Source organism: Neophocaena asiaeorientalis, unplaced genomic scaffold (assembly GCF_003031525.2).
Source record: "Neophocaena asiaeorientalis asiaeorientalis breed wild unplaced genomic scaffold, Neophocaena_asiaeorientalis_V1.1 scaffold504, whole genome shotgun sequence".
Lineage (NCBI taxonomy): Eukaryota > Metazoa > Chordata > Mammalia > Artiodactyla > Phocoenidae > Neophocaena > Neophocaena asiaeorientalis.
This window is the reverse complement of record NW_020174438.1, coordinates 6,537,819-6,609,907: the sequence shown is the minus strand read 5'-3', so window position 1 is coordinate 6,609,907 and position 72,089 is coordinate 6,537,819. Positions and strand designations below refer to the sequence as shown.

At 41.8% G+C, this 72,089-nt stretch overlaps 3 protein-coding genes across 3 annotated transcripts in view; 1 reads left to right on the top strand and 2 right to left on the bottom strand.

Annotated features, from left to right (window-relative positions):
• The window catches only part of CYB5R2 (cytochrome b5 reductase 2), a 9,295-nt gene extending 7,545 nt beyond the window's left edge, over nucleotides 1-1,750 (bottom strand). Inside the window, 2 exon segments of the mRNA XM_024756978.1 lie at nucleotides 1-15; nucleotides 1,736-1,750. The exon segment at nucleotides 1-15 is cut by the window's left edge and continues 114 nt beyond it. Coding sequence (XP_024612746.1) covers nucleotides 1-15; nucleotides 1,736-1,750 — 30 coding nt within the window.
• Nucleotides 1,751-32,097: 30,347 nt separating this feature from the next.
• OVCH2 (ovochymase 2) lies at nucleotides 32,098-48,079 on the bottom strand. Its single transcript, XM_024756977.1, has 14 exons — nucleotides 47,992-48,079; nucleotides 45,670-45,779; nucleotides 43,725-43,816; nucleotides 41,860-42,032; nucleotides 41,413-41,508; nucleotides 41,035-41,186; nucleotides 40,205-40,394; nucleotides 39,076-39,099; nucleotides 37,305-37,395; nucleotides 37,054-37,178; nucleotides 36,143-36,283; nucleotides 35,635-35,765; nucleotides 32,813-32,906; nucleotides 32,098-32,288 (listed from the first exon to the last, which is right to left on the bottom strand). Exons 1-14 carry the CDS (start codon nucleotides 48,077-48,079, stop codon nucleotides 32,098-32,100), a joined length of 1,698 nt encoding a protein of 565 aa, XP_024612745.1.
• A 1,684-nt stretch (nucleotides 48,080-49,763) lies between these two features.
• LOC112407623 (olfactory receptor 481-like) lies at nucleotides 49,764-57,391 on the top strand. The gene is given in 4 exon segments (XM_024756976.1): nucleotides 49,764-49,791; nucleotides 56,468-56,608; nucleotides 56,611-56,730; nucleotides 56,733-57,391. Coding segments are annotated over 4 exon segments (948 nt in total).
• The last annotated feature ends 14,698 nt before the right edge of the window (nucleotides 57,392-72,089 follow it).

Here is a 72,089-nt window from a genome sequence, read left to right as displayed (position 1 = left end):
GAGCAGGGACGTGTCCTACCAGACACGTGTGAGCAGGGCACCTCAGGTCCTGCCTGCCCTGGGCAGGACAGCTCTCAGGCCCAGCGGCACCCACTCCACACCAGGGGCATGTATGAAGCTGGACTGTGCCTAAAAGACACTAGGCAGAGGTAAAGGTACTGAACTAGAAGGCAGGCTCAGCCTCCGGTGGACCTGGAGGCTGGGAGGGGCCAGCTACAGATTAGACAGGAGGGATGCTTTAAACTCCCAGTCCGATGGCTCAGGAGTGCTAATGTCATCAGGCCTTTCCTGCCCATCTGCCTCTATCCTGGCTACAGCCAAGGGTGCAAGCCCCGGCGGTCCCCTCCTTGAGGTGGAAGGGGTGAGGATGCTGCTTCCAGTACACAATTTGGAATGAGGGCCCCAACCCCCAGGGACAGAGCTAGGGAGGGGGGATTAGCTGCTGAGCTAAGAGGGATGGGGCTTGCTTCCTCCACTCCCCTCTTCCAGGTCTGGCTAGGGCAGGGGTAGGGGTGGGGTGAGTACCTCTGTTGCCAGAGCTGCTCCAGGTCTTTGCTCAAAACCCACCAACGCCCACCGTTAGGAGGAGTGAACATAAATTTTTAACTTGAAGGGTTCAGAGAAAAGAAAAGGAAGCTATACACACACACAAAAGAAAAAAAAAAACAGATGGAACCAGCTGGGACCAATAGGGCAATGAATCTGACCTCCAACACACCCTGAGTCTCATCTTACTACATTAGCATATTAAATGATGCACCTATTGGTGGCCAGGACCTGACACTAAGGACCAAAAAAGGGGGTGGCACCCCAGTCCCTCAGAAAAAGCCCCACCCCTTCCCCTGTAGACTACTGCACATGCCTCCACATGGCTCGCCTCAGTCCTCCTCCCGCTGTCTTTACTCTTTAAACCCCTCTCTCCAGCTGGGTGAGAATTTGATCTGTGAACTTAGTTCCCACCTCTCCATTCTTTGGCCACTGAATGAAGACTGTGCTGGGTCAATCGCAGCTTGGGTTTTGTTATTCGCCTACTTGAACCCAAACAGAAAAAAAACCCTCCCTCGCCAAGGCAGAGAGCCTCCACTGGGCTAGGGCTGGAGCAGGGCCCATACGACTTAATTCGGTAACAAATTTTGGCGTCCAGTGGGGGTCCCATTCCGTCTGGTAACTCAGGGCTTACTCGCCCACAAGGCAAGTTAAATAACTGGCCAGTTTGCTCCAATTCTGGATCCCTGAGCCAGTGAAGGTTACTAAATTAAGCCTGAGATCAAAAAGCAGCCAAGAGTCAAGCGGGGTGCTCCCCAGGTTAAGTCCCCACCCCCACCCCAGCACGTCTCCAAGGACACTTGCTACAGATTGGTGTAGTATCCAGGCGATGCCCAACACAGGGGGCGCTGACCCCACTTCGGTCGATAAGGCCAATGGCGGTTGTAGGGGTTGGCTAATTAAGGGAAAGGATCCTGGCCACGTGGTTGGAGCCAGACCTCTGCCGAGAAGACTGGACTGGACGGTTGGTTGTCTATATTGAGCCAATGCTCTGATAACGGGGGAGGCGAGACTGGACAATTGTTTGCCTGAATGGACTGGACGGGAAGCCCTCCAGGCCACCACACGGTAAGAACATCTTTGTTTTGTGTGTGCAACGTAAGCCCTAGTCTCTGTTCTTGATCAGGGTGAAACTTCAATCTCTGTTCTGTGTGGTCTTGTTTGCCCTGATGTTCTAGGAAATACTTACCACAACTGTGGGCATGGGTCGAGCACTTAAAGGCCACTAGGGTGCTCTCCACTGGAGGACTCCTGTGAAAGGATAAGCCGGTGACGGACCGGGGTAGGTGAGCACTAGGTATCCTGCCGGCTGGAAGCAAATGTCCATGTGAGCTGGCACACTGTAAAACACACTCACAGCCCTGACCCCTGCAGCACTGCCGACTCTAGGATATAGTCCAAAAGCACATCTTCTGCATTGGTTCGTCTTGCCCTAACTTGCCATCCTGGGGCAGGGTATATGGCTCTGTTGGGTAGGTCTCTCCCCATTACCTCTATCACAGATCCCTAGGGGATCCTTCCTCTTGAGACACAAACCCTTTAAAATTCTTATTTTCGCCAGATTTCCAGAAAATTACCATCTAGCCAGAGAAGGAAGAAGAGGACACCCAAATCATCCAAAGTCCTTGGGTCCTTGCAGCTGAGAGTCTAGAGAACTGCACACATTCCAAATGGGCATTCGGCCTCCCTGCTTGATTGCCTGTAACCAAGCAGGGTCAAGCCCTTTTTGAACAAGGCTCCTTGACTGCCAGAGAGGCTCTCCGAGCAATTTATCTGATTAGAGGACGCTTATTTATAACCCATTCCTCCTTTACCCTATCTCCGAGGACTGCTCGCTGAAAGCACTCACCTACATTGGGTATCTCCTACAGTCCCACAGTAGGCCTGGAAACGTCTACTTGCTAACTTAGAGGGGACTAAGTATAACTAGGGCCCTCTTAGACAGCATCTCCCCTTCCAGCCCCTGTGAAGATTGGTTCAGATTTCAGTTAGAGTGCCTAGACAACTTGGTGTGGGCCAGATCCTGTGGGATCTGTGTTGCTACCAACCCTAGGAAGAGGCCACTGGGAAGCTGGAAACACACCAGAAATAAGGACTCCCCATATGGGTAATCAAGCCTCTGTCCTGGTGAAATTGCTGCTAGGGTGCATTCTCCGTAACGGGAAATTCTTCGAGTACTGCCCACTACCAAAGAGACGGCTTATTTCCTTTTGCAACACCATGTAGCCCCAATATAAACTGGCAGATGGAGAAAGCTGGCCAACTAATGGCTCGCTAGATTATAATACTATTTTTCAATTGGATCTCTATTGCCAGCATTTAAAAAAATGAGATGAGATCCCCAGGTACAATGTTTCATGGCACTTAGCCAAAACAAGGGCCTCCATAAAAAATGCAAGGCTAGTTCAAATCTCATTCTCTCTCGGTTTTCCTCTCCCGGGAACTAGTCCAATGCACGCCCACAGAGTTCAGTACCAGAACTCTGAATCAGTAAGCTATTCCCCCTTTGGGAGGTCCCCAATGGAGGGGGGGGGGGCTGACCACCATGTATGTACCCCTCTTTTTCTCAGATCTATACAACTAGAAGGATCAATCCCAGGGTTTATGGGAAGACCCCCGAGGGAGTCCTTAGTCTGGGGAATATTCCACTCTCATTTCCCCACTTGGGTGGATGTCCAAACCCTCCTAAAATATCTTATTCTCTGGGGAAGAAAAGGCACTGATTATAACTAATGCAAGGGAGAAAGTGGATAAGACCAATCAAAATTATGCAGGGCACACCGTATAATAGCTTGGAGCCCCAGCCATCCCCGACACGGACCCTGGGTGGGGTCATCAGGAGGAAAACAGTTGGCAGAACCTCCCACATTTCAGGGATTTGATTCTTAAGGGCTTAGCCAGCGGGGAAGAGACCCATAAGTTGAAGTAGGGTACAGGGAGTCATCCAGGGACTGGAGGAAAATCCCTCAGCCTTCCTTGAGTGCCTAAGGGAGTGTCTCCAAGTGTTCACAATTATAATCTGAAGCCATTGGAAGGGCAGGCCACTCTTAAGTCCCAGAGGGCCCCAGACGTTGTGAGAAAATTACAGAAGTTGGGGAGAGGGCCCACCATGCCCACTTCCCAGCTGGTGGAATCAGCACTTCGGGTGTTCAACAACCGGGATCTGGAGGCGAATGCAAAGGAAGATAAACGAGCAGAATGAACTGCCGGTATTCTGGCTTTAGCGATTCAGGGTCAATTGACCTCCCAGGAATGACGGCCCCCCAAGGGACCCTGTGACATCGATGAGTCGCCCTGCATTTCGAAGACCACGCCCACAGTGGAGAGAAGGGCTTAAAACCAATCAGAGTGCAAACTGCATGGAGGAGGGTCATTGGAAGGGAGAGTCCCCCAAATGTCTCAGAAGGAAACTAGGTGGACCATTGTGTCCTGGCCCAACCTCACTGGTTGCGCACATAAAAGAAGAAGAGAACTGAAGGGGCCTAGGTGCTCCTCAGAGCACCCTGGAAATTACCCCTGAGGAGCCTCAGCTGACCCTGACCATAAGGGGTAAAAAGGTTGACTTTTTAGTTGACACAGGGGCCACCTTCTTGGTCTTGAACACTCGACAAGGCAAAATGACCAAAGATAAATGTAAGATTATGGGAGTGGAAGGGAAGCCACAGGAGTGCAATTTTATAGAGCCCTTTCAGTGCGCTTTGGAAGGAAAAATGTTATCTCACTCTTTCTTATATATCCCAGAATGCCCAATTCCTCTAATAGAAAGAAACTTACTATATAAATTGGGAGCTACAATTTACCTCAGAGACAAAAACCTTATCATTGAAATACCCAAGACCACCTTCTATTCTGTAGCCCTAGCGCTACTGCCCTCTGACAATAATAATGGCCCAATGAACGCTGAGGGGATTAACCCCTCAGTATGGGCCCACGACAGAGCCCATACTGTTGGCAGAGCCAGGAGGGCACCACCAGTCATAGTCAAGCTGTGACCCAACTACAGTCACCCAAGTAAAAAGCAATACCCCTTAAACCAAAGAAGCCCTAGTGGGCATTAAGCCTATAATAGAAAGCTACTCAAACAAGGGCTTCTTAGATCCTGTCAGTCCCCTTGCAACACTCCTATTCTTCCGGTAAAAAAATCCAAAAAATGGGAAATACCGGCTAGTTCAGGACCTCCAAGCAGTAAATGAAGCTACGGAGGAAATTCACTCCTGGTGCCCAACCTGTACACATTACTCTCTACCCCAAACCCTGAGAGGATCTGGTATTCAGTGTTAGACTTAAAAGATGCCTTCTTTTGTGTGTCCTTAGCCCCAGTATCTCAATAGATTTTTGTATTTGAATGGCAGGATCCCTACAGCTCTAGAAAACAATCCTTGTGCTGGAAGGTTCTGCCCCAGGGACTTAGAAACTGCCCCACCCTTTTCGTTAAGGTTTTAGCTAAAGATCTTAGTGATCTTGAGTTAGAAGAGTGAACTATACTTCAATATGTGGATGACACTCTAATCGCCAGCCCCACCAAAGAGCTTTCTGACCTTAACACAGTTAGCACCTTATATCATCTGGCTGAGAGAGGATATAAAGTTTCAAAGCAAAAAGGCCGGATCTCCCTCCAGGGGGTAGAATACTTAGGATTTATAATAGAAAAGGGGCACGTGTTGCAGCAAAAATAGAAATGAGATTTTTCTGATAAACAAGGAAAATAAGCAACAATGAACAGGCTGGGGAAACAGCATAAACAGGCCTAAAAGAGTTAAGCAATCTTGGTTATTCTTTAGCTGTTACTACAAACACACACTTGTAGCTAGACTTGTCCTTCACAAAGCTAAACAAAGCTAATTACTGTCTGATTCCATATGAATTGTACCCTGCACCTGGCATTTACTCTCTGCATTCTCTTGTAGCAAATTATCCCTTGTAGCTGTTTACATTTCAGAAAGAAGATTGCAGGCCGATAACACAGAGATGAATGGACCCAATTATCAGGCTGCCTGACAGCAGCAGTGACTGTTATAAAATATTGCAAGAAAAAGAAGAATGCAAGACCTTCACCACTTTGTTCCTTATCACTTATCCTGGACTGCCAGTTCCACCTATAAGACCCTCTGCAATTCCCCGAGACAGGGGGGCACAGTTCTTGAGGTGCTAGCCTACTGTGCCTTCCCTTCTTCCTGGCAAGAAAAATAAAGCCATCTCTCTCTTCCTCCAAAATCTCTGCCTCCGTATTTCTGTTTGGCATCGGTGCACAGGAAAGCTGAAATTTCGGCAACACACAGGGCACTATCTAAGGAGAAGAAGGAATTGGCTTGAAAGATGGCACCCTCTAGTATGAGAAAACAGCTCTGGGGGTTCCTAGGGATGTCCGGGTTCTGCTGTATATGGATCGCCAACTTTGGCTTAGGTGCTAAGCCCTTGTATGAACAATTAAAGGGAAGGACCCTGACCCTTTTGAGTGGACCCCCAATTGTGACCGGGCATTCCTGGAACTGAAAAACCACCTCATAAGATCCCCCACATTAGCCTTACCCAACCTGAGCTGTCCCCTCCATCTATATATACTGAGAGAGGAGAAAGTGCCCTGGGGGTGTTTACACAGAAACTGGGACCTCTGACTCAGGCTGTAACCTATTTCTCTAAACAATTGGACCAAACCCCTAAAGGATGGCACCTATGCTTACAGGCTGTAGCAGCCACTGCTCAGCTTCTCAAAGAAGCTAACAACTTAACTTTTGGACAGCCCCTATCTAGACCAGCGGTCCCCAACCTTTTTGGCACCAGGGACGGGTTTCATGGAAGACAACTTTTCCACAGTCCGGCGGGTGGGGGTGGGGTGGTTTCGGGATGAGTCAAGCGCATTACATCTATTGTACACTTTATTTCTATTATTTTTACACTGTAATATATAATGAAATAATTACACAACTCACCATAACGCAGAATCAGTGGGAGCCCTGAGCCTGTTTCCCTGCAACTAGATGGTCCCATGTGGGGTGACGGGAGACAGTGCCATCCGCGTGTTGCTTATGTCCAGTCTACTTGGTAATCTCGTTCTGGTTGCTGTCACTGCAGAAAACCCTGCTTCACAAAGACAGGATGTCGGAAATGCAAGCAGGCTTTTCAGTGCCTTTGTGGCAACCTCAGAATATTCCGCCTTGACTTAAATCCAGAATGTATGGAGATCTGAAGTGGTCTCAAACAGACTTTTAAGGCCACCCTCATTTGCGATCTCAGGCAGTTGATCCTCTTCTAGCACGGACGAAGTCGATTCACCTGGCTTATTCACAAATGGGTCATGGATCCATTCCTTCCCAGTTCGGGGGTCTTCTGTGATTGGGAAGTAATGCTCAAACTCTTTTGAAAGCTGAGATAGGTGATCGTGCACCAGCTGGGAGAAAAAAGGTCCTGGCTTAGTCTCTTTCAAAATCTCTGTTAATGTCTGAAACATGTCAAAAATCCCAGTGTTCACTCGTCACCCCCATAATTCCAGTTTGGCTTTGAATGCAGCCACTTTATCTGCCGACTTGAACACGGTTGTCCTTCTCCCCTGAAGTGACAGATTGAGTTTGCTGAGCAGGTTGAATATGTCACACTGTGGGGCCTTTAGGGACTTTCCACCCCCTCACTTGTTCCCGTAAACCAATTCTTCTCCCTATCGTGCGCCACTCCTTCTCCCTATCGAAACCAATTCTTCTCCCTACCGTGCGCCACTCCTTCTCCCTATCGAAACCAATTCTTGGAGTTTTTCAGTTGACGGGGACTTGCCAGACAGCGGGTAATTTTCCAGTTGCCCGTAACAGGTATACGCCCTAACCGCCACAATGAACAAACAACTATAACGGCCAGAAGGTGGGACAAAAGTTCCTAAGCCAATGAATTCAAAAGTCACCACATCTACCCAATCATTGTGAGAATATACCCGCCCTATGAGTAAATAAACCTATAAAAAGTATGTGATTCCGCTTTTAGGGGTTCCCCATCGGCCTCCTGCGTGAGGTTCAGGGAACCCCGGTGCATCGGCTCCTAATAAACCTCTTGCGTGTTGCAGCGGCTCTCGACTCTTGGCGGTTCTTGGGCGAGTTGGAATCCCTCGTAGACCGTTTGGGTCTAACAACACAAGGAAGCAAGTTTTGTGACCCATCCGTGTCACTGAAGTGTGCTGCCAGTGGTGACTGTTTTTCTAAAAGAAATCTCTGGAGTGGCACTCGTAACTCAAAAACTGGCCGGTGATCTGCCTTTAGAAAGCCATGTCACTCCTGTGTATAAGACAAGACGTGTGTGCTCCGCCTCCATCTCCTCACAGAGCTGTGCAATCGGACGTGAGTTAAGGGCATGTACTTTAATGTGGGTGATTAATCACATCCTGCAAAACGTTGTTAAGTTCAGGAGACATTTTCCGGCTAGTCAGCATTTCTCTATGGATGACACAGTGTGTAGACTTACATTCAGAAGTGACTACTTTGACCCAAGTAGTGAAACCAGAAAGCCGTCTAGTCATGGCAGCTGCTCTGTCCGTGCATATACCGACACAAAATGACCAATTCAGTTTTCCTGATATGTAATCATTCAAAGACTTGAATAGTTCTGCAGCTGTGGTAATGGTTGGCAACAAAAGCGCACACCACATATCCTCGTGCACATCCTCCTGAAAAAATATATCGCACAAAAACAAGCATTGTTGCCTTGCTGTCAACATCGGTAGATGTGTCAACCTGGATTACGTACATGGTGACTCACTAATCCTAACAATTGTGCCTCAGTATCCTCTGCTATTTCATCAATTCATCTAGTTACGGTGCTAGTGAAAGGGGAACACGTGCCACCATTTGAACTGCAGCCTCTCCTGAAAGTCCACAGCAAATGTCCTTAGCAGCAGGCAGGATCGACTCTTCACCAATAGTAAAGGGCTTCTCAGGTGTATCCATGTGGTTAGCCACTAAGAATGATGCTCTCAGTGCAGACACATCTGATGAAGCGGTGGCCTTCAATAATTGCTTCTGTTCTTTGTGTTCACATTTTTTTCTTTTGAAAAACTCCAAAGGCTCGTCTTTTCATGCAGGGTGCTTGGTCTCCAGGTGGTGAAGCAGTTTTGGAGGTTTCATGGCTTCGTCGGATGGCCAGTCACCACATATTACATAAAGCGGTCTTGGAGAATGTGAATCACCTGTTGCAGTGAACCCATAATTTAAGTAGAACTCTTGGTATTTTCTTTTAAGTGCAGCTGTCTTTTTGTTGGCAGTCTTAGAGTCTTCTGCTATCTCATTATTGGGTCTTTCCCCTTTTCAAAGAAGCTTTCCAGTGACATTTGTTTTTTACTCATTTGGCTACTGTTAGCTTGTGGGCTTACCAAAACTGTGACTGAGACAACTGCCCAGTGCGGGAAAGAGGCGCAGACAGAAGTGAAATAAAATAATGGGCAGTCCACGTGCAGACTAAATTAGGTGTCGGATTCTGACTTAAAGCCTCCCACCAGATGCAGCTTCATTGTCACTTGCCACTCACTGATAGGGTTTTGATGTGAGTCTGCAAGCAATTGATTTATTACGGTCTCTGTGAAGTCAAACCTCTCTGTTAATGATAATCTGTATTTGCAGCCGCTCCCCAGTGCTAGCATCACCGCCTCAGCTCCACCTCATATCATCAGGCATTAGATTCTCATAAGGAGCGCGCAACCTAGATCCCTCGCATGCACAGTTCACAGTAGGGTTTGCGCTCCTATGAGAATCTAATGCCACTGCTGATCTGACAGGAGGCGGGACTCAGGCAGTAATGCGAGCGATGCGGAGCGGCTGTAAATACTGATGAAGCTTTGCTCGCGCACCTGTTGCTTACCTCCTGCCGTGTGGCCCGATTCTGGTCCACGGCCTGGGGGTTGGGGACCCCTGATCTAGACCTCCCATTGCCTCCAAGCCCTCATTAAGGAAAGTGGGGGCAGGTATCCCCTAGTTCTGAGGCAGGGGATAGATGGGCCCCAGGCTGAGCAGCTGAAATTTGTCTCCTGAGGACAGACACTTCAAGATAAACACAATGGCAGGAGCAGAGAGGAGCTAAGCCCTGCTTGGGTAAAAAGATAAGGAGGTTACATATTTCTCATTCTTGAGGTCAAGAAGACCTCCTAAACTTCACATGAGCAGAAATGATGCTCAGGGGTCAGGGAAGGGAAGGGATGCTAACCCGTAATATGCCCTGCCAACCTCCCAGAAACCCTCACACTGGAATCCATCTTGGCTAAAAGATGTGAGCACGCATCGGGGAAAGCCTGACTCAGATCAGACATGGGAAGGGAGCAAGATGACTGGCCAGAGGAAAACAAAGACCCATAAAACTGAGGCTATATAAGCAATTTAAGACACCCCCAAAGCGTGACTCTCTCTCTCAACTCACCTGTGTGTCCTTTTCACATGTACTCTGCTTCTAATAAAAGCTTTACCCACTTCACTACCTTCCGTCTCTCTGCTAATTTTTTTTTAATTTACTTATTTTTTAATGTTTATTTTCTTATTAGTCATCCATTTTATACACATCAGTGTATACATGTCAGTCCCAATCTCCCAATTCATCACACCACAACCCCCACCCTCCAACTGCTTTCCTAGAACACTCCCTAACACCATACACCAAAATAAAGTCAAAATGGATTAGAGACCTAAATGTAAGACTGGGCACTATAAAACTCTTAGAGGAAAACAGGAAGAACACTCTTTTTTTTGTTTTTTTTTTTGCAGTATGGGGGCCTCTCACTGTTGTGGTCTCTCCCGTTGCGGGGCACAGGCTCTGGACACGCAGGCTCAGCGGCCAGGGCTCACGGGCCCAGCCGCTCCTCGGCACATGGGATCTTCCCAGACCAGGGCACGAACCCGTGTCCCCCCCTGCATCGGCAGGTGGACTCTCAATCACTCTGCCACCAGGGAAGCCCCAGATTAAGCTTTTATAGACAGAATGGATAAACAAGGTCCTACTGTACAGCACAGGGAACTATATTCAATATCCTATGATAAACCATAATGGAAAAGAATATTTAAAAAGAAGAATGTATATATATGTATAACTGAATCACTTTGCTGTACAGCAGAAATTAACACATTGTAAATCAACTATACTCCAATTAAAAAATATAGAGAGAGGGACTTCCCTGGTGGCTCAGTGGATAAGACTCCACACACCCAATGCAGGAGGCCCAGGTTCGATCCCTGGTCAGGGAACTAGATCCCACGTGCATGCCGCAACTAAGACTTTGCATGCCACAACTAAGGAGCCCACGTGCTGCAACTAAGATCTGGTGCAACCCAATAAATAAATAAATAAATAAATAAATGGGTAAACTTTAAAATATATATAGAGAGAGAGAGATAAAAAGTAAAAACATTTCAAAAAAAAAAAAGAATGGCTCGAGGAGTCCTATTCCTGTCATCCCTCCCACACCCAGAGGAATCCTCCCTGAGCAGCTCTGTCTGCAGAGCTACGCCAACCCTGCTAGTCGAGTTCCCCCCCAGTGTTTACAGCAGTTGCTTCAACTCTTCCCAAACGGCATCTGTTGTGGCAGGGCTGGGGTACAGCCTCCAGAAGGTAGTATGTAATTGTGAGTTCACAGCTTGGGTGGTGGAGACAACAAGGAGTAACTAGGACAGCTGATGCTTCCGGGGGAGAGTGCCACCTGCACAGATGGGGTGTGGCTGCCTGCCTGGGGCTGGGAGCCTCAGACCTATATTAGGAGAAAGGCTGGCCTCCAGGAAGGGAGAATGGGAAAACGTCCCAAAGAAAGAAATGAAAGAGAACATGCCTGCCTCCTAGTTGAACACAGCCGGTGTTTGTGGGGGCAATTTCTGTTGTTGCTTGTTTTTTAAAGCAATAACGAGTGAAGATGGAACAAATGGGCTAAACCCTCCATTCTGAGAATCATTATAAAACATTCTTTTTCATGGAACTGTAGGGTTTGCAAAGCATTTCCCATAGTGGGAGATATCCCTCTGAAATTGCTGTGATCCTTTCACAACCACTTTAGTTTGGAGAAAGAACCTCCGAGGGATTCCATGCCTTGTCCAAGGTCACAAAGCTAGGACACAAGCCCATGTTTCTGAATGTAGGTCTTTCCCCTACACCACGGCAACCTGTGATACAGTCAACGCATAAAAACATTTTTTTCGGGCTTCCCTGGTGGCGCAATGGTTGAGAATCTGCCTGCCAATGCAGGGGACACAGGTTCGAGTCCTGGTCTGGGAAGATCCCACATGCCGCGGAGCAACTAGGCCCGTGAGCCACAACTACTGAGCCTGCGCGTCTGGATCCTGTGCTCCGCAACAAGAGAGGCCGCAACAGTGAGAGGCCCGCGCACCGCGATGAAGTGTGGCCCTTGTTACAACTGCCCTTGTTGAGATTTCAATAACCCACATTGCTAAATGTAATGGTCAGTTCTCTGTCAATTCCTTCTCATTTCCCCCCAACCCCGTAAACGCTGAAGAGCTGCAGAACTCAAATCTCAGTTTCCTTGGTGATCTTGTCCTATGTCATGAGTTTAAATAACAATAATATGCTGATGGTTTACATATGCAGGCTGGATCTTCCCCCTGAACTCCATGTTCGTATATCCATCTGTCTACTTGACATCTCCTCTTGAATGACCATAGGCGATTCAAACTTCACGTGATCAAATACAAACTCCCAATCTTCTCCCAGAATTCTTGTACCTTATAGTCATCTAAAGAAGTCATCTCGGGAGGAGAACACCCGAGATCAATACAGTCATATATAAACAGTTCAAATCCTTCCTATGCCGCATTGGTTAATGGACATTGTTCAGAATTTTTCATTTCAGGAAATGGCGACAGCATACTTCCAGTTGCTCAGGCCAAAACCACTGGGGTCATTTTTTACTTCTCCTTTTCAGACCTCACATTCAGTCTCTCTGGAAATCCTGTTGGCGTTAACTTTAATGTATATCCAGACTCTACTTCTCACCAGGTCCACTGCTACCACTCAGATGTCATTTTCTTGCCCTGATTATTGCAGTAGCCTCCCGACTGATCTTGCTTTGTCCCGTGCCCTCTCCCAACAGTCTAGTTTCAACATAGAAGCAAGAGTGAACTTGTTAAAATGGGCTTAACTGCTACTCCACTTGATGTCCTCTCATTCTACTTGGAGTAAGAGCCAATGTCTTTACACTAGCCCATAAGGTCCCACAGAAGCTGCCTTTCCCACCTAACTTCTCTGATCTCCCTGTGGTTATGCCTCTCCTAGCATACTGACCTTCCGGTGGGTTTTTATACATCTCAGACATGCTACCACCTCAGGTCTTTAGCACTTGCCGTTCTCTGTGCCTAGAATGCTCTAATCCCCAGATATCTGCCTAGCCTTCACCCTTACCGCCTTCAGGTCTTTCCTCAGATGTCTCTTCATCAGTTCTTCCCTGACAATAGATTTTTTCTAATTGTAAATATCCTTCTATTTAGCATTCACTATCCCTCATCCCTGATTTATTTTACTCGATATCATTTATTCTCAACTGCTATATTTTTTACTTCTTTGCTTATTATCTGCCTCCCCATTCCCATTAGACTTTTTTTTTTTTTTTTTTTCGGTATGTGGGCCTGTCACTGTTGTGGCCTCTCCCGTTGCGGAGCACAGGCTCCGGCCGCGCAGGCTCAGCGGCCGTGGCTCACGGGCCCAGCCGCTCCGCGGCATGTGGGATCTTCCCGGACCGGGGCACGAACCTGCGTCCCCTGCATCGGCAGGCGGACTCTCAACCACTGCGCCACCAGGGAAGCCCCCCCATTCGATTTTTGTCCATTTTGCTCACTGAAGTATCCCTCGTGCCTAGATACCCGGTGCAGATAGAGCCCCTTACAAATGCCTGTTGATTAAATGAAGAGATAAGCCTAAGAAGAACCTAAAGAACACTCATACCCCATCAACCCAAAGAAAATCCTACTAACCCCACGGAATACGTCCTTTTAGAGTTCTTATTCTGGATATTTACATCCTGAGTTGGACAGAAATTAGTGGCATAAAAGCAAGCCAGCCTCTCCCACCCCTTAAATTAGGAAAAATAGACCAAAACTTTTTCAAGATGCAAAAAGAGATATAAAATGCTCCAGAGGGACTTCCCTGGTGGTGTAGTGGTTAAGACTCCACACTCCCAATGCAGGGGGCCCGGGTTCTATCCCTGGTCAGGGAACAGATCCCACATGCGTGCCGCAACTCAGAATTCGAATGCCACAACTAAGGAGCCTGCCTGCCGCAACTAAGACCTGGCACAACCAAATAAATAAATAAAATGCTCCAGAGTGTATTAAAGTTATCGATAAATAGCGACGGCTGGAAATACTCATTTTTGACCATACTTATCATTTCAACTACATTATCACGTTCACAATCTTGTTCCAAGGCAATCTGATTTCACTCAAAGCAATCTGAAACCACAATCTTGTTGGAATGGGTTTCAGGATGCAAACACCTCAGATTAATACAGTCATCTATCAATAGTCTAAATTTTCCCTATTCCACTTTTGTTAATGTATATTGTTCCAAATGACTATTATTCTGAGAAAACTAGAATGCCTACTATGTGTGTTGACTGTATATAGGGGCAAACTCATGTGGCCCTAGAACTCTTGAGGATGGCCTAGAATGGAAGCATTATGAGTGAGGCTAGCTTTCTGTAATAGGTGGAGCTTTATTAACCATCCTTGAATGCCTACTATGTGCAGGCACTGGGCTAGCCTCATTACAAGCCAGGACATTCTTTATAAATAGATGACTGAGGATACTAGGGAACACCTGAACCTGATCACATTGTTTAGGGTGTACCGCACTGTGCATAGCGCCATTGTCGTGTCTGTGGTTAAGAAACCTATGGTCTGAGCCATTATTATAGTCTATCCTGAAGACGGGCAGTGTTAACATGAGACGGGTATTCATGGAGCCTGAAAGAAGGGAAATCAGAGAGCAGGTGTTTGCTACCCTGCCCAGCGTCATGAGCGTTCCGCTTACTGGAGCGGTGATGGGAGAATGCTTTCGTAGGTCTCCCCCACACCTGGATGAGATGCCCGAGGATCATGCCTGACCTTTGTTGTCCATCAGAAAAGTTTGGCAGAAGTTGGGAGGGGTGGATGTACATATCCCATATCACATATTATATGCACTAGAAGTGAACTGCCCCGGTCCCACGCGAACACACCCACCTCTGTGTTTATATATCCTCCCATTGAGTCTGGGACTCATTTCCTGTGAGCCTCGTCACAGCGAGCATCTTGACACAGTTGAGTTTCTGGGCCGACAGGGCTGAGGACCTGGACTCTTAGGGCACCTCCAGGACTCTGCTTGAGGAGCCAGACCCCCTCCCTGAAACAGAAACAGTTTTTTCATTGGCTCTTAAATCAAGCTTCAACAGGCATTAAGAGCTTATTTCTTGCTTCTTATTTTTTGATCCTGTGCCCAGAATCTTAAGTGTAACATAGAAATTAACCCCAACAATTATGCTGTATGGACTAACTATAAGACATAGTTAATGTCCTTATGTATGAGTGGGTTTCAGCTTGAGTCTGAGCTTCAGACTTTGCCAGGGATGTTTGAACTGGTGGGATGGAATTAGCAGAAGTCTATTTGCTTAGGGCTGAAGAGACTCCTGAGGAAGAATTTATATTGGGGGAAGAATGATCCAGGTATAAAGAGTCTGAGGAGATGAAGAAACCTTAATCATCTTAAGGGCGCTATTCTGAGAACATCGTGGTGTCTTCCATTCTTTTTTCTTCCAATTAGAAAAAATGTAGTAAAATACACATAACATAAAACTTACCATCTTAACCATTTCAAGCGCACAGTTCAGTGCTGTTAAATACATTCTTATTACTGTGCAACCATCACCACCATCATCTCCATAACTTTTTTTCATCTTGCAGAACTGAAACTCTAACTCCCCATTCCTTCCTCTCCCCAGCCCCAGCAAGCACCTTTCTACTTTCTGTCTTTATGATTTTGACTATTCTAAATATCTATTGTAAGTAGAGTCAAACAGTTTTGTCTTTTTTGACTGGCTTATTTCACTTAGTATAATGTCCTATAGTTTCATCTATGTTGTAGCATATGCTAGAGTTTCCTTCCTTTTAAAGGATGAATAATATTCTATTGTATGCCTATACGACACTTTACCTAACCATTCATCCATCAATGGACACTTGGGTTGCTTTCATGTTTTAGCTATTATGAATAATGCTGCTATGCATGTGGGTGTACAAATATCCCTTCATTGTCTCCCATTATTGACTCTGCTAGACTCATCCCAAAGAAAGCAAGTGTGAAGTCCTTAAACCAGAACTGAAAGAAGAATTTCACTGAAGTCCCTATTAAACAGTAGGATCCAATCAGTGCTCATGGAGGGTAGCACAAAGCAGAGAGACGTTCTCCCTCATTTCACCAAGGAAATGACACCACTGGGGCTCCACTAACTCAGTGGAGAAGAGTGGGGACACAGAGGAGTGTGGTGGCAGTGGCCCTGAGGGCTGGTAACTGAGCAGGGAAATGCAGTTCCTGGTAGATCTAGGTTGGGAGGTGGAAGAACCACACTGCCTGATGGGAGCAGACTTGTGATGATCCAGAAAAGGAAAGGACAGGAGGATATTTCTGCTGGGGTCCAGGAGGGTTGGGCACTTGTAACAGCTGATTATGCCAGAGCCTGCTCTCTGCAAACTGATAAGGACCCCTGATGAGAATTAAAGGTTTGTGGGTCATCAATCTTGATATGCAAGCTGTACATTAATCTTGTGATATATTTTGTCTGCTAATTTAACTTTAATGTATGTTAATAATAAGTCTGGTGAGAACTGAGGAGCAATAAAGAATGTATGATTCTTCCCCAAATAGGATGAAATAAATCTTTTGAAGCCACAGAATTGCCTGCCCTACCCCATACTGCAACCAGTAGTGATTCAATTCCAGAAGCAAGGAAAAAGGAAACCAAAGCCCTGAAAATATAAGGAGAGGATCCTTTTCCTTATCTGGAGTACAACGTTTCTGAAAACCCAAAGGAAGCTTTTTTAGAAAGGACTATTCAATTCTTAAAAGATGGTTCTGGAAATTATCTACAGGGGGTCTCTGAGGATCCTGAAGGTTCTAACCTCCCATGGTCACAGCAGCTCCACCAGGGGCCCTTTTGTCAAGCCACCAGGTGACAACCAGAATCTTTCCCACAGGCTGCCAGCTGCCCAGTCCCCCAGGAGTGCTGCCAGAGAGGAGAGAGATGGTGGGTGGAGAACTTACCCAGAAGAAATCCTTGCCTCCCCCAGAAGAGAAGCCAGCACCAGTGCTCTCCAGAGCATCCATGGAGCGAGGGACACACAACACACCTGGCAGGCTTCAGAGGCAAGGATGGAGATGTTAAGCTGCAGAAACTTGCTGGACATCTCTCCACCTTGAAGGCAAGGAATCGCTTTTGTTAAAGTCAATGAATGTCTAGGAAAAAAAGCAGAATATATTTTCAGGGGATATTTGTGCATTTTATCCATAAAGACAAAAGGAAAGAGGATTCTACTATGTGGATTAGAAGGTATGTGATGTTTCTCGGCGAGCTGTCAAAGAAAATTATATTACCCGAAACGTTTATAAGAAGTGATGGCTATGAGAAAAAAACAGTCCCCTGGAAGACTAAGGCTGAGAAATAAATGGTTATTAGGGTCATGCTAGTGTATTAGTATCTACGTCCTTGACTCCTGAACCCAGATGTATCAGCAGCCCAGAGACTAGCCACTGTACTTAGGGACCATCCTTCTGAAAAGGAAATCTATCTCTGTTGTTGCCTCTTTGTCACCTCCTGTTTATTCTCCTTCTTTAGCCATCAGATCATGGAATCCTGACTTAATGAGGTTACCTACAACATGCCAATGGCCAAATCAAAAGGCCTCTTTTCCCATTCTTGTAGGACTAGATTTTGTGCAGCATTTCACATTATTGACTACCCTTCTTGAAACCTAAGCTCTCTCCCCAGCTTCCATGCTCTGTCCTGCTTCTCTCCCTGCCCTTCTGCTCATTCCTTTCAACTTCTTTCCTCAGGTTCTCCTGTCCCTTTGCTCCTTTTCCTCCTAAAATAGCCTTTCTCAAGGCTGCAACCCTCACCCATACTTGCTACCTCTCAAATCACATCATCCTTGGCTGCTTTCTTAATCCCTGGACAACTGCAGCTGGACATCCCACAGGTACCTCCAAAATTACCAAATACAAACTTAATTCATCTTCACCCGTCACACCCTCCCTACATCTGCTGCTGCTATGATATTCCCTTTCTGGGTCAAGAGTAAATGCAGAGGCAGTATAGTGTTGGTTAGGAGCACCAAATTCTTCTAACTTCAGACAGTCCTGGGTTTGAATCCCTGTTAGGCCATGTATTTGGGCAAAGAAATTGATCACTGAGCTTCAATTTCTTCATCTGTAAAATTAGGGTTAATAATAGTACCAATTTCTCAGCTTTACTGAGAGGATTCACATAAAGGGTTTGCCCCAGAGTAAATAATAAATGCCAACTATTATAATGGTTAGCTTTTATCTATGCAATCACTTAAGTTCAGTACCTGGAAGTTGTGTGTGTGTGTGTATGTGTGTGTTGTGTGTGTGAGACATTTTCTTTCCTTTCCTCCATTTTAAGCGTTATTGGTCATCCAATCTTTTTTTTTCTTTCTTTTTTTTTTTTTTATTGGTCATCAAATCTTATTGAGTCTGTAGAAACAATGTTTTTTGAAATTACTTTTTCCTCCTTGTCACTCCTGTAGTCCTCATCATATTTTATTTGGGCTCTTATATCTATGCATCTCCTCACCTGCCAGATTAATTTTTCTTTAGTACAGGTTTTCTTTTCTGCCTCCTCTGCACGCGAAGGGCAATAGTTCCCATCACCGGGCTATAAGATAGAGTCTAACCTTCTTAGTGTTACCGAACCCGGGTCTGGCTGCTCACCGCTTGAAAGCCAATTCTCGACGGACAAGTGTTGGTAGGAAAGGAAAGGTTGCTTTATTTCAGAGGCTGGCAACAGGGGGAGAGGGTGGACTCCTGTCCAAAAACCAACTCCCAATTGCTGCTCAGGGGACAGGGGCTTTTAAAGGGGAGTTTCAGGGCTGTAGGTGGAGGGAGGGAGCAGCACAGCACAGTCAGCTCTGACAGGCATCCTCAAATCAGCAATGCGGTGGCCTGATCAGCGCCATCTTGGTTGTTTTAAGTACATTAACCTTTAGTTCCAGGGTTTGTTCCCATTTCTCTGAGGTCAGTTCTCGGAATTGCGTGAAGCGGAGCAGCTTATGTCACGGCTTCAATTTGGTCATCACGTTGTCAACCTCCTCCACCTGGTGGGGTCTTCGGTGTCTGCAAAACAGTTAAGAGGATGTGGCTCAGAATATTATCTATAGCCCTTAAGGAGGAACTAAAGGTCCTTGACTATGCTTAATGATTAAACTATTATTATTTGGTCTCCTTTGACTGTTTTCCTTTGTTTCTGCATTTTCTCACTTCTCTGATTGAACTTATTCTTTGTCTAAAGTTTTTCCAAGACAAAAGGCAGGCTGAGGACATAGCGGGGGAGGCAAGGACCATAGGGTCCTGCTCTGTTTCATGAGCACCAAAATAAGACCCTTCACAACTGGGACTCAGGCTGTAATTTTAAATAAACTCCCCTCAATTCCCCCTGTCAAAGCACCCGCCACATAGAACTGCCACCTTTGCCCTGACTATCCCTCTGCTTAGCCTTTCGAATCCTTAGTTCATGCCAATCCCTCTGAATGGAATGCCTTCCCTTCTCTGTCTCCCTGAAAGACTTCTGATTCTTTTAAGGCCCAGCCTAAGTGTCTAATCCTTAGTTAGGCCTTCCCTCATAGTCCTAGGAAGTCACCCCCTTCTCTGTGTTCCCTCGGAACACTGCTCACATCTGTTACAGCGTCTTGTTCTGGGGACGGTTACACACAGTTCATAGATTCTATGCTAGAAATCACAGATTGGGTTTTACTTGCTTCTGCATTCCCAGAGCCTAACTGAGAGTGTGGTAATAAGATGGCGCATAAAGACGACTTGCACGTGACCATGTGAAAGAATGCGTGACACGAGGGATCAGTCTCAGGGCAGGAAGGGTGACATAGCGCCGGAGCGGTGCAGAATTAGTCCCAAAGTGGGGACGGTGCAAAGACGACTGTGCTTATGCTGTGCCAAGCACAGGCTCTGTCTCAGCAGCTGTGTGACTCTGTCACTTCGACTTTACAAGCCTCAGTTTCTTTTCTTTTTGTGAACGTGGGGTAAGTGTCCTCGCCTGTTCACACCACAGGGGCAGTGTGAGAACCACTGAGAGAGGTGTGTAAGTAAGGAGTCTGTGAAGGGCTGCAGGGATGGACGTTTCCCAGGACCCTAGTGTGAGGGCTGATCGCAGACCTGGATGAGGGCGCCCCTCCTGTGGCTGGGACCGTGAAGGTGCCAATTCAAGTGAAGTGGGTCCACCAGTTGCGGCGTTGCCAAGTCATAATCCATAGTGGTGCTGCAGGAGCTAGGGTGGCTTATGAGGTGCGTGATGGACCTTTTCTGATAAGACAAAAAGAGCGTAAAATAGACCCACTGAAGAAGGCAGGCTCGTGGAGCTTGGGTGCTTGAATTCTCCCCAGAAAGGAAACAACTTGAAGTGTGGGTACCTGGTCACCATGTGGGATGGTGTGGGACTCCCCCTTATGTTGTAAGTGCCCGCATGGCTCCAGGTGGACGAGGGTGTGAGAGAGGGTTTCCTAAATGACTGTTGCTCATTCTACAGTCCTGCAGGGCTAGGAACGGGAAAAGCTGACCTGTGGGCAACAGGAGGTTCCCAGGAGAAGAAGAGGACCTCCACTGTGAAGCTAGACACAATTGACAGACCTAGAGTTGGCTCTTCAATCCTCCCTATTTCTCTCTTTATAAAGGGAAAGAAAATTCAGTCCAAATCCTGTATTCTTCACCAGAAACATCTATGACCAAACCCAGGTCAGCACCGTGGGAACCACGTGATCTAGTGGGGCTGTGGCACTCACAGCGAATGCTGGTGGCCAGGAGAGGAGGGAAGCTCTGAGGTCTCTTACCTGAGGGGAGCCTTTGGCCAAATCATAGATGTTTGCATTCACCAACCAGGCAACTAGAAAGTAAGAAGAAAAGAAATTGAAGGTATGGCCTCATTAAAAAACATGGGGTTGGGAAGTGGCTCTCCAAGGACCCCTGGAATCAGAGGGAAAGCAAGGCCGCCATCTTGACCATCACAGTGAAGGCAATAGCCGGCCATTCCAGCAGCCCAGTGAGGCTCTAGAGAACGCTGTCTCTTCTATGTATGTAGATGTTCCTACGGCTCAGAAACATGACGCAGTCTGTCTGACATCACTTCATGAGTTAAGAGCTCTAAGAGGGGAGACCTTCAAGATGGCGGAGGAATAAGACATGGAGATCACCTTCCTCCCCACAGATACATCAGAAATACATCTACATATGGAACAACACCTACAGAACACCTACTGAACGCTGGCAGAAGACCTCAGACCTCCCAAAAGGCAGGAAACTCCCCACGTACCTGGATAGGGCAAAAGAAAAAAGAAAAAACAGAGACAAAAGAATAGGGACGGGACCTGCACCAGTGGGAGGGAGCTGTGAAGGAGGAAAGGTTTCCACACACTAGGAAGACCCTTCATTTGTGGAGACGGGGGTGGGTGGAGGGGGGAAGCTTCAGAGCCACGGAGGAGAGCGCAGCAACAGGGGTGCGGGAGGCAAAGCGGAGAGATTCCTGCACAGAGGATCGGTGCCCACCAGCACTCACCAGCCCGAGAGGCTTCTCTGCTCACCCACTGGGACAGGTAGGGCTGGGAGCTGAGGCTCGGGCTTCGGTCAGATCCCAGGGAGAGGACTGGGGTTGGCGGCATGAACACAGCCTGAAGGGGTTAGTGCACCACGGCTAGCCAAGAGGGAGTCCGGGAAAAAGTCTGGAGCTGCCGAAGAGGCAAGAGACCATTGTTTCGGGGTGCGTGAGGAGAGGGGGTTCAGAGCACTGCCTAAATGAGCTCCAGAGATGGCATGAGCCGTGGCTATCAGCGCAGACACCAGAGACGGGCATGAGACGCTAAGGCTGCTGCTGCCGCCACCAAGAAGCCTGTGTGCGAGCACAGGTCACTCTCCACACCCCGCTTCCGGGGAGCCTGTGCAGTCCGCCATTGCCAGGGTCTCGGGATCCAGAGACAACTTCCCTGGGAGAACGCACGGCGTACAACTTCCCTGGGAGAACGCACGGCGTGCCTCAGGCTGGTGCAACGTCCTGCGGCCTCTGCCGCCGCAGGCTCGGACCGCACTCCGTGCCCCTCCTTACCCCCTGCCCGAGTGAGCCAGAGCCCCCTAATCAGCTGCTACTTTAACCCCATCCTGTCTGAGCGAAGAACAGACGCCCTCCGGCAACCTACACACAGAGGCGGGGCCAAAACCAAAGCTGAACCCCGGGAGCTGTGCGAACAAAGAAGAGAAAGGGAAATCTCTCCCAGCAGCCTCAGGAGCAGCAGATTAAATCTCCACCATCAACTTATGTACCCTGCACCTGTGGAATACCTGAATAGACAATGCATCACCCCAAAACTGAGGCGGTGGACTTTGGGAGCAACTGTAGACTTGGGGTTTGCTTTCTGCATCTAATTTGTCTGTTTTTATGTTTAACTTAGTTCACTATTTAGAGCTTAATATCATTGGTAGATTTGTTTATTGATTTGGTTGCTCTCTTTTTCTCTATATATAGATACATACATTTTTTTCCTTTTTCTCTTTTGGTGAGTGTGTATCTGTATGCTTCTTCATGTGATTTTGTCTGTACATCTTTGCTTTTATCATTTGTCCTAGGGTTCTATCTGTCCTTTTTTGTTTTTGTATTTTAGTATAGTTTTTAGCGCTTTTTATCATTGGTGGCTTTGTTTTTTGGTTTGGTTGCTCTTTTCTTTCTTTTGATTACATTTTAATTTTTAACAATTAAAAATTTTTTTCTTTTAATACCTTTTTAATTTAATTTTGTTTTATTTTCCTTCCTTCCTCCCTCCCTCCCTCCCTCTCTCTCTCTCTCTTTCTCTCTTTCTTTCATTTTTTCTTCCTTTTCTTCTCACCTGTGTGGTTGACAGTGTCTTGGGGCTCTGGCTGCATGTCAGACCTCTGCCTCTGAGGTGGGAGAGCTGAGTTCAGGACACTGGTCCACCAGAGACCTCCCGGCTCCAAGTAATAACAAATGGCAAAAGCTCTCCCAGAGATCTCCATTCTCAACGCTAAGACTCAGCTCCATTCAATGGCCAGCATGCTCCAGTGCTGGACACCCCATGCCAAACAACTAGCAAGACAGGACCACATTAGCAAAGAGGCTGCCTAAAATCATAATAAGTTCACAGACACCCCGAAACACACCACCGGATGCAGTCCTGCCCACCAGAAAGACAAGATCCAGCCTCATCCACCAGAACACAGGCACCAGTCCCCTTCACCAAGAAGCCTCCACAACCCACTGAACCAACCTTAGTCACTGGGGGCAGACACCAAAAGCAACAGGAACTACGAACTGCAGCCTGTGAAAAGGAGACCCCAAACAGTAAGTTAAGCGAAATGAGAAGACAGAGAAACAAACAGCAGATGAAGGAACAAGGTAAAAACCCACCAGACCAAACAAATGAAGAGGAAATAGGCAGTCTACCGGAAAAAGAATTCAGAGTAATGATAGTAAAGATGAACCAAAATCATGGAAATAGAATGGAGAAAATATAAGAAATGTTTAACAAGGACCTAGAAGAACTAAAGAGCAAACAAACAATGATGAACAACACAATAAATGAAATTTAAAATTCTCTAGAAGGAATCAACAGCAGAATAACCGGGGCAGAAGAATGGATAAGTGACCTGGAAGATAAAAGAGTGGAAATAACTACCGCAGAGCAGAATAAAGAAAAAAGAATGAAAAGAATTGAGGACAGTCTCAGAGACCTCTGGGACAACATTAAACCACCAACATTCGAATTATAGGGGTCCCAGAAGAAGAACAGAAAAAGAAAGGGACTGAGAAAATACTTGAAGAGATTATAGTTGAAAACTTTCCTAATAGGGTAAAGGAAATAATCAAGTCAGGCAAGCACAGAGAAACCCATACAATATAACCAAGAGATCACTGAAGAAATCAAAGAGGAAATCAAAAAAGAACTATAAAAAAGTGACAATGAAAACACGACCACCCAAAATCTAAGGGATGCAGCAAAAGCAGTTCTAAGAGGGAAGTTTATAACAATACAATCGTACCTCAAGAAACATCTCATATAAACAACCTAAACCTACACCTAAAGCAATTAGAAAAAGAAGAACAAAAAACCCCAAAGTTAGCAGAAGGAAAGAAATCATAAAGATCAGATCAGAAATAAATGAAGGAAACAATAACAAAGATCAATAAAACTAAAAGCTGGTTCTTTGAGAAGATAAACAAAATTGATAAACCATTAGCCAGACTCATTAAGAAAAAAGGGAGAAGACTCAAATCAATAGAATTAGAAATGAAAAAGGGGAAGTAACAACTTACACTGCAGAAATACAAGGATAATGAGAGATTACTACAAGCAACTATATGTCAATAAAATGGGCAACCTGGAAGAAATGGACAAATTCTTACAAAAGCACAACCTTCTGAGACTGTACCAGGAAGAAATAGAAAATATAAACAGACCAATCACAAGCACTGAAATTGAAACTGTGATTAAAAATCTTCCAACAAACAAAAGCCCAGGACCAGATGGATTCACAGGTGAATTCTATCAAACATTTAGAGAAGAGCTAACACCTACCCTTTTCAAACACTTCCAAAATATAGCAGAGGGAGGAACATTCCCAAACTCATTCTACGAGGCCACCATCACCCTGATACCAAAACCAGACAAAGATGTCACAAGAAAGAAAATTACAGGCCAACATCACTTATGAATATAAAATCCTCAACAAAATACTAGCAAACAGAATCCAACAGCACATTAAAAGGATCATACACCATGATCAAGTGGGGTTTATCCCAGGAATGCAAGGATTCTTCAATATATGTAAATCAATCAATGTAATACACCATATTAACAAATTGAAGGAGAAAAACCATATGATCATCTCAATAGATGCAGAAAAAGTTTTTGACAAAATTCAACACCCACTTATGATAAAAACCCTCCATAAAGTAGGCACAGAGGGAACTTATCTCAATATAATAAAGGCTATATCTGACAAAGCCATAGCCAACATCATTCTCAATGGTGAAAAACTGAAACCATTTCCTCTAAGATCAGGAACAAGTCAAGGTTGTCCACTCTCACAGCTATTATTCAACATAGTTTTGGAAGTTTCAGCCACAGCAATCAGAGAAGAAAAGGAAATAAAAGGAATTCGAACCGGAAAAGAAGAAGTAAAGCTGTCACCGTTTGCAGATGACATGATACTATACATAGAGAATCCTAAAGATGTTACCAGAAAACTACCAGAGCTAATCAATGAATTTGGTAAAGTAGCAGGATACAAAATTCATGCACAGGAAACATTTGCATTCCTATACACTAATGATAAGAATCTGAAAGAGAAATTAAGGAAACACTCCCATTTACCATTGCAACAAAAAGAATAAAATACCTAGGAATAAACCTATCTAAGGAGACAAAAGACCTGTATGCAAAAAACTATAAGACACTGATGAAAGAAATTAAAGATGATACAGATAGATGGAGAGGTATACCATATTCATGGACTGGAAGAATCAACACTGTGAAAATGACTATACTACCGAAAGCAAACTACAGATTCAATGTAATCCCTATCAAAGTACCAATGGCATGTTTCACAATAAGTGTCCATCGACAGGTGAATAGATAAAGAAGATGTGGCACATATATACAATGGAATATTACTCAGCCATCAAAAGAAACAAAATTGAGTTATTTGTAGTGAGTTTGATGGACCTAGAGTCTGTCATACAGAGTGAAGTAAGTCAGAAAGAGAAAAACAAATACCGTATGCTAACACATATATATAGAATCAAAAAAAAAAAAGGTTCTGAAGAACCTAGGGGCAGGACAGGAATAAAGACACAGACGTAGAGAATGGACTCGAGGACACGGGGAGGGGGAAAGGTAAGCTGGGATAAAGTGAGAGAGTGGCACGGACATATATACACTACCAAACGTAAAATCGATAGCTAGTGGGAAGCAGCCACATAGCACAGGGAGATCAGCTCGGTGCTTTGTGACCGCCTAGAGGGGTGGGTTAGGGAGGGTGGGAGAGAGACGCAAGAGGGAGGAGATATGGGGATATATGTATATGTATAGCTGATTCACTTTGTTATAAGGCAGAAACTAACACACCATTGTAAAGAAATTATACTCCAATAAAGATGTTAAAAAAATGGAGAAAAGTAAATAACAATTAAAAAAAAAAAAAAGAGCTCTAAGGGGAACATAAACAAGTCCCGCAGTTGCATTCTAGTGTCAACACGGGTTATAGCTGTGCCTGCCCATCATCTGCAGGAAATATCTCAGAGTCACGGTCCCCAGTCCCTGGTCAGCCTGCCTGTCTGGGTCAGCTGAAGTGACTCAGTAGGGTGCAGCCAGAAAAACAGGGCCATTACAAAAATTAACTGTTTTCTAAAATAAAAATAAAATTTCTATAAAATGATGATACTAGCTAGTCTAATTTTTTTTAAGATTTTAAAAATATACAAAATTGGAAAAGTAGAAAAGATCACAAAAGTATATAAGGAAATATTTTGCACAGCACAAAGCAATTAGTAGGAAAATCTGAGTGTTATAGCTATCACTAGGAGATTATAAATTGTCAAAATTGAGTGAAGGTGAAAATTTTAAACCTAAAAACCAGTAACAAGGAAGGAACTAAACAAGATGTTTAGTATATGTAATCACATGACATCATTAGTTATTATTCCCCCATTATAAATTTATGCAAAGCATACAGAAGGAAAAAGAAAAGAAGGAAAGCTCTAAGAGAAAGTTGCTGAGAGTAGATCTTAAAAATTCTCATCACAAGGGAAACCAATTGTAACTGTGCATGGTGGTGGAAGATGACTACGCTTACTGCAGCGATCATTTAGCAAAAATACAAATATCAAATCATTTTATTGTACACCTGAAACTAATATGTTACATGTCAATTATACCTCAATTAAAAAAAAAAAGGAGAGCTCTCGAGTTCTTTTCATGAAGAGCACTGATACCAAAGTCTGACGGAGGCAGACGACAAAAAGAAAACTATAGCCAGCGGTTCTCAAATTTTGGGTCTCAGGACATCTTTACACTTTGAAAAAAATCACTGAAAATCCTAAAGAGCTTTTGTTTATGTGAGTAATATTTACCAATAGTTAACATACTAGAACTTAAAGCAAAAGTTTTTTAGATTATGTATTTATTAATTTAAGATAACCATAATAAAACCATTAAGTTAATACATAAATGACATGTATTTAAGTAACTACATCTTCGAAAATAAAAACTTTAAATAAGACTGGCATTGTTTCACGTTTTTTCAAAACCATTTAATGTCTGGCTAAACAGAAGACAGTTGGGATTTCCTATCTGCTTTTTACACGCAATCTGTTGAGATATCACATGTTATATAGTCCCTGGAAAACTCTATTGCATACTGGTGAGTGAATGAGAGTAAAAGGGGATAATAATGTCTTAGTATTACTATGAAATCGTTTTGATCTTTTAGGGGGTCTCCCCTAAAAGGATCTTGGAGATCCCCAGCGGTCTCCAGATCACATTTCGAGAACCTCCGCTATAAGTCAATTTCAGTCATGAATGTTGATGCAAAAATCTAAGTGAAATATTAGTAACAGAGCCCAGCAGTACACTGAAAGATGAATGTACCATGTCTAAGTGGGATTCAGGGATGTAGGAATGTTAGGAAATCTATTAATACAGATTTAATATACTAATAAGTCAAAGGAGAGAATCAATCATTTCAACAGATGCTCGAAGTATTTCACAAAATTCAATATTCATTTCTGATTTAAAAATCCTAGGAACGAAGATATGATAAAATAAGTGTATCTCTATCCAACAACCAGCCTCATGTTTAATTAAAATATACTAGAAACTCAAGGTGAGGGGGTAGAAATTTCCTGAGCACTCAAGGAACTCAAGTTCTCGCTGTGGAGGCGGATTGCCCATGATGGTGGTTGAACGGGGAAGCAGAAGCAGACCCTGATGGATGTCAGAGGTGGCAGATGAAGAATTAATGATCAGCCAACTTAAACCACGAGCTCTCACCATGTTCCACTCCCTGGGTGTACTTACATATTGGTGAAGCAATGAGCATGGGTGGCTACCCAGGTTTCCCAGAGATGCCTGGTGGCAATCTGCACACTGACCTGCTATGACCAAGGGCTGACTGCGGCCTCCTGCCTCCCACAGTCTGGCTGGAAAGGGATCTGGAAGTGGGAGGGGAAGTGGCTCCACAGAGCCCACCTGGTAGGGGGCCAAGAAGGCACAACTTCGTTACCCATGGGTCCTCCTCACCGTCAAGTCCAGGTCTGAGCATCTCCCTTGTGCTGGAAACTCTAATAGACACCTGGGAATAATGAGAAATGCTTATTGTATTCTAGAGAGATTTATATATATATACATATAGAGAGAGAAAGAAATGGATGCTTCACCCAAGAGTAAAACACATCAAGCCCACCCTTGACTTCCCACTCTTTTTTGCCTCAATTATCTAGTCACCAAACACTTTAGATTCTATATTCACAAAATATCTTGCATCCATCTCCTACCTTTGGGCTTGGGTCTTCAACATTGCTCACCTGGACTACTCTCCCTGGGGTTCAGCTTTCCCCATCCTCCTCCCACTCCCAAATTAACCACCAAAGAGCGCTTGTTTTGATCATGTCACTCCCCTAGTCAAAACCATCCCAGGGTTCCTCACAGTGTTGGGAATAATGTTGACATCCTATTTATCTTTGTGGGCCCCAGTCAAACACCGGTGTCTTAATCATCTCAGAAGTTATTTCAGTATTTTCTTGTATTGTGTTTTTCTGTGCACATTTCCCCTTTGGTTGTCAATTTTATTAAAGTATACACACAGAAAAATACTCAAGCAATAAAATACTTTGAATGTTATTCCAAGAAGTACAACCAGAACCCAGATCAAGAAACAGACTAGCAGAATCTCAGAAGACACTTCAGGAGCCCAGTCCAGTCACTGTTCCTGCAAAGCATAACTGCTATCCTGACATCTAACACCATATATTAGTCTTGAAGGCTCTTAGTTTTACATAAATCTACTCTCTATCTGTACATATAAGCTTCATTATTAGGATATAAATCCCTCGAATATAGGTTAGTACCTATCCTGTTCCTCTTTGTATCCTACCTCCCCCACTCCCTGGTCTCTGGTACAGAGATTTGTCCAGAGAGGACACCAAATCAGTATCAAGCCAGTGTGATGGGTTGTCAACAACTGAGGAATATAGGTGAAGGATAAACAGGTGTTCATTGCATTATTCTTCCATCTGTTCTGTAGATTTGCAAAATTTCAAAATAAAAAGCGAAGGAAGGACAAAATTACTTACTGAATGATTTAAGGAATCCAGGTTAGGTGTGCTATTTAAAACAGGACACATGTAAATTCCTGTTCTTGTCCTTAAGTTTTTATGTGTATTTGTATAAGGGAAGAAGGCCCTAAAGTAGGTGTGAGTTCAGGGAGAGGGAATCAGGAAAATTCCTCTTGTTGAGCTTTTACACCAGGAGCTATTTCTGGATTATTTAGTTTTATTCATCAAATATTTATGTGGCATCGCCTGTGTTCTGGGCACTATGGTAGGTGCTGTGGGATAAAATGACCAATAAATCTAGCCAAGTGTTGTAATGAGACTCCTTGGCAGGTACTGAGAGAAATGGCTCTGCTGAATATATCGCCCCCTGGTGGCCAAGAACAGGAACCACCGCAGACACACTTGACAAAGTTTCTACCCAGGATATATATGCATCCTGAGGTCCAAGAAGCCACAACAAAAAGACTCAGACGGCTTCTATCCCTCCTCATTAAAAGGAATACTCCTCTTCTACACTATTACTTTGTGTTCGAAGTGTCAGATAATTTATAAAACTAAAAATTTTTTTAAATAATTAAAAATTAGGTGCTTGATCTTTCTCTTGACAAACGATCAAAATGGCAAACTCTGAAAGCTTCCTTGTCAGTGGATGTCACAGAGGAAACAAGGAAAAGAGAAAGCCCAGCGCTCCTCAATGCTCACCAATGTGAAGACAATGCTCACCAATGTGAAGACACAGCGGTTCACTCACTTCTTTTCCAGCGGATGGCTCTTGTGAGACCACAATCTGGCACACTATTTAGCCATCCCTACTGAATGAATCACTCAAGATGGGAATTTTGATTCTGTGACTGAAAATATTTCGGGGTTGCTTTGAGCAAAAGGGACAGTGACCACATCCCTTCCAGCTCTATGTGATGGCTTTTGTGATGCGGCAACTTGGCCAGGTTACAGCCCCCGGTTATTCAATCAAACGTTAGTCTAGATGTTGCTATGAAGGGATTTTGCAGATGTAATGAAAGTCCCTCATCACTGACTTTAGGTAAGGAAGATCATTCTGGATCATCTGGGTGGGCCTGATGTCATTAGTTGGAAAGGCCTTGAAAGCAGTGTGGAAGCTTCCCCCAGAGAGAGAAGAAATTCTGCTTGTGGAGAATGGCCTCAGCCCATGCCTGTGGAATTCCAGGGTCCTGTGACCTTCCCTTTCTGCCTGCTTGCCTTATGGACTGACCTGCTTAGTCAGCTCCCACAGTCGTGTAAGCCAATTCCTGGTGTATTAGCTTGCTAGGCAGGCTGTAACAAAATATCACAAACAGGGTGGCTTAGAAGACAAAAATGTATTGTGTCACAGTTCTGGAGCCTCGAGGTCCAGGATCAAGGTGTTGGGCAGGTCGATCCCTCCTGAGGGTGGTGATGGAGAATCCACTCCATGCCTCTCCTCTAGCTTCTGGTGGTTTGCTGGCAATCTTTAGCATTCTTTGGTTCATACATGATGTATCACTCCCATCTCTGCCTTCGTGTCCGTATGATGTTCTCCGTGTGTGCGTGTCTCTCTCCAAATTTCCCCTTTTATGAGGACACCAGTCATACTGGATTAGGGCCCACACTAATGACAGCATTTTAACTTGCTTGCCTTTGTAAACACCCTCTCTCCAAAAAAGGTCACAGAATGTGACCTTAGGTACTGGAGGTTAAAACGCCAATATATGTTTTTGGGGTTCTTGGTTGAACCGAGAGTAGTAAAATCTGTATACTTCTGGCAGTGACATTCTCCAAACAGCTTACCAGAAGCACTGGATTCTTCAGCTAGCACATCCCGGGTCTCCAGAAACACTGACTCATTCCCTAATCCGGAGATGGTAAAATCTGGGTATAAGCATAATACAACTGCTCAGTTCACACAAACAAGGCCAATGTTTGGGACTTATCAGAAAATTATTATTGTTAGAATTCTGGAACATCTCAGTCAGTTAGACTCTATGGGTATTTGAACTGGAAAGGGGAGTATTTTAACTATAACCTGGCTTTCCCATAAGCAGCTGTTTACCGCCCAATAAGAATGAACAACTTGAGAAGCCAATAACTGGCTTTGTAGGATTTGGACAGAGTGCTCATGGGGTGTGAGAGCTTGGAAGGAAGCTGTGCCTTCACGTGTCTAGGGACTGGGGGTTGGTGAAGATATTTCACATTTCTGAGCCTCTCTTGTGTGTCACACACACACTTGCTTGTGGCCAGATACACATCATCTGATTTAAGCCTCACTACATCTTTACCAGGCATGTATTATTCTCCCGTTGTAAGACTGAGGAGGATGAATCCTAGATGACACTTAGATCACACTTCTAGTAAGGACAGGCCAAGATGCAGACATACAGCTGATCTTCATTCTTCACGGATTCTGTATTTTTGAATTCACCTACTCGCTAACATTTGTTAACTCAAAACCAATACTCATGGTGCTTTCACGGGCATTCATGGACATATGCAGAGCAGTGGAAAATTTGAGTCACTTGATCACATGTCCTGGCTGAGGTCTAGTGAGGCCACACTCTGCCTCTTGTTTCAGCTCTCATACTATAAACAAGCGTCCTTCCTGTGGTCTGTTAGCGCCACTTTTTGTTTTGCTTTTTACATTTTTGCGCTTTGTGTTGGTGATTTTGCTGTTCGCAATGGCCCTAAACATAGTGCTGAAGTGCCATCTAGTGTTCCTAAGGGCAAAAAGTCTGGGTTGTGCCTTACAGAGAAAATACACGTGATGGATAAGCTTTGTTCAGGCGTGAGTTATAGTGGTATTGACCATGAGTTCGGTGTTAATGAATCAGCAATGTATATTAAATAAGGTGACTTGAAACAGAAACCCACATAAACGCAGAGGCTGAGAGGCCCCTAACTCTGAATTTCCCCAGGAGCAGTGGTTCAGGGTTCACAGATTCAGTGAATCACGAGTTGATTATATCCGTGCTGGTCTCTAAATGCTGCCCTTTTTACCAGAGCAGGAGGATGAGACTTGAGACCTGAGGAGTTGGTGCCTCAATCTTCTTACCTGTTTTAGGAACGAAGGAGGCTGTAGCCTGGAAGCCTCTGAAGGTCATGTTTTCATCGGACTGGAAGCTGACGGACATCACCCTGGAGATGCTCACCACAGGGGTGGGGACAACAAAGCCACACAGTCGAGCTGGTTCAAGCCCAGCCCCGGCATGACGTGGTCAAGGGCCCAGCAAACAGACGCGGCATTGGATAGAAGAAAACAATTGTCCTTCAGGTAACTGTTAAGAAATAAACCTTTCCAGTGTATGTCACAATTCATTTCCAAAATAGAAAGGCAGAGTGCTCCTTTGTACTGTGTATTTAACCCCACCAACATTTCAATTCTGTTTATCTCCCAAACACTCCCACTGGGAATGCCACTAAGGGAAGTTGTTCCAGCCACAGGGCTTATTTCAGTGTCACTTTCCCCTCTGACCCCTAGTTCATTGTGAGCCTTCCGCATTTTCTGATCAAATTGTTCTTCCTCCATTCTCCTTGAAGCTCTTCCCGCCCCGATGGTGGAGAAGGAGGAGAGGTGGTGGGAGCATAGGACGTGATGGAGATGGTGCAGGGGAATGAAGGAACACTGAGCCACATTCCCTAAAAGGAGTCCCAAGAAGGACTGGGTCCAAATGCAAACCAGGGAAGCCGAGGCTCCCAGGGAACACAAACCTACTTCTTTCTTCCTTTCTACAGCCCTGTGCAGGCTCACATAGTCGGAAGTGCAATCTCCACTTTCTTCTACTTCCAGGTTCTGAAAGGAAAGCTGAGAAGACTCCATGTTACATCCAGAGTAAACAATATGAATGCATTACCTCATTTTGATCAAGGAGAGGAGTTTGGATTGTTCAACTTGCTCTACAGCATGACCTTAGATGAGAAATGTAACGGGGCATTCATGAGTGGGTTATATGACTTAGGAAATGATGCTAAACCACAGGCTCCCAAACCCTCTGAAACATCTAAGCACCCAATTACAGGCTGAATAGAAGGGTGGGGAAATGTGCAAATATTTGAGCTCCCCAGTTCCCTCCGTGGAGGAGCAAAGAAACAGCAAAGAACAACATTTGAGCAATCTGATAGCCCTAATTGAGAGGAGCAGTGGGAGACAGAAATGATGAGGTAGCAGCTTAGATATTTTATGCACAAATGACGCGGATTCAATGGAGCCCGAGCACTTGGCAAAAGACACAGGCCTGCGTGGCTAGGACAGAAGTGGAGGGAAAGGATGATTCATGGTGAACGAGACATGGGGAGAAGGAGACGTGTCAGAAACAGGATCCGTTCAAACATTTCTTAAACCCTTACTGGGATACTTTCTGGAAATAGACCCTTTTTGGTTACTCTGGCCATTGTGTCTTATGGAAAGGGTTTTAAGAAAAGGAGGAAAATTACATACATCTTTTTGTTTGTTTGTTTGTTGTTGTTTTTTTGTGGTATGCGGGCCTCTCACTGTTGTGGCCTCTCCCGTTGCGGAGCACAGGCTCCGGACGCGCAGGCGCAGCGGCCATGGCTCCCGGGCCCAGCCGCTCTGCGGCATGTGGGATCTTCCTGGACCGGGGCACGAACCCGTGTCCCCTGCATCGGCACGCAGACTCTCAACCACTGCGTCACCAGGGAAGCCCCCATAAATGTTTTTTAAACCAGAAATTTCCATCACAGGGGATCTAGAATGCCTATAATAAATAACTTACAAGAAAACTTAAAATATTTCTAAAAGTCAGATATACCTGTTCCTTTAATATCAATAATATTTAAAATTTAGAATTTAAAATGTTTGAAGTTGGTAAATGTAACTTGTAGAGAAATAAAATTTATGAATAATAATAATAATTTTAAAAAGACCCTTTTCTCTTCGAGTCAAATGGTGTGCACATAGTTACGACTTGTCCTACCAACTTACAAATGACCGTCCCGGATGGGTCCTGCAGGATGGTGCTGTCACTGGCCGAGTGTGAGTGCATCTTTTCACGGATGCACAGCACTCAGGGTATTTTATTGCATAGATGCTTTTGAATCACTTCTAGCTCTGATATGTTCGGATTTTCAACTAAATTTTGTCTTCTTCCTCCTTCCAGGCGTACGCTCATACTTAAGATTTTTCTCCTCTGTCAGTAACACAGTTTCCCTTAATCCTGCTTCATCCTGAACGGTCTGCCTTGACTCTGTTTGGGTTTCAGAAACTTTTAGAAAGACAACAGCTACACTTGTCTCACTTACTCCGTGTCTCCTTCTCCTGTGTGATCTTGTTTCTGCACCTAACATCTGATTTCACCTGACCTTTCAGATGACACCTCCCCCACCTCCTCTCTACTGTTCAATTGTCCATCCCAACTCTTCTACCTTTTTATTGGGGGATGAGGTGGGGACTGTATAACGGGTGCTTAGTCCTCCCTCTCTTTATTTTTTAAAAAACTTTTGTCTTTTTACTTTGTTAACATTTAAAAGCACATTTGAATAGAACAAAAGGTTTCAGAGCTGTACGATGGTTTCTCTGCAGAAGGAAGAGAGAAAGAAGGAAGGAGATCAAGATCTATCAAGAAAGAGAGAGAGAATGGAAGGAATGGAGGGAGGGAGGGAGGTGCTCCTCTTTCTCTTTAAACTCTAACTTGCTGTGGGAAATCCAACCTATTGGCCATACCTTTTTGTTTGTTTGTTTGTTTTGTTTTGTGTTTTGAATTAAAGGCTTCATTCTCTGGACTGTCATTAACACTGCACCAATTTGGTTCTATTCCTGGGTCTCAGATCTCTTTTGGACTCTTAAATATACAAGAACTTTGAGGTCTTGTTCACCCTTACTCCTTACCCGATATTTTATAGTTTACTTTGTCTCCATATACTCTCTTGCTTTCAATTATTATTTTAAGAGAAAGACTTCTAAATAATGCCTAATTCCAACCTCACCCTGACTGCAGTGTCATCTACCTGAAGGCATTTCTGCAGATGGCCCACTAGTGTTAACTGAACAAACACACAAATGGTCACAAACACCACGAATCAAAGGCTGAATACACTCTGTATCCTGACATTCAAAGCCCTCCATACTTCCATCTCAGCCTCGCCTTCCACCACTCCTCCTGCTATACCTTATGCCAGTCCCTGAAACTGTTCTGCACTGCACTTTTGTTATCCACTCTCCACAAACTGTTTTGTTAGCAGTTTAATTAATAAGGAAGAAATGCTTGTTTCTAGAAAGGACTAGACACTGATGAAACAAGTTACCTGGTACAAAGATTAAGGCCACATTTCAACAAAATGTAAAGCACACAGTTGCCACCTAGCGGTAAGTGTGGGTAGTTACAGTAGAGAATAGGCTAGTCTGTTAGTCAACCAGTATCAATAATATTTATCAAGAAACTTGTGTGCCAGGTGCTAGGTTCTAGGTACTAGGGATAGAGCAGCAGATACATCAGATAAAACGTCTGTCCTCATGGTGTTTATGTGAGCGATTCTCTGGAGATCCTCAGCAAAGTAAGGGTAACCAGGGTCGGTACCTTAACGAGGTGATGTTTGGGGGCTTGAAAAACCCAGTTGCAGCTGGCCATGTTGCTGTAGTCTTCAGGATAGTGAAGACTCTGTATGAGGCCTTCTTCAAAAAGGATAGTTAAGGAGCTGCAGCCTGACTCTGCAACACAAGGGAGAACGTCCAAACAATGGCATCACCGCGCACAGAGGGATCGTCTTTGTTTTCCCCCTTGTGTCTCCCACAAGTGATGTCTGAACTGACTCTTAAGGCAGAGCCATCAAGAAGGGGGAGGTCTGCGCTCTGGTTCTCGAGAACTCATCAGGCCCTCTCAGCTCACTTGGGTAGGCAACAAACACGCTTTAGCAGGACTGCAGAAGGAGCCCCTGCACCCTGCATCTCACTTGCCTTGAGCTCCTCTCTGCTATGGAGCTCAGTGGGCCTTGGGTGGGGGGCTCCCTACCCCTCATCTCATTCCTATGGGTCCTCAATTTCTGCAAAAGGAATGCATAGTGTGTGATAAAAGCAAACGGTTTTACCAGGAAGGTAGTTTGGTTTAAGAGCTTTATACGTGAGATTAAACTCAACAGCATAATCTGTGGCATCAGAGATGAACCTCAGCCTTATAGCATTGGAGCCAACAAGAACCGATGAAGCCAGGCTGTTTCCACAGAACTTCCCTGCAACATAAGAATGAAGAGTTTTGGTTCAGAGCCTAGAAAACAGCACCCATGAAAAGACTTATGGGGAACTGAACTTTCGTGATAGTGCAGGCTTGTCTAAGTCAGGGTTTCTCAACCTCAGCACTACGGACATTTTGAACTGGAACGTTCTTGGTGTTCAGGCTGTCCTGCACATTGTAGGATGTTTTGCAGCAATCCTGGCCTCTACCCACTGGATGCCAGTAACATTCCCTCTCGTTGTGATAACCAAAAATGCTTCTAAGACATTGCTAAGTGTCTCCTGGGGGAGGGAGGGGGTGGGCAAAATCACCTGCAGTTTAGAACCACAGAAACACTCCTCCATTTCTGTTTCTTGTATAAGTAACCTTTATCTCCTCCTTGTGGCTATCTGTTGGTACCTTCCTTCTGAACTGGACGAGGCAGGTAAAGGTCATTTTCATGCTTAGGAGAGCAGCATTCTGCCCGGGAGGCCCCAAGAGGCACTGCTATGTGTCTACATTTTACTCCTGATGGGCTCCAGGTCTGGCAAATGAGTCTAGGAAGCCTGTTTCCATGGGCAGCAGATGCTGTAAGTGAATTGTACTGTGGCCCTTACAGCCCTCACACAGGCTCAGATTTTGTTCCTTTCCACTGTCAATTCTAAGTCTCAAAATTGGAGACAGGAAGTGTGGTACTTATAGATGCCCCAGGGCCAGACATATTGTAACCAGGCCCCATTAAGTCCTCCTAGCACTAGTGTCCATTTGACAATGTGAAAATCCACTCACCAATAAGTGTGTCTTCTAAAGAATATATTGACAGGTAATTGTGGTGACAAGACTCTGCGTCGAAGTGGGAAAAATTGAGGAGCACGTGCATTCCCTCTGGTACAAACAGGGTCCAGACACACAGTCTGAAGGTAGATACATTGAGAGGGTATTATTTCTAGATGGAAAGCGACTGTCACAGTCCAATGAGTGGGGCAGAGTCAAACTGGAGGTGGGAGTCAAGGGCAGGGGAGGCAGCGGGGGCTACTCACTGCTTGCTCTCATAATACAGGAAGGGGCTTTCTGGGAAGTGCAGCTCCCCTTCTGATGCTCTGATCACACGGTCCTGCTCACTGCATGCGGCTGGGAGGGAAAGCCACGCGAATCAGCGCTAACCGTGATGGCTATAGCCACAAGAGCCCTTTCCCTCCAGAACCAGTACAGACACTGCAGCCTCCTGGTTCTTCTTTACACACGCTTCCTTTCGTGGAAACATGAAATCTTTTGCTATCTTGGCTTCGATGATGCCTTATTTTTCGTTTCTTGTAGATCCTGCCTAACCTTGAGATTCTATGATTTCTTCTTCTTTACTCTTCTTTCTTTGACCCCATAATTCCACTCTATAGATGCAGGTATTCCCTATTTTCTATTCTTATTTTTCATTTCTCTCTACACGAGCCCTCTGATCCACTTCATTCACACCATCAGTTTCAACTGTTATCTCTACCTGAACTTGATTTTTCAACCATCTCCTAGATATCTCCCCTGAAACTTAACATGCTACAAAGGGACTTCCTCTCAGTCTGCAAAACTGCTTCCACTTCTGATTTGATTAGCTTATGTGCCCTTTTCTTAGCTTTCCATGCTCAGAACTTTGGTGTCATCCTTCATTCCTTCCCTCCCTCACCGCTCGTAACCTTAGTGACTATCCTGGCCTAATTCATCCTGTTTCTATGCCTCCTTTTCATTCTCTGGCCATTGCCCTCGTTCAAGCATTATATTCTTGTCTCTTGAACTAATGCATAATCTCATAAGTCCACCTTGAATTATCGGTATTTTCCTCTCCAATTTATCCCCTATGTGCCGTTCTCATAGCACTAAAGTATAGCTCTAATCCGTTTATCTAATTAGCTTCCTATTACTCAATAAAGTCAAAATTTTCTTGAGTGGTGTTCAAAGTTTCCATATTTTGTTCTCAGGTTACCCGTTTAATCTTCTCCCTCATAAAAACTCATCACATAGCCTACACTTCAACTGATTGACTTACTGGGTCTCTATTACATCCTAAATTTTCATATCTCCATATTTTAGTATCCATCTTCTGATAAGGATGACTCCTTGAGCTGGAGTATTTTTCCTTACCTATATCCCATTTCCACCTGACAAAATCCTACTCATCCTTTTTTCTTTAATGTTAAGCTTAAAAGATGTCTGTGCTCCAAAGCCTCCGTTGTCTTTTTTTTTTCCCCCAGCTAGAAGCAGCCACTCACTCCTCTGAGCTCTCAGGGTACTCTTTTTCCACTTTGCTCTTTGGAGATAGCTCCACAGACTCACAGAACCACTGAAGATTTGAGCTAAAGATGCGTTTGAGACCACCTGGCCCAAACTCTTTCCTTTTTGGATGAGGAAACTCAGGTTCAGAGGTAGGAAGGAGCCTGCCCAAAGTCACAGAGTGAATTCATTTCAGACCTGCAATGTAACCCTGGGGGCGAGTCCCCTATTCTTTCAGGACAAGGTGTGTAGCTTCCGGACCACATCTGCCACGTCCCACCTCCTCCCTTGTGTCTTGGATCCAAATCTGGGATTTGCCAACTGTTTTCTGAATTGAACTGGAGCTCTGGATTGACAAGTGAACTCAGAGGGAATGAGGCGCTCCTGGTGGCTGGGGATGAATGGCTGTGGGTGCTCCTAGTGATGGTTTTATACCTAGTGATTATGGAGAGCTCTTGCAGAGGAAGACTTTTGATTATAAAGGAACAGATATTCAGAAATCCTAGAGATTAATTCATGCTCCTGGAAGAACAGGCTACAGGAAATACCCACCTCTGGAGTGCTTTCTCAGCTTCCCTGGGAAAGAAAAAGAAAGATGCAATTTGAGGTTGTGATATCCTGAACAATATTTCAAGAAGTTAGCATCTCCCTGGCTCAAAAGTGCAGAGGTTGTTAAGTCAATTTGCAACTAATGAAAATATAATCTGTGGAAAGAACAGAAGGGATAAATTGACAAAGCAGCAAAGTGGCCTTTGTGCTTTAAGAAGATGATTTCACTCTTTATTAAGTGGGCTGCTTAGCTTGGGGATTACACAAAGCAAGAAGAGGTCATCTGGTCTACCCCTCTAATTTTTCATGAAAAGGGAGGCTAGAGATGGAAATAACACACCCACAACTGCTGGACAGCTACAAGTTGAACGGAGGACTCCGAAACCTGCTAGTGTACCATATACTTGAACACAAACCCAGGTTCTTCCTGAACTAATTTGAATTAACCCCTTTGGGAAAGAATAGAAGTCCTATTTTAGGCTGGAAGCCACCAGTTAAGAAAACAATTAAGTTGGATTTGGAGGCAAAAATGAAGTTTCAATTAACTCATTGGTGAATCTGGTAGAAGAACGTTTATAGACCCTGGCCTTTTCAGACTTATGGTACCTGGCTCTATGCCAGGCCTTCTCAACCACAACATTACTAACATATGGGACTAAATCATTCTTTGCTGTGGGAGGGGGGGCTGTCCCGTGCACTGCAGGACGCTTAGCAGGATCCATAGCCCCCACCCCCTAGATGCCAGTGGCACCCCTGTCCCCTGTTGTGACAACCAAAAATGTCTCCAGACATTGTCCCGTGGGGGGCAAAATTTCCCCTCATTGATAACCACTGATCCATGCTATATAGCTTGCTGAATCTTGCTAGCAGAGTTGAGAAGCAGTGAGACAGTTTCAATTAAAGGCAAACTTGACAAAGTCTAGGATGGATGTATTCACGTTTCATTGAATATTTGTACACTGTACCACACATCATAGTTTACCCTTGTTTGAGACTCAGTAAATACCACAGTCCTTATGCGAGACACTAAGAACAGAAGCAGAGGTTGTCTGCTCAGTGGTCCTGACTTGTGTAGACTCTGCTATGCTCTCTCTTTCCCTAGCTTCTTGACCTTATGTTCTGGCTTGATTACCAATTTGGATGTGTTTGTGGATCCAGGGAAGCACTTTAGTAAGATCTGTGAAGACCCCAGGGGATCCTTGATCAGCTTTCTGCAGATTATTTCTCCAACCTCGACCACAGCCCAAACCCCAGGAAGTCACACCAGCCAGAGTCCACGTCCCTTTCTTATTCCGGCACATGAGGGAGCCTCCTGAGTCTCCCTGTAGGGAGAAAAGATCGCTGTTACTGTCATTGTCAGTGTCTGTGCCCCACAAAGGCGCTAGATGAGGATTAATGAATCTCTTCACTTCTAATACTTTGGACTCAGGGGCCTGGGAGAATAGGCCAGCACAATTCACAGTCAATCCTCAAATACCACTGGAGCCTACCAAGTCCACCTCCTTCTTCCCCATCCTAAGCTTTCGTCAAATATCAGATTGTTTCCTTCTCCTGTCTCATCCTACAGACTCAGAAAAGTCTTGTCCAGTAGTCAAATCAACCTCAAGTTTGGTCAGCAGGAAGGATGCAGGGAAAGAGAAAGCTCCCATTATACACAAACTGGAAATCTCTAAGTAGGAAAGCATCACCTGTCCTTCAGGGCCGGAGTACCCGAGTTCATTGTTGGCATCATCTCCATTATTTGGTCTTTTGGAAAGAGCAGAAGATCTCCTCTGAAAGCACAGTCTCTGCTAAAAACACGTTGTTTAAACTGTCCTCTATTTTGACTTGACCTCCCTTTTCAGTCCTGATCCTTCTTTCCCGAGTCCAGGCTTGCCTACAGCCTTCTTTCAGCCCCTCATCTGATGACAAAGCTGAGGGAAGCCCTGCCTGGGACCTGTCAGCCCAACCGTTCCTGCCTACCTGACATGCATCTCTTCCTCCATCTGGGAAGCCTGCGCAGAGAAAGGTCCGCCCACTAATGGGTTTCTGTAAGGTCAACAGAGCTGTAATACACTCATCCTGGGTCAAAATGGGCAGGTTCACTTCCTGCAAGACTTGTGGGACGACGCCACCTAGAAAACACAGAAATGAGAACCCCAGCAAGGCACTCTTTCACCTTTTCTGCGTTGAAGATGCCCCATTCAGGCCTGCGTCTTTTGGAAAGATTTGAATTTCGAAGCACAATGTGATAGTCTCTATTTTTAAAATGTCTACACAACTGTCTTTTTAAAATAGATTAAAAATTCTCTTTTCTGATTACCAACCAGAAACTTCTGATACGAGCGTAGGAGTTCTTACCTTCATTCAAGCGGCCCCAGCCTGTGGTTGTACAAATAAATCCAGGCTCAAATTGTTCCCCTGGCTCTGGAAGACACATGGGTCCCACAGACTGGTCTGCAGAAAAGAGCAAGGCAGGGCTTGTTTCATTCACGGAGGAGAGGATACCATAAGCCACTCACCAACTGGCATCTGGGTGGTTCCCAAAGAACTCGTGATATCTCTGTCTGGCACCTCCAGGGGTTACTTGTGAAACAAAGTGACTGACTCCACATGATCCTATGTCTAAAGCCACAAGCCAAGAGGATTTCAGGTAGGGGAGCCTCCAGCTCAAATTCCTATCTCAAAGTACATGATTCAGAATTCTTGGGCATATGCTACATAACTTATACTGTAGGGAATGTGCTATGGAACAGAAGTTCTGGAGCACATGGGGTAGACAATTCAGAGTGAGCTTCAAATGTTTACCAAAATGGAAAGCTCCAGCCATCTTCAAAAGAGCAATATCATAATCCATTGGTTTCTTGGTAGAGAAATCTGGGTGTATGATGATGGTTTCAACGGTGAGGGTTTGCTCTCCTGGCTCTATATAGCTCAAGTCATATTCTCCAGCAGTAACGTTGAAAGTTGATGCAATATTTCTATGAGGAAGAAAGAGTAAAATGGATGGATTTCATTGAACCTCTGCGTACAGTTGCAGTGGTTGACAAAATGACTTCTTCAAAATGACATGGATAGGGGCTTCCCTGGTGGCGCAGTGGTTGAGAGTCCGCCTGCCGATGCAGGGGACACGGGTTCGTGCCCCGGTCCGGGAAGATCCCACGTGCCGCGGAGCAGCTGGACCCATGAGCCATGGCCGCTGAGCCTGCGCGTCCGGAGCCTGTGCTCCACAACGGGAGAGGCCACAACAGTGAAAGGCCCGCGTACCGCAAAAAAAAAAAAAAAAAGACATGGATAGATAATGTAGGTGTGAAGCTGATGAACAGAGAAAGTGAGAATGATTCCAAATGTAGAGGTTCCCAATGTGAGTGAGGGACTAGTAAAAAGTGGCCTCACATGGAGCCAATAATATGATAAATTGAATACCTTGCAGTGTTATTTGTTTAATGCCTAAGGGTGTATATACAGTATAATTCAGTGGTCTAAAGCTATATTCAGCTACCCCAGATGGCTGGCCTGGCCTCAATATCGGTGAGATCCTTTGGGAGTTTCTGGTGATTCCCATGAAGTATGCTGCTTTAATGTCAGAGATCTGATGCATAATGCATACCATGAAAGACGTAGTAGCACCGTAACTCTGATGTTCCAGAGGGTATGCACACTCAGGGCTTTGGGACTGATTAGAGCAATGGGAAGTGGGGATCTTCCCCTACTTCCTTTATGTTTGTAATTTAGAGATCTAGCATGACACAGGAAACATCATTCTATTCCTCTTCTACCCGCAGCAAAGTTATCTGAAAGGAACTTGATAGGATGCATTGAGGTGGATTAAGAGCTTTGCGCTTGCCATCTCTGGGGATCTAGAAGAGATGATTTTATACAAAATTGGAAAAGACATCATTTTCTCTTGGTATATTTCCCTGGCTCTTGGCTATATTAAATACCAAACCTAATACATAGCAACTCTCTAGCCTAACCACCTGCCACATTGCAGTGAAATTATCAGTTGACTCTTTTTTAGACTATCAACTCTCGGGGGGCAGGAATCATATCTTAGTCACCTTTGCATCTTTGATACCCACTAGTGTCCAGCACTGAGTAAACATCCAGGAGATGTTTGTGGAGAAAGAGGGCAAACAGGGGGATATATAATCTTCATTGCAGCTTTATGAATCTCAAGAGCACTGGCAACAGTAGAACATTTGGAGCATACAAGAAAATGGATAAGAGACGGAAATTGTTAGAGTGAAGTTCAGAGAGGCAGGGTCAACAGGAAAGAAGACACAGGAGCCTTCTTCGTGTTTTACTGTCCTCCCTTTGTTTTCTTTTATCCATTTATTAAGATGCATAATGAACTGGATGCTTTTTTTTTTCACTGAAATTTAAGAAAACTAGGAGAGAACTTTCAGAACTCTATCTTTGGGATGCTTTTTTTCTCACTTGGATATTAGTCTTTATTAACTTCTAGCCCATTTTAAATAAGGAATGAATGTTTTCTACCAAGTTGTGTACCCTCGGACAATGACCTTGAGCCCTATCTGTATTATGCAATTAACATGTTCTCCCCTAAGGCATACATCACACCATTCCATATTTTAATAGAGTTATTGCTGCTGATTCCCAGGGAGAAGAAGGGTAATCTGACCTTCATCAACGGGCTGGGCTTTCCATACCTGTTTGCAACACAGTGAGCAGCCGTGATCACCCACTCTGCAGAGATGATGGTCCCACCACAGACATGCTTCTGCCTTTGTTTCAAAGACACCTGAATTGCAAAGACCTTAAATAGGAGTAAGTTAATGCCCTGGGATCCCCCCAAACCTGGAGATTGAGCATATTCTGAAAAAGAGACCCAGATATCTTACTCATAAATACCAGAAATCATGGACTGTGAAGTGGTAAACCAATCACACTATAGCTCAGAAAGAAGAGCAATGCTGGAACCAGAATATTCCTACTGCTGGCCCACAGGAGAGGTAGTTAACTTGAGACGATTGGCTATAAGGTCTTAGGAAGTTGGTAATAAAAATTGTGGGTATTTATTTATTTACATGATAATGTTTACCATCTGTTACTCTAACAATATGAATCATATCTGTGAATGAAGAGAAAGAAAAAGAAGCATAAGATACAGAACAGACCAGATGGAGAAGTTTGGGATAAAGACAAGGTGAGGGCTAAGGAAGTCTTCCAAAGTCTGTTCCAATTCCTCTGAGCCTCTTAGAGAAAGAGTCTGGATTTACAGCTGTCTTATAGTTTTTAACTATGTGACCTCTACAACTGCTTCAAGCTTATTTTTAATCTGTCTCTACGACAGATTTTCTACCTTTGGCTTGTCCTGTTCATGATGTTTGGCTTGACTCCAACACGACTTATAGGGTACAAGCAAATACTTTTAATTCCACTGTTTAAATTAGAAAAGAAGCAATTTATTAGAACTGTCTCCTTTTTGAACAAAAATTATTCAATGAGCAATTGAAAACAAAATTAATACAGAGAAAAGGCTAAGAACAGAATAAAGCACAAGTAAGGAAAAGTCAATGAGTCATCCCTGACTATGATTTGAATATGGACTTCTGAATTGACTGGCCAACGAACTGACCAACTAAGAATTTGATCAATCAACTCTTCAAACCAGGTAATTAATTCATCAGTTAATCAAATGACTATGATTCAGCCATTCCATCATCTCACTGAACACAGACTCAGTCAACCAATCGTTACCAAATATCCACTGATCTAAAAGTTAATATGGGGCCTCCCTGGTGGCACAGTGGTTGAGAGTCCGCCTGCCGATGCAGGGGACACGGGTTCGTGCCCCGGTCTGGGAGGATCCCACATGCCATGGAGCGGCTGGGCCCGTGAGCCATGGCCGCTGAGCCTGCATGTCCGGAGCCTGTGCTCCGCAACGGGAGAGGCCACAGCAATGAGAGGCCCGCGTACCGCAAAAAAAAAAAAAAAAAGTTAATATGACTCACTGACTCAAGAGAAGTAAAAATAAAGAGCTATTGTTCTACCTACAAAATGAAGAGGCAAGAATACAGCATGGCTCCCAGGGTAAAGAAAATTGGGAGACTTTCAAAGACAATAAATGCCATAGGCTAAGGCAGAGGCACAAAGGCATTCTATGGCATAGGAGGAACAGGGAATTCTTAGGACACTAACTACTACGGAGGCAGTACTCTTGACTATTCCCTGAAGGGTTCTATGGTATAGGTATGAATCTTACATCCCAAACATAAAAGTAGACCTATGGCTACACCTTCCCTCATCATCTTTAACAAGATAAGTATGTTTTAAATATATTTATTGAATCAGAAAATTATTTTTTAAATTATAAATTTGAAGTGGGGTTTTTGTATTAGGGACTGAAAGTTTGGGATGGCATTTCCAAATTTTGGAGCAAGCCAATAGCGCTTGTAACTATTCTGAACACACCTTTTCTAGAAGTCAAATGATGGACATCAGGAGCGTCTTGGATCCTTGTACTAACTCATGAGATCTCTGGTGATGAACTAAGCCAGAAGAGAGCATACTGATGAGCAGCATGGGTTCTGAGAGATCCAATCCTGAGACAGCTCACAATCCAACCACAGGAGAAGGTTCCCTGAGACTCACCTGCCAAGGGTAGGAACCCTTTTCCACTTGTCTTCCCCCAACAATGCGACTGAAAATGTTAAGGTCATTCAAAGGCCGTGACTTAACCAGACTCTGCCCACAAGTGGCAGCTGGGGGAAAAAAGACAATAATTTAGTGATTAGATATCTCTTAGGACGGAGGGGTACAGGAAAGTCTTCTGAGCAAGAAATACTGTAAGACATGGAGCATGTTGCAGTACTATAAAATGGCTTTAAGTTACTTGTGGAATTTGCTGTGATTTGCGGTACAAGGGTTGTTCCACTTTCTCACATAGGACGTGCATATCATGAAGAGATCTACTTTTCTGACATGAAGATCTAGGGCCTCAGAGGTAGATATCCACTGGGTTAGTGCAAATACAGTCCCCTTTTGATACTGAGCCATCTGACCCCTTAGAGGCTCCTCACAGCACTCTGTGCTTCTGTGACATTTATCACATGCTGTTATGGTTATCTTTCAACCCCACCAGACTGTGAGCTCCTCAGAAATAGGAACTTAATCTTGAAATATCTGTGTCTACAGTATCTAGTGCAGTTCCCAATTCATAGAAGTTGCTCAATTAATTGGTTGAATGGGTAATACTATAGCCTGCCTTAGACTGTAATTTTGTTTGCATCTTTTCCTCTGCTTGACCAAAGAGACTAAGTCTGAGATCTTTGACTGTGTGCCAGGCACCACTGACCATGATCAGTGGATTTAATTTGCTGTAAGAGTGGAAAGTATCACGTTGTTCAATGATAGTGGAGTAGAGGGAAGACAGTGTCCTGATTCACACACCGGAATGGTGTTAGGGTAGAAGGGTTGCTAGGTAATGGGAGAAAGAACTCTTTCCTTTCTGTGGAAAAGATCTTATCCTTGAAAAAGTTGCATTTACTTACTTATTCTCAATATTTGTTCTGTTTTTTTTTGTTTTGTTTTGTTTTGTTTGTTTTTGACTCTTCAGCTAAGAGATGGGCTAGATTAAGATGCTGAAGACTGCCTGGTAATTTAAGGATGGTCCATGTTCTGTCCCTACTGCAGGTCCTTCTTTTCTGCATGTTCTCTAGGAGGGCCTAGCATGCCCTGTCTCATAATCACCCCACTTCTTTACATAGTTGAATTCTCTAATCCCTATTCTTCAGCTTGGAGATCACTTCAACTGAGAACTCTTCCTTGATTTCCTCAAACTGTGTTAAGTGTTTCTCCCCTGTAGTTCCTCTCCCCTCTTATAGTTTCTGCCATGCAGTATTATGATAGTGAATTGTTTGTCTCCTTCATTGTACTATGAAGTACTTAAGGAAAAAAAAAAAACCCTATGTTTTATTCACCTCTGTATTTCCAAGGTTTAGCACATTCCTAGCATACAGTAGACACTTATAAATGTTGGAAGGGGCTTCCCTGGTGGCGCAGTGGTTGAGAGTCCGCCTGCCTAAAAAAAAAAAAAAAAAAAAAAAAAAAAAAAAAAAAAAGTTGGAAGGAAGAACAAATGATTTTTCTGGAAAATATATCCTTGAAAGCATAGCTATTTAGATTAATATGTTAAAATATACAAAACTCTTTCAAATAACTTCTCATTTAAGCCCCATTCTCTGCCTGTGAATCAAGCACTATGACCCCCACATTACTGATGGGAAAATGAAGAATCAAAGAGATACACAGCTAATTAATGACAAAGCATGGATGTAACACTGTCTTTTGATTCTGAACCCAATACAGGTATAATATTGAATCAAAGCTTATTTTCTAGCTGTTTCTGTTGACTGAATCATAAATACCTTAGACACAAAATTTAGTATTTCCTGAACTAATTGAAGCAAAGATAGAAAACATGATAATTCTTGAGGCTGGTACAAATCTGACTGTGAAGAAGCCTGCCAAGAACTGTTCTCAGATTATGTTACTTGAGGAAAAAAAGACCATTTATATATATATAAATAATAGACTACAGGAAACATGCTTCATATTTCCCAGCAATATAATTTTTTAAAAGATTACAAATGCTTCCAAATTTATGCTGATTTCCAGAATTTGCTACATGAAAGGAGATGGGATTGTGGAATGTGTCCAAATAAGTGAACAATTCCAGTTTTCTCCAGATCAGTGCAACTTGTCCAAGTTGTATTCCATTAATGTTCTATTCAGTTTAATATGATGATTGCAGGAGAGCAATCCAAATTAATTACATGAAAACTAATTAGATCTCCAAAATATATTTGTCTCTCCTGTTCTCCCAAAGGAATATGGAGTGGAACTGTGAGAGCCACTGCCAGCAAAGTTTATTTCTTCAGATAAAGGTAGTTACAGAGATCATTTGGAACTTACCTTTGGGGAGAGAGCGAGTTGCAGATTTACTCTGTTCCAAACAGATCATTCCAAGCAGTAAAATGAGCTTATTCTTGCTCATATGCATTTTGAAACTCAAGAGTTTTCCCCTGGAATTTTAGAGAGACTAAAGAGAACCAAAACAGAAAGCCTTGTGAGAGCAGCAATATACCAACTTAAAACAAAGTTACTCATTAACCAAGACACGAGGCATTCAACCATGTCCATATGATGTTTCTGAATGTGGTTTCTTGCAAAGATCTTTGCAAGATGTGGGGAGTCAACCACAGAAGCATAGTCTTGCTCAAGCAACAGTACATGTCCCATTACACCCACATCCATTCATTGCTTCCCCCAGAGTCTATCTGGCTAGCCAAGTTGTTGGTGCCTAAGGCCTCCATTTGCAAACATTACTTGCTTCTTGTGACAGGTTTCCACTTTCTACAAAAGGATTGAATATCAAAGTTGTCCCTGTTGGCAAGGATAGGCTTTCCTACATGCTTGCAAACATCCCATCAGAATATGCTAAAACATTTATCTTTCTCTTGTTTTCCAAATGTAAATGGATGGTTATAGCCAGGTGTTAGAGGAAAGATAATTTGGTAGCACACTCGGGAACTCAATTTAGGATATTGTCCATTGAGGCATTTGTGAATCTACATTATTTCACCATTTTTTTGTATTTCTGGAAGGCAAAAACTAAATCACTTTTGCTTCTAAACCTGGTAGATAATGTGGCATGGGGGAAGTGGCTCTGATTATACTTATCTTCCTTTTCCTTGGCTGAGTTGTGGGGACGTGGTCAGTGTGTAAGAAACACTTGTGGATTGGCCATTGCCATGTATGAGCACACCGGAATGTGAATTTTTTTGTTACCTTTTACAAATTACCTGCCCAAAACAGTCATTGTCAAACCAGAAATCTCTTTCTTGTGGCAAATTTTGCCCTTCTACAAAATAAATCTATAAAAACATAACACATACAACTAATATACATGCAAAACAAATAAGTTTTAAAACCTAAAATTTGGTGAGAACTGCAAATTTAGGGAACAGTCAAGACTACAACCTTAAGAAAGACACGCAAACACCAATTGAGGATTTATCCACAAATATTCAGTAAGAAAATAATATCTTCAAAGTGCTGAGCAAAAATAACTATCAACTTAGAATTTTATGCCCAGCTAAGTGATCATCTAAGAATAAGAGTGAAATAAAGATATTTTTAGGGGAAAAAAAACACTTGAAAGGATTTACTAACAGCATACCATTGCTAAGAGAGCCACTAATGCAGAAAGTTCATCAAAGACAGAAATTAAGTCCAGGAGGAAGGAGAGGGATATAAGAGGAAATGATGAATAAAGAAAAAATGGGTAAACTGTATGTAAATCTAATCAAGCATTAAGTAACAATAGTAATGACTAATTTGAGATTATATCGTGAAGGTATCTAGTTGTCTATCCAATATATAGTCTCCCTTTTTTTTTTCTTGGAAACAGAACCCTGATTTTGTTGGGTCCTTCAAAGTGCCCAATTTAAAAACAAAACAAAACACATTTTCCAGCTTCCCTTGCATATGATGAGGCCTTGTTACTCAGTTCTTGTTGTTGATTTAGGGTTCATGGAATATTCTATAAAAGGGTTAGATGGACTCAGCTGACATAAACATTTTGGCTCTGGACTTTTTCCCTTCCTCCTTCCTGAAAAATGAACAAAATGGTTAAAGCTGGAGCAACCATTCTGTAGCCCCAAAGCAAGAAGCACAAGGTAAAGATGGCTGAGTGGAAAGACAGAAGTCTAGGTACCTAATATTTTGTGGAGCTGCTGCATCAAATTTCTCATTATGTGCACAAATAAGCCACAGTTGTTAATTTTTAGTTTGCCTAATTATCGGTGACATCAAATGTATTTAACAGTAATTAGTGTTTATTTTTCCATGTATTGCAGTTTTGTACCCTTTGCTCATATTTCTACTTGGTTATCCTTTCACCTTTTTGTGATGGAAAACTTAAAATCTCTATAAAAGTAGAGAGAATAGTATAATTAACCTCCATGTACCTATCACTCTGCTTCAACAACAACCCACATTTGGCCCATTTTATTTCTTTTACAACTTTCTCACAACTCTATAATCTTATACATATTTTTGAAGTATAGTTAACTTACAATATTACATTAGTTTCAGATGTACAACATGGTGATTCAAAGTTTTTATAGATTATACTCCATTTAAAGTTGTTATAAAACATTGGCTATATTCTTTGTGCTGTACAATATATCCTTCCAGCTCATTTATTTTATACATAGTAGTTTGTACCCCTTAATCCCCTACTCTTATCCTGCCTCTACCCTTTTCCATCTCCTCACTCATAACCACTAGTTTATTCTCCATATCTGTGACTCTGTTTCTGTTTTGTTATATTCATTCATCTTATTTTTTAGGTTCCACATATAGGTGATAACACACAGTATTTGTCTTTCTCTGTCTGACTTATTGCACTAAACATAGTATCCTCCAAGTCCATTCATGCTGTTGCAAATGGCAAAATTTCATTCTTTTTATGGCTGAGTAATATTCCATTGTGTGTGTATATGTATGTGTATGTATACGTGTGTGTGTATATATATATATATATATGCCACAACTTCGATGGTTTCCTTTGCAGTTCAAAAGCTTTTTGGTTTACTTAGGTCCCCTTTATTTTTGCTTTGTTGCCTTTGCCTTAGGAGACAGATCCAAAAAATATTACTACAATATATGTAAAAGAGTGTTCTGCCTATGTTTTCTTCTAGTAGTTTTATGTTTTTTCAGTCTTACATTTAGGTCTTTAGTCCATTTGAGTTTATTTTTGTATATAGTGTGAGAAAATGTTCTAATTTCATTCTTTTACATGCAGCTGTCCAGTTTTTCCAGCATCATTTACTGAAGAGACTGTCTCTTCCCTGTATATAGTATTGCCTCCTTTGTTGTAGATTAATTGACCATAAGTGGCCATATTTCTGGGCTCTCTATTCTGTTCCATTGATCTATGTGTGTGTTTTGGTGCCATCACCATACTGTTTTGATGACTGTAGCTTTGTAGTACAGTTTGAAATCAAGGAGCGTTGATACCTCCAGCTTTGTTGTTCTTTCTCAACATTGTTTTGGCTATCTGGGGGTTTTGTATTTCTGTACAAATTTTAGAACTATTTTCTCCCTAAATAGTTCTGTGAAAATGCCACTGACATTTTTATAGGGATTGCATTCAATCTGTATATTACCTTGGTAGTATGATCATTTTAAAAATAATAATTATTCTGGTCCATGAACAAGTTGTATCTTCCATCTGTATTGTCTTCAGTTTCTTGGTCAGTGTATTATAGTTTTTAGAGTACAGATCTTTTAACTCCTTAATTAGATTTCTTTCTAGTTTTATTTTATCCTTTATGATGCAATGGTTAATGGGAACGTTCTCTTAATTTCTCTTTCTAATAGTTCATTGTTAGCATATAGAAATGAGACAGATTTCTGTATACTGATTTTGTGTCCGGCAACTTTACCAAATTCATTGATGAGATCTAGTAGTATTTTGGTTGTGTCTTTAGCATTTTCCATCTATAATCTTCTTTTGAAACAAATCCCAGGCATTATTTTATTTCATCTATAAACAATTCAGTATCTCTCTCTCTCTTTTTTTTTTTTTTTGGCGGTACGCGGGCCTCTCACTGTTGTGGCCTCTCCCGTTGCGGAGCACAGGCTCTGGACGTGCAGGCTCAGCGGCCATGGCTCACGGGCCCAGCTGCTCTGCGGCATGTGGGATCCTCCTGAACCGGGGCACGAACCCGTGTCCCCTGCATCGGTAGGCAGACTCTCAACCACTGCGCCACCAGGGAAGCCCAGTATATATCTCTTATATATAAGGACTCATTAAAAACATAGCTACAATAGCATTAGTAAATCAAAAAAATGATAATTCTTTAATATCAAATATTTGGTGTTTGAATTTTTCCAATTGTCTTACAATATATATATTTTTTACAATTGCAGTGAGTTAAAATCTAAAGGTCTACCCATTTCATTCAGTTGCTGTATCTAATTGTTAAGCTATAGCTTCCTTCTCTCTTGTTTTTGCAATTATTTTTGTTGAAGAAATTGGTTATTTAGTCCTATAGAATTTTCTGCATTATGTGCTTCGCAGATTACATAGCTATTGCCTTTATGACCTCTGTGTGAACTGTGAACTGACAGGTACATCTAGATAGAGTCTTAATCAGATTGAGGTTAGATTTTTGGCAAGAAATTTTATAGTAGGGCTGTATATTTCCTATTGCATCATATCATGAGGCACATAATATCTGGCTGTCTTTTCTATGATTTTAAAATTAGTAAGTAGGTTCAGATTAATTCAGTATAAAGTCCTTCATATTTTTTTCATTTAATGACTTTAAACAGCTCTTGAAAATCATTGCCTAGATCCACTATTTCATTAGTGGTTAAAGAATGATGATATTGTAATTTTATCATTCCTTCTGTGTTTATCAACTAGAACTATTTTATAAAGGTTTTCCTTTCATCAATTATATAAGCACCTTAGAGTATATTTGATATTTGAAAACAAATCCTTGTTTTTTTTCCCCTCTATGAATCATTTTGAAGAATAATGAGTTCATTTCCTGGCATCCTCCAAAGATGATCAACTAATATTTCTAGCATCATTGTGAAGTAATGTACATATTACAATCTAAATAATCCCATAGAATATCATTCCACTAGGTATTCAAGAAAATCCCAATCTTTGTTTATGTTTGGATAAATATGTTTTTATCCATATTTTCAATTATGGAATATAAGACTCAAATAGACTTTCATGGACTTTCCCAAGGCTACACAACTAGTAAATGCTGGAGTGCTGATTCACTTTTTTTTTTTTTTTAACATCTTTATTGGAGTATAATTGCTTTACAATGGTGTGTTAGTTTCTGCTTTATAACAAAGTGAATCAGCTATACATATAAATATATCACCATATCTCCTCCCTCTTGCGTCTCCCTCCCTATCCCACCCCTCTAGGCGCTCACAAAGTACTGAGCTGATCTCCCTGTGCTACGGGGCTACTTCCCACTAGCTATCAACTTTACATTTCATAGTGTATATATGTCCATGCTACTCTCTCACTTAGTCTCACGTTACCCTACCCCCTCCCCGTGTTCTCAAGTCCATTCTCTACGTCTGCATCTTTATTTCTGTCCTGCCCCTGGTTCTTTAGAACTATATAAAAAAATATATATATTTTTTAGATTCCATATATATGTATTCGCATACAGTATTTGTTTTTCTCTTTCTGACTTACTTCACTCTGTATGACAGACTCTATGTCCATCCACCTCACTACAAATAACTCAATTCCGTTTCTTTTTATGGCCGAGTAATATTCCATTGTATATATGAGCCATAACTTCTTTATCCATTCGTCGATGGACACTTAGGTTGCTTCCATGTCCTGGCTATTGTAAACAGAGCGGCAATGAACATTGTGGTACATGACTCTTTTTGAATTATGGTTTTCTCAGGGTATATGCCCAGTAGTGGGACTGCTGGGCCGTATAACAGTTCTATTTTTAGTTGTTTAAGGAACCTCCATACTGTTCTCCATAGTGGCTGTATCAATTTACATTCCCACCAACAGTGCTAGAGGGTACCTTTTTCTCCACACCCTCTTCAGCATATATTGTTTGTACATTTTTTGATAATGGCTATTCTGACAGGTGTGAGGTGATACCTCATTGTAGTTTTGATTTGCATTTCTCTAATGGGGTTTAGAGACCATTTCACTAATCAGACCATTTCACTAATGGGTCTGATTAGTGATGTTGAGCATCCTTTCATGTGCTTGTTGGAAATCTGTATGCCTTCTTTGGAGAAATGTCTATTTAGATCTTCCTCCAATTTTTGGATTGGGTTGTTTGTTTTTTTGATAATGAGTTGCATGAGCTGCTTGTAAATTTTGGAGATTAATCCTTTGTCAGTTGCTTCATTTGCAGATATTTTCTCCCGTTCTGAGGGCTGTCTTTTCATCTTGCTTTTGTTTTCCATCACTGTGCAAAAGCTCTTAAGTTACATTAGGTCCCATTTGTTTCTGTTTTTATTTCCATTTCTCTAGGAGGTGGGTCAAAAAGGATCTTGCTGTGATATATGTCATAAACTGTTCTTCCTATGTTTTCCTCTAAGAGTTTTACAGTGTCTGGCCTTACCTTTAGGTCTTTAATCCATTTTGAGTTTATTTTTGTGTATGGTGCTAGGGAGTGTTCTAATTTCATTCTTTTACATGTAGCTGTCCAATTTTCCCAGCACCACTTATTGAAGATACTGTCTTTTCTCCATTGTATATTCTTGCCTCCTTCATCAAAAATAAGGTGACCATATGTGTGTGGGTTTATCTCTGGGCTTTCTATCCTGTTCCATTGATCTATATTTCTGTTTTTGTGCCAGTACCATACTGTCTTGATTACTGTAGCTTTGTAGTATAGTCTCAAGTCAGGGAGCCTGATTCCTCCAGCTCCGCTTTTCTTTCTCAAGATTGCTTTGGCTATTCGGGGTCTTTTGTGTTTCCATACAAATTGTGAATTTTTTTGTACTAGTTATGTGAAAAATGCCATTGGTAATTTGAAAGGGATTGCACTGAATCTGTAGATTGCTTTCGGTAGTAGAGTCATTTTCACAATGTTGATTCTTCCAATCCAAGAACATGGTATATCTCTCCATCTGTCTGTATCATCTTTAATTTCTTTCATCAGTGTCTTATATTGTTCTGCATACAGGTCTTTTGTCTCCTTACGTAGGTTTATTCCTGGTATTTTATTCCTTTTGTTGCAATCGTCAATGGGAGTGTTTCCTTAATTTCTGTTTAATATTTTTCAGCATCAGTGTATAGGAATGCAAGAGATTTCTGTGCAGTAATTTTGTATTCTGCTACTTTACCAAATTCAATGATTAGCTCTAGTAGTTTTCTGGTAGCATCTTTAGGATTCTCTATGTATAGTATCATGTCATCTGCAAACAGTGACAGCTTTACTTCTTCTTTTCTGATTTGGATTCCTTTTATTTCTTTTTCTTCTGTGATTGCTGTGACTAAAACTTCCAAAACTATGTTGAACATAGTGGTGAGAGTGGGCAACCTAGTCTTGTTCCTGATCTTAGAGGAAATGGTTTCAGTTTTTCACCATTGAGAACAAAGTCGGCTGTAGGTTTGCCAGGTGTGGCCTTTATTATGTTGAGGTAAGTTCCCTCTATGCCTGCTTTCTGGAGGGTTTTGGAATTTTGTCCAAAGCTTTCTCTGCATCTATTGAGATGATCATATGGTTTTTCTCCTTCAATTTGTTAATATAGTGTATCACATTGATTGATTTACATATACTGAAGAATCCTTGCATTCCTGGGGTAAACCCCACTTGATCATGGTGTATGATCCTTTTAATGTGCTGTTGGATTCTGTTTGCTAGTATTTTGTTGAGTATTTTGCATCTATGTTCATCAGTGATATTGGCCTGTAGTTTTCTTTCTTTGTGACATCTTTGTCTGGTTTTGGTATCAGAGTGATGGTGGCCTCGCAGAATGCGTTTGGGAGTGTTCCACCCTCTGCTATATTTTAGAAGAGTTTGAGAAGGATACGTGTATAGCTCTTCTCTAAATGTTTGATAGAATTCGCCTGTGAAGCCATCTGGTCCTAGGCTTTTGTTTGTTGGAAATTTTTATTTTTTATTTATTATTATTATTTTTTGCGGTACGCGGGCCTCTCACTGCTGTGGCCTCTCCCGTTGTGGAGCATAGGCTCCGGACGCACAGGCTCAGCAGCCATGGCTCACACGCCCAGCCGCTCCGCGGCATGTGGGATCTTCCCAGACCGGGGCATGAACCTGTGTCTCCTGCACCGGCAGGCCGACTCTCAACCACTGCGCCACCAGGGAAGTCCCAGTTTTTGCATTTTTATGATTAAACCTACTCATTAATTTTTTGTTAGGTGAAAAGACTTCTTGATATTTTTTACATTTGTGTATTACTCTTTTGCTCTCATGTGGCTGGTATAATACACACATGTAGGCATTTTGTCAACATATTCTAATATATACCTTACTCATGTATGACTATGAAATGTATTCTTTTGTTAGATCTACACAGTACCTAAAGTATAATTAATAATACAATTGCTGTAAGTGTTCATTCAACAACCTGAATTGATCAAATGATACAAACATGAGTGCTGTGTTCTGATCTGAGTCATTGGTCCCTTTGTGAGTATCTCTGGCCTTAAGGTAATGGACATTAATATTCTCAAATCATGCATAATGTAAATACATTTGGAAACATTTTGTAAAGTGAAAGCATTAGACAACAGTGAGGTCGATGTTTTGATTTTCTGATAGGTTGGCTGGTAAAGTAAATATATTAATTATGAGATCATTCAATTCATTTTAATATCCACTGGGTTTTATTTCAACAGGCATCATTTCAAATAAGATAGAGCTTGGAAACCACACAATGATGACAGAATTCACTATTTTAGGGTTAACAGAGAATCCTATACTTTGTTCCATCTTCTTTGTGGTTTTTCTTGGAATCTATGTTGCTACCATGTTGGGCAATACCAGCTCCACACCCCAATGTACCTTTTCCTCAGCCATTTGGTCTCTGTGGACCTTGGGTACTCCTCATCAGTCACACCTATTATGATTGTGAGTTCCCTAAAAGAAAGAACTACTATCCTGTCACTGGCTGCATAGCTCAGCTTGGCTCTGATGTTATCTCTGGAACGGCTGAGTGCTTCCTGTTGGCTGCCATGGCCTATGATCGTTATGTGGCCATCTGCTTCCCACTTCTCTACTCTACACACATGTCTCCCAGGGTCTGCATCATCTTACTGGTTGCTTCCTATCTGGGAGGATGTGTGAATGCTTCATCATTTATCGGATGTTTATTGAGTCTGAGTTTCTGTGGACCAAATAAAATCAACCATTTCTTCTGTGACCCGCCACCACTAGAGAAGCTTTCTCGTACCCGTGTTTATGTTGCTGAAGTATCTCCTGCCATCTCAGCTGGGTCAATCAGTGTAATCACACTGTTCACCAAAACAGTTTCATATCTGGACATCCTCCACTCAATCCTGAAGGTACACTCTACAGAGGGAAGGCACAAGTCCTTCTCCACTTGCACTTCCCACCTCACTGCAGTTACTTTGTTTGATGGGACAGTCACATTTGTTTACATCATACCGAAGTCGAGCCACTCACCTGAACATATTAAAGTGGTGTCTGTCTTCTACACAGTGGTGATCCTCACGTTGAACCCTCTGATCTACAGTCTGAGGAACAAAGAGGTGAAAGAGGCCATGAGAAAATTGATAGCTAGAATACATCAGTCATTTTGAAATGAATACAATGTGAATCCAGAAACTAGAAAACAATAATTTCAGGAACATATGTGATGGGCGTTTATGTTGTCCATTAGTCTTATTTTATGTGAAGAACTATCTTAAATATAAAATACCTGAATGTCGATTAATGCCAACTTTAACTTATAATTTTCTAGAGTCACAAAGTGTAGCATTTTCACAAAAATCTGCTGGGTTCAAATTAAGTGTGTATATTTCAGGATGAAGCTACCTGGAGAAACATAGTTTCACTTTTTCCTCTCCTCTGTTCATTATTTAGGGAGTCTGATTAGAGGGTGTTTTCTTTTTCTTCTGTTAAATTATACATTTAAAAAAATATCACCTTGTAAATGAACATCTCAGAAGGTATCATGAACTCAATTGGAAATGCAATTGATGGTGGTGTTGACAGGCCAGGTTACTTTCTGTGGAAGACTTGGTGTCTCTTATACAGGGTTATCATTATCTTTGGAAATAGTGATGCTGGGATCTAGAAGAGTTTCATTTCCACCTAATGTAAGCCAGACCAAAATAATTCCACAGTATTGCCACCAGGAGACTAGATCCAGATAACAAAGAAGGAAGTCTGAGGGCTTAGCCTTTGAGAGTTCCCTTAAGTTTTTCCTACCACTCAAAGGTTTGTTTGCAAAGGTTGGCTTGCAAAGGTTTGTCTTTGAACCTTTGCAGACAAGCCTTTGAGTAGCAGGAAAAACTACTGGGGAGTGGTGGTGCGGAGGGGGCTGAGGCACAGTGGAGCTCTCTTTCAGCAAGCTAGCTGGTATTTCCAGGGCATAAAATTACAGATTAACATGCTTAGGCTGATGCAGGCATGAAATATGCATGCCATCCTTCTTTGTAATATCTCTCAAGAAGGTGTTTATTGCTACCACTTCTGTCACTGCCTTATTCTAGGTGTGTAGCATAAGCCTTGACAGTTGGTCTTATTTGTTTGTTTGTTTTCGTAAGGCAAGTGTCAGATTTAAGCTTTAGTGACTGAGGCAGCCACTTCAGATATTTTGAATAAACATTGCCAGCCACACAACTGAAGAACCAGGCTGATCCCCACTCCCGAGTTCCTTAGATAACTGACCATTTGGACTACTTGTATTTTCTCTTCACTTGCTTTAAATTCCTGCTCTTATGTTTCAAAGTCATCAATAAAGAGTGAGCCCATCAAACCCTAGGCTCCCATTCTCTACCCCAATAAAAGCAGAACCCTAAGATCTCTCTCTCTCTCACTCTATCCCATGACCCTGTGCGACGCCAGGTGTGCTACATGATTTCCAGGACTTGTAAGTAACAAGCTTTGTCTCTTTCAAAGTTTCCTGATGGTTATTGCTGAAGGCATCTTGCAATAAGAACCACAAGGTCGTCACAGAGCACCGAGCTGAGCTCCCTGTGCTATACAGCAGGTTCCCACTAGCTATACATTTTACACTTTAACATATTTACGTCAAACCTAATCTCCCAATTCGTGATGACCTAGATGGGTGGGGTGGGAAGGATGGGAGGGAGGTCCAAGAGGGAGGGGATATAGGTATACATATAGCTGATTCACTTCATTGTACAGCAGAAACTAACACAACATTTTAAAGCAATTTTACTCCAAAAATAAAAAATAAAAAGAACCACAAGGGCCAGTCCAACCACAAGGGTCAGGGATATGAAGACAATCTATGGAAAGAGCTGGCTTAAAGGAGTCCCAGTAACTCAGCACTTTGGTAGACAAAAAGTTATGTATCCACATTTGTTAAAAAGGATAACATCAGGACTTCCCCTGTGGCACACTGGTGAAGACTCCACGCTCCCAATGCAGGGGGCCCGGGTTCAATCCCTGGTCAGGGAACTAGATCCCACATGCATGCTGCAACTAGGAGCCCACTTGCCGTAACTAAGGAGTCAGCGAGCTGCGACTAAGGAGCCCTAGAGCCGTGACTAAGGAGCCCACCTGCTGCAACAAAGACCCAGCACAACCGAGTAAACAAATAAACTTTTTTTTTTTTTTTAAAAAGGATATCACCAAAAAAAAAAAAAGGATATCACCATAAAATCCAGGGATAGACAAAATTTTTCACAAACAAGTACGCAGTGCTCACTCTCATCTCCCTGGGCCTCTTATGTTAAGCATTTAAAAAAATATATATATTTATCAGCTATTTGTATGTCCTTTTTTGTATAATGTATCGTCAGGTCTTTTACCAATTTTATTCTCAGATTGAACTTCTGTTATTTATTTGTTCTTATAATCTGTCTACAAATCCTTTTGTCAGATTTATACATAAAAGGTATACCCTTATTTTGAAGTATGCCTTGTCACTCTCTTAGCTGTATGTTTTGATGAACAAAATTTTTAATTTTAATGGTCTAATTTATCAATATTTTCTTTAATGTTTAATGTTTTAGTGACAAGTTCAAGAAATCTTTGCCTAATCCAAGGTCATAAAGATAGTCTCTCATGTTATCTTCTAGAGGCTTTATACTTCTGAAACTAAGCATTGAACAGCAATTTTAGACTTTTTTCTTTCATCTATGAATGCAATAACATCTATTTGCTGTGAGGCTGTGTGGGACTATATGATTTCTCTCTTATTATCAGCTCCTCCTCTGTTGCTGCTTTAGGTAACACCCTTGGAGCATAAGGGAAGGGAATTTTGGGGTGAAATGATTTGTCTTTGCATTTGGCTTTCTTCTAAATTTCTATCTGTCCAGACAGTTTACACTGTCACCCAAGAATTGGCTGATGCCTTCTCATCCCTTCAAATTGTCTGTCTATGACAGACAAGACTATGCACTTGTCCTTAGGTGTGCAACCTGCTCACCTATATGGATGTCAGTTCATCAGGTGTTTTTTTGTTTTTTTTGTTTGTTTTTTTTTGCAGTACATGGGCCTCTCACTGCTGTGGCCTCTCCCATTGCGGAGCACAGGCTCCGGATGCGCAGGCTAAGTGGCCATGGCTCACGGGCCCAGTCGCTCCACAGCATGTGGGATCTTCCCGGACCGGGGCACGAACCCGCGTCCCCTGCATCAGCAGGTGGACTCTCAACCACTGCGCCACCAGGGAAGCCCCATCATTAAGGCTTTCTTGAATCCTCTACTGGTTCATCGAATATATGGGTATGATTTTCATTTCATCAAGGTTTATCTTGTTACCATATGATCAAATGTTTTTCACATCTTTGTACATCCTAATTCAGAGATGCAAGTACAACTTTGATTGATTTATGAATACTAAATCAATCTAGAATTCCTGGAATAAACCCAACTTTGGTTGCTTTTTTATCCATTTTATTATCATTGGATTTGATTTGCTAATACTTGGTTTAGGATGCTTGCATCTATGTTCATGAGAGAATTTGGCCTATCATTTTCCATTCTTGAAATGAAATTTTCAGGTGGGGATATCAAAATATAAAAATGATTTGGAAGGGGTTTCTCTGTTCTCTATTCTCAAAAGAACTTTTACAGGATAAGTGATATTTATTCCTGTAATATTTGTAAGACTTCAATACTGAAGCCATCTGGGCTTTCCATTTTTGTGGAAAAGTTTTTCACTGTAAGGCTCATTTTCATTAATGAATACAGAAATATTTAGTTTCTCAGTTTATTTCTTTGTCATTTTTGTTAACATATTCTTCAAATTAGTTTTCCAATTCCTTTATGTTTTGAAATTATATCTTATTTTTATTTTCTGTAAGATTTGTAATGTTGCTCCCTTTTCATCCCAATATTGTATTTTCTATATATATTAATAAATCTTGCTAGTGGTTTATCAATTTTATTAGCATTTTCAAAGGATGAACTTTTGATTTGTGCCTTTCTGTATTGTACATTAATTTTCTATTTCATAAATTTATATTCATCTTTATTATTTTATCCTTTACTTCTTTGGGTTTAATTTAAAGTTCTTTATTGAGAACTTGAGAAGGCTTGAGAAAGACATTTTCATAATTTTCAGTCCTTTTTTGCAATATAGCATTTATGGTTATAAATTTCCTTATAGTTGTTGTTTTAGTGGTGTCCAGTAAGATTTAACATGTTGTATTTTAGTTATCTAACTGAACACATCTAATTTTTACCATGATTTCTTTCTTAAATTTTGTATTATTTACAAATATATTGTTTATTTTCCAAAAGTTTGGCTATATTCATTCAAGTTATATATATTATTGACAAAGGATGTATAATGAAAGATTTAAATACCTGAAAAAAAATTGAGACTAGATTTGTGATCAACTTTTGTAGTAAAGCTGTTACCAGCTTAAAATAGATCATTATAACTGTAAGATATTTTATGTAAACTCCTTAGTTACTGCAAAGAAAATACATACAGAAGTTAGACAAAAGAAAAAGAGAAAGGAATCAAAACATATCAGTTTAAAAACATACACACGAGATGAAGAAAGACAGCGAGAGAGAAAAAGTGGGATACAATAACTATCAGATAAACTGAAAATAGTTAACAAATGGCAACAGTAAATCCTCCATCAATAATCACTTTAAATGTAAATGGACTAAACTCCCCAATAAAAAGACACAGAATAGCTGAATGAATAAAAAATCAAGATCCATATAAAAATCAAAAAATTCACTTTAGTGGCTCTGCTAATACCAAAGTAGACTTTAGGTCAAAAAGACTTTTGTCTCTAGAAACAGAGGATGATTACATAATAACAGAAGGATCACTTCAACAGGAAAATATAACAATTATAAATATATATGAACTCAACATCAGAACACCTAATTATATGAAACAAATATTGATAAATCTGAAAGAAGAAATTGACAACAATACAATCATAGTATTTTTAAATACTTCAATTTCAATAGTGGATAGAACATCTTGACAGAAGATCAATAAGAAACAGTGTATTTGAACAATACTATAGACCAAATGGGCCTAACAGACACATACAGGACTTTTCATCCAACAGCAGAAGAAAACACATTCTTCTCAAGCAGACAGAATATGCTTCAGGAATGATCACGTATTAGGTCACAAAAAGTTTTAACAAATTTAAGAAAATCGAAATTATACTAAGTATATTTTCCAACCACAGTGGAATGAAACTTGAAATCAATGACAGCAAGAAAAGGGGAAAACTCACAAATACATAGAAATGAAATAACACACTGTTGAACAACCACTGAGTCAAAGAGGATATCAAAAGAAAATATAAAAATATCTTGAGGTCAAGATGGTGGACTAGGAGGACACAGAATTCACGTCTCCACACAACTAGGGCACCTACCAGGCACCGGTGACAAACCACAGACACCTAAGGGGACGGGAGGAAACGCCAGTGACCAGGTAGGACGTGGGGTGTTAGGGGGAGGAGGGAGGAAAAGTGGAGGCGGGAGGGGACTGGTGCCCCTGAGGGGCAGTTGGAGGAGGGGAAGGGATCCCACACCCGAAGGGGGAAATTGGGGGACCACTGGGGGGGCAGAGGTTTAAAAGGGAGTGTGGCCAAGTTTCCCCTGACCACTTGGGCCCCCAGGAGCCTGCCAAGATCCCAGATCTGATCCCCTGCCCACCAAGGCCCACTCCATGAGTGTGGGTACTGAGGGAGTGGGAGGGATGGATCTGGGAGCAAAACTAAAGGCCAGACCTCTGGGACCAGCAGCCCTTAGGGGCGCTGAGGGAGGGGAGGAGTTCCTACACCCAGTGGGACCCACCTATGGTTAGGGGTTGTTCCCTGTCCACTTAGGCACCGGGGAGCCTGTTGGGCCCCCAAGCCTAATCCTCTGCCCTTGGAGCCTCCCTCCTTCTGTGCAGAGCCCAAGCCCCACCCCTGCACCCCCACCCAGGGCCCTACATCTACACTCAGAGACCCCATCTGGGACCCCCTCCAAACTTGCTGGGCCTAAAACCCACCCACACACCCTCACCCAGGACCTTACCTCCAAACTCTGGAACACCACATTCCGGAGGCCCCCCTTTGGACGTGCTGCCTCTCACCTTTAATAAATCTTTTATTTTTCTAATTTTATTTTATTCTTTACACTTTGTTACTGTTCTGCTCCTTATGGCTTGTTCCCTATTTTTTTTTCCTCTTTTTTCTGTTCAGGTTTTGTTTTACCTTGTTACAGTTGTTTCAATTATATTTTTATTTTTCCTAATATATTTTTTATCTTTCTAATTTTATTTTATTTTTTATCCTTTATTATTGTACTGCTCCTTTTTTTCTTTTTATCTTTTTTTTGGCCACAACACATGGCTTGCAGGATCTTGGTTCCCAGGTTGGAGGTCAGGCACGAGCTCCTGTGGTGGGAGTGATGAGTCCAAACCACTGGACTAACAGAGAACCTCAGACCTCAGGGAATATTAATCAGAGTGAAGCCTCCTGGAGGTCCTCATTTTGGCACCAAGACCTGGCTCTACCCAACTGCCTGCAAACTCCAGTGCTGTACACCTCAGGCCAAGTAAACGGTAAGACAGGAATACAGCCGCACCCATCAAAAAAAAAAAATGAAACTACAAAACAATGTTACAGATGAAGGAGCAAGGTAAAACCCTACAAGACCAAATAAATGAAGATGAAATAGACAACTTACCTGAAAAAGAATTCAGAGTAATGATAGTAAAGATAATCCAAAATCACGGAAACAGAATGGAGAAAAGACAAGAAACGTTTAACAAGGACCTAGAAGAACTAAAGAGCAAATAAACAATGATGAACAACACAATAACTGAAATTTAAAATACTCTAGAAGGAATCAATAGCAGAATAATTTAGGCAGAAGAATGGATAAGTGGCCTGGAAGATAAAAGAATGGAAATAACTACCGCAGAGCAGAATAAAGAAAAAAAATGAAAAGAATTGAGGACAGTCTCAGAGACCTCTGGGACAACACTAAACGCACCAACATTCGAACTGTAGGGGTCCCAGAAGAAGAAGAGAAAAAGAAAGGGTCTGAGAAAATATTTGAAGAGATTATAGTCAAAAACTTCCCTAATATGGGAAAGGAAATAGTCAATCAAGTCCAGGAAGCACAGAGAGTCCCATACAGGATAAACCCAAAGAGAAACATGATGAAACACATATTAATCAAATTTTTAAAAATTAAATACAAAGAAAAAATATTAAAAGCAGCAAGGGAAAAGCAACAAACAACATACAAGGGAATCCCCATAAGGTTAACAGCTGATCTTTCAGCAGAAACCCTGCAAGACACAGGAAGCGGCAGGACGTATTTAAAGTGATGAAAGGGAAAAACCTACAACTAAGATTACTCTACCTGGCAAGGATCTCATTCAGATTCAATGGAGAAACCAAAAACTTTACAGACAAGCAAAAGCTAAGAGAATTCAGCATCACCAAACCAGCTCTACAAAAAATGCTACAGGAACTTCTCTAAGTGGGAAACACAAGAGAAGAAAAGGACCTACAAAAACAAACTCAAAACAATTAAGAAAATGGTCACAGGAACATACATATCGATAATCACCTTGAATGTAAATGTATTAAATGCTCCAACCAAAAGACAGAGACTGGCTGAATGGATACAAAAACAAGACCTGTATATATGCTGTCTACATGAGACCCACTTCAGACTTAGGGACACATACAGACTGAAAGTGAGGGGATGAAAAAATATATTCCATGCAAATGGAAATCAAAAGAAAGCTGGAGAAGCAATACTCATATATCAGATAAAACAGACTTTAAAATAAAGACTGTTACAAGAGATAAGGACACTACATAATGATCAAGGGATCAATCCAAGAAGAAAACATAACAATTATAAATATTTATGCACCCAAAATAGGAGCACCTCAGTACATAAGGCAAATACTAACAGCTATAAAAGAGGAAATCAACAATAACACAATAATAGTGGGGGACTTTAACACCTCATTTACACCAATGGACAGATCATCCAAACAGAAAATGAATAAGGAAACACAAGCTTTAAATGACACAAGAGACCAGATAGGTTTAATTGATACTTATAGGAAATTCCAACCCAAAACAGCAGATTACACTTTCTTCACAAGTGCGCATGGATTCTCCAGGATAGATAACATCCTGGGTCACAAATCAAGCCTCAGTAAATTTAAGAAAATTGAAATCATATCAAGCATCTTTTCTGACCACAACACTATGAGATTAGAAATGAATTACAGGGAAAAAAACGTAAAAAACACAAACACATGGAGGCTAAACAATACATTACTAAATAACCAAGAGATCACTGAAGAAGTCAAAAAGGAAATAAAAAAATACCTAGAGAAAAATGACAATGAAAACACGATGATCCAAAACCTATGGGATGCAGCAACAGCAGTTCTAAGAGGGAAGTTTATAGCAATACAAGCCTACCTCAAGAAACAAGAAAAATCTCAAATAAACAATCTAACCTTACACCTAAAGGAACCAGAGAAAGAAGAACAAACAAAACCCAAAGTTAGCAGAAGGAAAGAAATCATAAAGAGCAGAGCAGAAATAAATGAAATAGAAACAAAGAAAACAACAGCAAAGATCAATAAAACTAAAAGCTCGTTCTTTGAGAACAAAAACAAAATTGATAAACCATTAGCCAAACTCATCAAGAAAAAGACACAGGACTCAAATCAATAAAATTAGAAATGAAAAAGGAGAAGTTACAACAGACACTGCAGAGATACAAAGCATCTTAAGAGACTACTACAAGCAACTCTACGCCAATAAAATGGACAACGTGAAAGAAATGGACAAATTCTTAGAGAGGTATAACCTTCTAAGATTGAACCAGGAAGAAATAGAAAATATGAACAGACCAATCACAAGTAATGAAATTGAAACTGTGATTAAAAATCTTCCAACAAACAAAAGTCCAGGACCAGATGGCTTCACAGGTGAATTCTATCAAATATTTAGAGAAGAGCTAACACCCATCATTCTCAAACTCTTCCAAAAACTGCAGAGGAAGGAACACTCCCAAACTCATTCTATGAGGCCACCATCACCCTGATACCAAAACCAGACAGAGATACTACAAAAAAATAAAATTACAGACCAATATCACTCATGAATATAGATCAAAAATCAACAGAATACTAACAAACAGAATCCAACAACACATTAAAAGGATCATACATCATGATCAAGTAGGATTTATCCCAGGGATGCAATGATTCTTCAATATACACAGAACAATCAATGTGATACACCATATTAACAAATTAAAGAATAAAAACCATATGATCATCTCAACAGATGCAGAAAAAGCTTCTGACAAAATTCAACACGCATTTATGATAAAAACTCTCCAGAAAGTGAGCATAGAGGGAACCTACTTCAACATAATAAAAGAAATATATGACAAACCCACAGCAAACATCACTCTCAATGGTGAAAAACTGAAAGCATTTCCTCTAAGATCAGGAACAAGACAAGGATGTCCACTCTCGCCACAATTATTCAACATAGTATTGGAAGTCCTAGCCATAGCAATCTGAGACAAAAAAGAAATAAAAGGAATACAAATAGGAAAACAAGTAAAACTGTCACTGTTTGATGATGACATTATACTGCACGTAGAAAAAAAAATAAAGATATCACCAGAAAACTACTAGAACTAATCAATGAATTTAGTAAGGTTGCAGGATACAAAATTAATGCACAGAAATCTCTTGCATTCTTATACACTACCAACAAAAGATAAGAGAAATGAAGGAAACAATCCCATTTACCATCACAACAAAAAGAATAAATACCTAGGAATAAACCTACCTAAGGAGGGAAAAGACCTGTACTCAGAAAACTATAAAATACTGGTGAAAGAAATCAAAGATAACATAAACAGATGGAGAGATATACCATGCTCCTGGATTGGAAGAATCAGTATTGTGAAAATGACTATACTACCCAAAGCAATCTACAGGTTCAATGCAATCCCTGTCAAATTACCCATGGCATTTTTCACAGAACTAGAACAAGAAATTTTGCAATTTGTATGGAAACACAAAAGACCCCGAATAGCCAAAGCACTCTTAAAAAAGAAAAACAGAGATGGAGGAATCAGGTTCCCTGACTTCAGACTATACTACAAAGCTACAGTAATCAAGACAGTATGGTACTGGCACAAAAATATAGATCAATGGAACAGGATAGAAAGCCCTAAGATAAACCCACGCACATATGTGGGCAGGAATAAAGATGCAGACGTAGAGAACGGACTTGAGGGCACAGCGGGGGAAGGGGAAGCTGGGATGAAGTGAGAGAGTAGCATTGACATATATACAGTACCCAATGTAAAATAGATGGCTAGTGGGAAGCTGCTGCATAGCACAAGGAGATCAACTTTATGCTTTCTGACGACCTAGAGGGATGGGATAGGGAAGGTGGGAGGAGGCTCAAGAGGGAGGGGATATGGGGATATATATATATATATATATATATATATATATATATATATATATATATATATATATATATATATATATACACACACACACACACACACACATACATACATATAGCTGATTCACTTTGTTGTACAGGAGAAACTAACAGAACAGTGTAAAGCATTTATACTCCAATAAAGATGTGAAAAAAAACCCTTGAGACAAATGAAAAGGGAAATGCAGCTTAGGATATCCAGCTAAAGCAGTACCAAAAAGGAAGTTTAGAGTGATAAATATCACATTAAAAAAGAAGAAAAATAAACAACCTGACTTTACATCCCATGGAACTAGAAAAAGAAGAAAAAACTAAACCCAAGCAGAAGGCAGGAAAAAATAAAAATCATAGCAGATGACTTTCAATACTCCCTGAAAGGAGTTCAGGGTGGAGAGGAGAAATGAGGCACTCTGTGCTCTGGAAAGAACTGGGTGAACAGGTCTTCAGATAGTTAGATATTTTCAGGAGTCGATTTTATGAGCCCAATTCTTATATCTCTTCATAACTAGAAAAGCACTAAAATCCTTCATGGTGACGTCTGCTCCTCATGACTAGCAGAAACCTTCTGCAAAAAAATGTGTGCTTGATTGCATGTACTCCCCCTTCACCAAATTCACATATATACTGACCTTTCCCCCCAGTCTCCTTGGAGCAGTTTCTCAGAGCTATCTGGAATGCTGTTTCCTGGGCCATAGTCCTCACTTTGTCCCAAATAAAACATAACTCATAACTCAAAAAAATTAATTAATTAAAGATCATAGCAGAAATAGAGAATAGAAAAATAATTTTTTAAATCTACAAAATTAAGAGTTGTATTTTAAAAAATAAACAAAATAGAGAAATCTGTAGCTAGACTAGGGAAAAAAGAGGCCTCAATAAATAAAATCATAAATGAAAGAAGAAACTTCCCTGGTGGTGCAGTGGTTAAGAATCCGCCTGCCGATGCAGGGGACAGGGGTTTGATCCCTGGTCCAGGAAGATCCCACATGCAGCGGAGCAACTAAGCCCGTGCACCACAACTACTGAGCCTGTGCTCTAGAGCCCACAAGCCACAACTACTGAAGCCCACATGCCTAGAGCCCGTGCTCCACAACAAGAGAAGCCACTGCAATCAGAAGCCCGCACACTGCAACTAAGAGTAGTCCCGCTCACCGAACTAGAGAAAGCCCATGCACAGCAACAAAGACCCAATGCAGCCAAAAATAAATAAATTTATTTTTTAAAAAGTGGATGCCTCAGAAATAAAAAGTATTATAAGGGATTATACAAACAATTATGTGTGAACAAATTGGATAACCTAGAAAAAATATATAAATGCTAGAAACGTACAACTTATCAAGACTGAATCAAGAATAAAGTTAAAATAGAACTATCATATGATCTAGCAATCCCATTTCTGGATATATACCTGAAGGAAATGAAAACATCATCTCAAAGAGAAACATGCACTCCCATGTTTACTGCAGCATTATTCACAATATCTAAGACATGGAAATAACGTAAGTGTCCATCAACAGATGAATGAATATTATATATATATACACACACACACATATATCATAATGTATACACACACACACACACACACAATGGAATATTATTCAGCCATAAAAAAGCTATCCTGCCTTATGTGACAACATGGATGGACTTTGAGGGCATTAAGCTAAGTGAAATAAGTCAGACAGAGAAAGGCAAGTACTGTATGTTCTCACTTATATGTGGAATCTTAAAAATCCAAAATCATAGAAATAGAGGGTACAATAGAGGCTGTCAGGCTCTGTGAGTGGGGAAACAGTGAGATGTTTGTCAAAGGGTACAAACTTCCACCTATAAGATGAATAAGTTCTGGGGATCTAATGTGGAGCATAGTGATTTTAGTAAACAATACTGTATTATATACTTGAAAGTTGTCAAGAAGGGAGATCTTAAGTGTTCTCATCACATACACACACAAAAAGATAATTATGTATGGGGAGGGAGGTACTAATTAACCATATTGTGGTAATCATTTTGCAATATATATGTGCATCAAAACATCACACTGTATTCCTTAAAGTTAATTATGTTACAGGTCAATAATATCTCAATCAATTTGGGGGGAAAAAAAGAGAAAAAGAAAGCCTGAACAGACCAATGACATATAAAGAGATTAAATCAGTAATCAAGAACCTTCCAACAAAGAAAAGCCAAAGATAATTTGGCTTCATGGGTGAATTCTACCACACATTCAAAGAAGAATTATACTAATTCTTCTTAAACTCTTCCAAAAATAGAAGCAGTGTGACCACCTTCAAACTCATTTTATAAGTGCAGCATCACCTCAATAGCAAAGCCATACAAAGACACTACAGGAGTCATCTTCTTCATGATCATCCTAATGACCATATCTGGAAATCTCAGAGTAAGCTTGTCCTTAGCCAGGGCAATTAGGCAAGAAAAAAAAAAAAAAAAGGGCGTACAAATCAGGAAAAATTGTCCCTGTTTGCACACAACATAATTTTATATAGAGAAAACTGGAAAGTCCATCAAAAAATTGTTTGAACTAATAAACAAATTCAATAAAGTTGCAAGATACAAAATCAACACATAAAAATCATTTTCATTACTCTACAATAACAGTGAACTATCTGAAAAGGAAATGAGGAAACAATCTCATTTACTATAATACCAAAAAGAAGAAAATACCTAGGAATAAACTTAACTAAGGAAATGAAAGACGTGTATACTGAAAACTGCAAAATATTGGTAAAAGAAATTAAACAAGACTCAAACATTAAAACATCCTGTGTTCTTGGGTTGGAAGACTTAATATTGCTAAAATATCCATTCTACCCAAAGCAGATTCAATACATCCTATCAAAGTCCCAATAGAACTTTTTACAGAAATAGAAAAAACAATTCTAAAATTCACATGGAACCACAAAGAACTCCAAATAGCCAAAATAATCTTGAGAAAAAAGGACAAAGCTGTAGTCCTCACACGTCCTGATTCCAAAATATATTACAAAGTTACAGTAATTAAAACAGTATGGTACTGGCATAAAGACACAATACAGACCAATGAATAGAGTAGTGAACCAAAAATAAATGCACGCATATACAGTCAACTAATTTTTGACGAGGGCTTCAAGAATACCCAGTGGGCAAAGGATAGCCTCTTCAATAAATAGTGCTGGGAATACTGGATATCCCTAGAGAATAAAATTGACAATTATCTTACACTATACAAAAAAATCAACTCAAAATGGAATAAAGACTTAAACGTAAGACCTAAAACTGTAAGAGTAAAACTCCTGGAAGAAAACATAGGGAAAAGGATTCATGTCATTGGTTTTGGCAATGATTTCTTTGATACCAAACCAAAAGCACAGGCAACAAAAACAAAAATAGACTCGTGAGACTGCATCGAACTAAAAAGCTTCTGCACAGCATGGAAATAATCAACAGAGTGAAAAGGCAACTATAGACTAGGAGAAAATATTTGCAAACTATATATCTGATAAGGGGTTAATTTCCAAAATATATAAGGAACTCATAAAACTCTACAGCATAAAAACTAATAACTTGATTAAAAAATGAGCTAAAGACTTAAATAGACTTTTTCCCAAAGAATACACAGAAATGGCCAACAGGGATATGAAAAGGTGCTCAACATCACTAATCAGCAAGTAAATGCAAATCAAAACCACAATGAGATATCACCTCACATGTGTCTGGATGGCTATTACCAAAAAAAAAAAAAAAAGACAAGTGTGGGCCAGGATGTTGAGAAAGAGGAAGCTCTTGTACCGTTTTGCTGGGAAGGCAAAATGGTGCAGTTGTTATGGAAAACTGTAGGGAGGTCCCTCAAACAATTAAAAATAGAACTGCCATATAATTCACTAATCCCAGCTCTAGATATTTACCTAAAAGAACTGAAATTAGTATCTCAAAGAGATATTAGGACTCCCTTGTTCACTGCAGCATTATTCATACTAGCCAAGATATGAAAGCAATGTAAATGTCCATCAACAAAGAAATGGATAAAGACATTTTGGTAAACACATACAATAGAATATTATAGTCTTAAAAAAAGAAAGAAGTTCTATAACATGTGACAATATGGATGAACCTGGAGAACACTATGCTAAGTGAAATAAGCTGGTCACAGAAGGACAGTACTGCATGATTCTACTTTATAAGCTATCTAAAAGAGTCACGTTCATAGAATCAAGAGTGGAATGATGGTTGCCAGGGGCTGAGGATGGAGTGAAATGAGGAGTAGCTAATCAATACACATAAAGTTTGAATTAAGCAAGATGAGTAAGTTCTA

Coding starts and splice junctions, on each gene's coding strand:
- OVCH2 (XM_024756977.1), bottom strand. CDS start 48,079: ATGCATATGAGCAAGAATAAGCTCATTTTACTGCTTGGAATGATCTGT. Junction 40,395..41,034: donor GAGGAAGAGATGCATGTCAG/GTAGGCAGGAAC, acceptor TTCTCCCTACAG/GGAGACTCAGGAGGCTCCCT. Junction 36,284..37,053: donor TTTAGAAGACACACTTATTG/GTGAGTGGATTT, acceptor CTTATGTTGCAG/GGAAGTTCTGTGGAAACAGC.